Genomic DNA, 58,688 nt, shown 5'->3' with positions numbered 1-58,688 from the left:
GGTGTAAGCGCGGATGGTTGTTTGTCTCTGTGTGCCCTGCGATTGGCTGGCAACCGATTCAGGGTGTCCCCCGCCTACTGCCCGAAGACAGCTGGGATAGGTTCCAACACGCCCCACGACCCTTATGAGGATAAAGGGATCGGAAAATGAATGAATGGGGATTGGCAATAAAAGGATTGCTCAGGACTGTTGGAACAGCTGAAGCTGTACATCAAGCAAGAATGGGAAAGAATTCCACCGTGCAAACCCTCAACAATTCAAGTTCTCAGTTCCGAAATGTTTATCAAATGTTTGAAAAAAAGGTAAAGGTTCCGGTAAACATGACCCTGTCCCAGCTTTTTTTTTGGAATGTGTTGCAGCCATCAGTGAATGATTATTTGCAAAAAAAAAAAAAAATGTTGAGCAGTTTGCACAATAAATATCTTGTCTTTCTAGCGTATTCCCTTAAATATAGGTTGAACATGATTTGTCATCTCCCATCAATCATTGTATTGTTTTTCTTTGTTTAGCACAATGTCCCAACTTCATTTTAATTGGGTTTATATAATACCTGTGGATTCTAGTTCTGTTTAAAGGGGGAGGAAATCCAATTTGCTGCTCTGTTTGACACATCAGGGCAGCCTCAATGTCCACCTTGAGGCATGGCAGACATGAGCCAGATGCTCCCTGAGGTTAAGTCAAGATCAAGGCTAAACTTGGGAAAATCAAGTCTAATGCAAATTGAGACCTTCTTACCCGCCTTTTCCACTCCCAAAACAAGGACAGTTACAACCCCCCCCCGCCCAAAAAAAACCCCTTAAGCATAAAAACACCATAAACAAATACAAAACTATGCAGAGGGCTGCCCATGTGCTTTTCCTCCATAGCACATTGAGCGTCATCTCCTAACCAGCTATTTGGATTTATGTATTTTGTCAAAGGTACTGTACATTTAAGCTGTGCCAAAGTCAGAATGTATATGAGATTCATTCATTTAAAATACAAGGAATAGAGGAGCAGGGGCTCAAGCCTCCCTTTGATCCGTACGTGTGCACATGCTTGCTTGCAGACTATGCAAAAGAACATTTTTGATGTCCATTCAAAATGTAACAATAAACCTACTCATTTCTGACACTCAAAAAGGCCACTTAAGAATCCATTCATTTTGAATAGCACTTGTCTCATTAGGGTCAGAGTTGAGATGGAGCCTTTCTCAGCAGGACACATGCAGGGTACAACCTGGACTAGCTATTTAATATTACATTTCAATACATTTTCATTTTCTCTCTAGCAAGCCGCCAGCTTAGAAGATTTGCATATTATGCGCCCTCTTGTACTGACCCACATGCATACATAAAGTGCACACAAAGGTCAAAACGATACACAGTTCAGCTCCAGTCTCACTGCATCCTCTGGATACAACTGGCCAAAACAAACAAGACTAATGTCAACCCGGTGTTTTGGAACCTGAAGGCTACGCGCATGTTTAAAATGATAATACTGCCCACCTGTCGCTGTTCCACTGATTCATTTTAGATAAATGAGAAAAAGTTTCGAAATTCACTAAAACTGACTCACGTTCATGTTTTACTGTACAATAAAACATCCAGCCATCCATCCATGGATCATAATGAGAAGAGCAACTGACTAGTAATTTATGTACTATCAGCATTAAGTCGAACGATTGGATTTGACGACTACCCCAAAACCGACTGTCTAATTATTGAGGAATATTTGTTATGTATGATTGCATGTATGTATGTACACTCTTTTCTCTTGCACCTGCTATCTCAGCAACCGGATTCACATTGCCTGGACCAAAGTCAGGTGAGTGAATCGCTACACCAACGCACAATAAGACAGATCTCCAAAATAAAGCACTTCACGGTAAGATGGCCAAAGCTTACATAAGTTTGCAGATGAAGACATGATTTGTTTTTTTTAATGGTCATGGCCGCCCAACCCTGATAGGAAGTGCATTTCACTTTTTTAACGTACATATACACAATAGGAAGCAGCAAATTTCAGGGTTGAGGTTCCGTCTTCTTCACAAAACAAACAATAGAATGTCATGAAGAATGAATTCGAATGGTACAACAGCAAGTACCTTTGCTATTTTAATTAGTGAGAAACTCTGCAGAGTGCATGGCCAATATGAAAAATATCTGCCACCATATAGCTACATTGGGAGAGGAAATGATGAGTTACAAAAACAGTTCTATTCAGAATTAACAGTCGAACAAAAGACACTAAATTGGGATATTGTGACGAGTTCCATGACAGCTGGACGGATGCAAAGAGCAAATACTGTATTGCTAAAGGTTTCCAAAGGCTGCAGTGCTGCATGTTGAAGAGGACAGCACAAGCTCATTGGTGAATTTGTCTCATGACGTTAGTGACAGGTACCGACAGCGACAATGAGAGCGAGACTGTGAACGTACTGTATGTTTCAAAGTAAGTTCTGGGGCTTTACTCTTCTGAAACTGAAGAGGGCTTTGGTGGGTTAAGTGCGCAGGAGGACGAAGACGAAGATAGCAATGATTTTTCTGGGAGGCTAGTGTCTAATGAGCCGTGTTTGGCATTGTTTTGAGAAAAAAAAGGGATATACTGGTGTTCAAGCCATTAAGTTTTTTAAAAATACATCTGTGTGACAACATTTTCAGAATAAAAATGACATTTATTGGTCAAATATGTAAAAATACCAGGAATGTTTCTTCATAGTCACAACGCATCCAAGAAACATGAAAAATAATCATTAACAGGAGGGGGGGGACGACAACGGGAAGCCTGGCGGTTAATTTTAGCGCCCCAAGTTTCTTAGATGGGGGGGGGCAAGGAAAACATGAGGAAGAGGAAGGAGTAAATTTCTTTGCAAATGTCCCATGTTATTGGCCGCCGATATTTGTAGATTTTTTTTATATCTAAATTTTAGCTGTTGTGGCTTTATATCAGGTGCGCTTTGTCGTCTGGGATTTCCTGTCATATGCATTTGGAAATTCGCTGCCTGTGTTTCAGTAGTCAATATGCAATGCAATATCCGAGTTACTTTAATAGCTTTATGCGCCGGTCACAATAGGGAGTCCATAAAGAACACAGTTGAAGGCTGATGGTGTCAGTTCAGGTTTGCGCTGACGTTTTTCTTTTGAGTCAGAGACAGAATTGCGATCTGCAAAGGGGGAAAAAAAATCATGTCATAAAATGTCTGCTTTTGAGATGGCTAATTCTGCACCTCGTCCAGTTACATTTGTCTACTGGATGCTTTTCTCTTTCCAGGGAAATGAGAAGAGGTGTAAATGTTTCTCCAAGTGATTTTAGACAAACAACATTTGTATGGCTTCTTATGCAGGAATGCTCATTTGTTTGAAAACTTCGGTGGAATGCAGAATATACTCTACCATCTGATCCCGTGGCATCATTATCATCAGCATCCTCCTCATCATCATCATCATCTCGCCTGAGGGAACGGACAATCTGACCGGAGGTCTGTCTGCCGCTCAGAAAACCTACAAAACAGATTCTATCCTCAATTCCCAAAGCCAAAAAAGCAAATCATGTACTGTAAACAAAATAAGTAAATAAATAAAAAAATCAAATCATGCTTGAAAGAATTGACTGTTCAGAAGTGACATGTCCAAATACGGTCCTCAAGAGCGAAGCAGCATGTTTTCAACGCTTCCCTACTCCAACACAGCTGACTCAAATGATCAGGATCATCATCAGGCTTCAGAAAAGCTAGCTAATGAGTTGATCATTTGAATCAGGCGTGTTGCGGGAGGGAGACATCGAAAACATGCTGGATCCCTATGCAGTCCTCAAGGACTGGAGTGGGACACCCCTGGTTTAGAACATACTGTCCAAAAAGTTGGTCATGTATTCTGAGATCTGTTGAAGGCTGCTATGCCACTGGTTGAGGACAATGCAGTTGACGCCATTCAGGCTCAAAAGCAGAGCGACCTCCGAGGGCTTCTCGAGGGTGCGTTGTCCTGCCCTGGGGGAAACGAGTAGCAAGGTTAGGAATGCGAGGAAAATCTGATGCATGAGTCTATGTTGACAACATAAGGACAAATGTGATGTGAATGGAGTCACGTTGAAAGCGGAGAGAAAATATCAAAAGAGATAATGAATGGAAATGTTTTAATGAAGGGCTACATTTACCTTTTGTCCACGTCAAAGTTGGATGAGTGCACAGCATTGGTATTACTCTGGACCAGGTCAAACAGAAGAGCCATATGGCATTCTGAAAAGGACAGAAAATCATCAACAATGTCTGCTTTCATGCAAAGTAGCCTACTTTTGAAAAGCCCATTCATTGTGGGTTCATGTGTGAAAAACAGGATAAAAAGAGGGATTTTATCCAAACACATCGAGATGCAAATGGGAAGAGGAAGTTAAAAATAGGGCGGCACGGTGGTCGACTAGTTAGCACGTCGGTGTCACAGTGCAGAGGTGCAGGATTCGATTCCGGCTTTCCTGTGTGGAGTTTGCATGTTCTTCCCGCGCCTGCGTGGGTTTTCTCCGGGTACTCTGGTTTCCTCCCACATTCCCAAAACATGTGTGGCACGTTAATGGAACACTCTAAATCAGAGACGAATCCGGCCCGTTGGTCCTTTTTATCCGCCTCGCCGAAGGTCGGTCCACAATTAAGGTTCGATGTGAATGATTGCATTCATTTCAATTGGACTTGTAATGACAGGCATTTCACCGCCAGGTGGTGCATTGACTTGAAGTTGCAGAACACAGGGAGGGGGGGGGCGGGATCTTTTCGACCACCTAGGACCTCTGTATCGCTCTACTTCTACTGGTCTGATCACAACCCATCTGCAGAAATGCACAGGCTAAAATAGGTCATCAACAACACTGTCGTCATTTTAAAAAAGTATATTAATACAGTACTTCCATGCTTTTGTTCTGTTGATGTTTGATATGGACTGTCAACAAATGCAGTTTATTTTTTTTAATGTACCATAGTTCGTGCTGACCTGGCCCTTCTGTCAAATTTTAAAAGTCAATGCGGCCCCCGAGCCAAAAAGTTTGCCCACCCCTGCTCTAAATTGTCCCTAGCTGTGAGTGTGAGTGCGAATGGTTGTTTGTCTATGTGTGCCCAGCTTCATGCAATGAATCCCACACGAGTCACTCTGAACCAACCAGAGGACGGAAAAGTGCTGCCTCTACCCAGCTTGGCAGGCTCTCCGATACTGAATATGAAATCTGATTGGTCGTTCATCTTTCAAAAAAAAACAGACAAAAAAAAGTACAGATTCCATTCTGCTGGGTTTGCAATCCTGCATCTGAAGGCCTTGGGAAGTTTATATAGCAACAAATAGAAGCTGAAATCTCATTGGATGAAAGCGATAATAACGATAACCCACAAACGACTTTAAGACACTAAATTGAACAAAGACAAAAGATCGCTGGAAATGAATCTATGTAATATTTTCCAAATTTATACAACGTTTTGAAGGCAGGTCAGTGCTTTTGATTTTTCGGCCAGCAGGGAAGGCCGTGAAGGCCCTGACGACATGCCACTGATATGGCTAAAAATGTTTTGCTCAACTAGCTATTTGGGATTATGCTATTTTAAATTCCCTGTATCTTATTTACTCATTTTTGCAAAGGAAATTTTCTATGAAATGTTTTTTAAAACAAAAAAAGGAATTCAGAGGTTTTTAAAAGTAAATCATGCTTAAGCTCCTTTCCCATGTGACCCGACCCCCGATAAGTGGAAGAAAATTGATGAAGGAATGGGACATTTATTGCTTATAACGGTCAAGAAATACATTAATAATGAATGACTTTGGGAAAATATACTTTACCTGACAAATTGAGAGCTGCGAGTTTGGCAGGTGGGACTGGAGTCAAGAAGCGTTCCGCTCCCAGGTACATGAATCCACTGCAGTTGCACAGCACCTTTTCCAACTCACTCAAACTTTTTATTTATTTTTTTAAATAGGAGATGGCATTAGGAATATTACACTATGACCCATGCAATTCCTCTTTCTGTCAGTAGATAAATGTGAATTTAAAAAAAATGACAGAGCCCCACCTGGGAGTTTGTTTGATGCCCACAAAGCCAGCCAACAAACGGTTAAAGTGCTGACCGTATGCGCCCCAGTTCATCTTCATCCTCTCAACAAGAGTGGTCCCTTCTTGAAAACGTTTGGACAACAATGGATTTATAATTAAGTGCAGAGTTCATCACAGTACACACGATGTCTAGCTGATTGCGAAACATAGCTGTGAAGATGTGTTGAGGAAGAACAACGAAACTTGAGGAGGCTGAATGTAAGAGGATGTGTAAATGAAGCAGGAGGAGCAAGCACAATGGACGATTGTGACAGTCTATTTATATCATCTATTTATAATCTATAATACTTTTTATAAGTCATTTTGACAAAAAGTGCAAGAATGTTTTGTAATAATACACCAACTGGACAAAACATGAAAAGCACACTGGCAAATTGGGTCTTACAAGATGCAGTGCAAGAGTATTAGCAACGTTCATTTCAATAACGCCCAGTTTAAGATGAACTTCTTCCCTCATTTAGCAACAAGACTTGAATCGAACGGTATGATACAGCCTACTACAAACTACAACCCAAATAGTAAACATACAGTGATAGTGACATGAATACATTTCTGACCCTATCTATCAAAACCGAGCATAAAATATTCTTGGTCTCCGTTTCCCCGAAAAGTAATGACATGACTTGGGTTCAAGTTTTACTCACCAAAATTGTTGAAAGTGTTGACAATATCTTTGTCATTAAAGATGCATTTGAAGTTCTGTGAGTTCACTGGGACGGTGCGTTCAGGCAGAACGTGACTGGCGGGTATCTGCGGACATTTGAAAATATGATAGCTTGTTCACACAAAGAATGGCTTTGTTTATTTACTTAACTGTAAAAGGAAGGCAGCCATAGTTTATACAGACACATATAATGAATAATATTAAACACTGTAAGGGTTATGCCACATCTACAGAATCACAAATTAATTAATTAATTATTCACCATTTTATTTTAGGCAGTCAATATTTAGGGGTTAAATCCAGGAAGTGTTTATTTGTTTCTGTTGGATGGTCCACCTATTAGCGGATAAATTGATGACATCACTTTTAAAGTCCTTCTCTAAGGTTTGTAAATAAAAACACATTCACCGTGCATGTGGCACATTGGCAAAGAGCAGCCGAGAGACATTTGCAGCAGACAAATTGGCCAATGGAATCAAAGCTGAAGTTCAGAATGTGAGAAATAATAATAATAATAATAATAATAATAATAATAATAATACATTTTATTTGTGGGCGCCTTTCTAAGAACTCAAGGAATATGGTTAATTAAAAACCGCATTTGGCAACTGATGGATAAAGATTCTTAAAAGAGTCTGGAGCTTGGGGAAACACATATTACCATACCAACAGCAGGTAAATATGATATTGTCACGATCGAGCAGGCTCAAATCTATTTACTCACCGCTTTGATAGCTTGGCTTTGATCGGCTTTCCCCTTCATGCCTTTACCCGCTTTGGGGTCCTTTTCCACCGCTAGAAGCAGAAGGCAGAATGAACAAATACTTGTGTGTTTGTCAAGTCTTTTCCACCATTTAGAGCACTTAACCTACCAAACCCAAGCAGAGTTACCGAACCCAACCAGTTAAAATGCACATTCAGTGAACCCTTCATTAGTGAAAAATAAATAAATATATATATTTTTTTACAAATTCAATATATTTAAAAAATGCAATTTATTAAACAGAAAAAAGTAAAGAAAATTTCAAGAGATAAGTATACTTTTTTTTTAAATTTAAATTGTACAACGTACTATCATGACAGTCACACGTTGACTACTAAGCGACCTAAATTTCCCACAGCACCGATTGGACAAGCAATGTCATGTGATCATCTGCAGCCAGTGATGGCCAAGCGGGCGTGTCATAATTAATTGTCATGAGTCGGCTGTGTCTTGCCCTCCATGGCAGAAGCTCCGTCGAACCCCTGAGACCGATTCACCGAACCTCTTGGGTTCGATCGAACCCAGGTTAAGAACCACTGATCTAGAGGTTCAGAATATCTAAGAAGTCACTGGCATTTCTTTCGAACTGTATGCTGGGGCTGGAAAGGCTAGTCTTCTCAAAGTTCTTCATATGGCGCAGCATCAACGACCACTGGAATTGATTGCAAAATTAATAGGCTATTTAACCCTTACAGAGACAGCGGTTACTACAGTGGACAGCTTATCATGTTATCAGGTTACAGGGTGCATGAAAGGCTTAACTCAGATTTTGTCAATACCTACGGTAGTCACACTAGAGTACACGACACACATTATCGTTTATATATTTATTACATTCATTCATTGTTTTCCTAACCATTCATCCTCACGAGTGCGGGTGTGCAGGAGTCGATACGAGCTGTCTTTGAGTGGTAGGTGGGGTTCTCCCTTAACAAACTATAAAAAAAGACTGCTTCCTCTTGTCTTCACAACAACTCTTGTAAGCACACACCTTGCGCCATTAAAAGGACCACTGACTAACATCCAAGTAAAGTTCAGAAGTCCGAGCAGGTTTTTCTTTTTTTGTAGTTGTTCTTTTTTGTTGTTTAGCAGAAACCTGGAGGTTTTGCACGAACACTGATTGGTATTTGGGACTGTACATAATCTCCTCCACCTTGACTTGACCGATGCCCCATTTCCAGCTGAAGAAAAACAGCTCTAAAGCATGATGCTGCCACCAACATGCATCAATCATGGTATGGTGTTTTTTCTTGGGGGGTTGGGGGTTGATAGCAGTGTTGTGTGTGTAACAATGCAAATCAGGACTTGAATTTGTTTTTGTTTACAAAAATGGACAGAATGCTATTGTGTTATCAGAATACAAAACTTACTTTTGACTTTGATACAATACCTGACCGAGGGGACCTTGATACAGAATCTGAAATGATACTAGGGGAAAAACTTTAAAGTATATCACACATTATTATCATGATCATATTCGGGCTGTAGAACTTGAGTCTGGACTCTCAGACTTGACTTGAAATCCTAGGCATTTGACTTGGACTTGTTTTGTACTTGGCCATTCACAATTCACAGTCATCTATGTGGTTATTATTTGGTTGTTGAAGCCTTATTGTTGAAGGCTTTGAATTAAAATTAAAACATGACATATACAAATCTAAGATACTGTGGTGTACATTGGTTCAATAATAAAAAACAGACATCAAGTATTTGTCCATATTTTTTCAATACATCTTGTTGGATACATTTGGTTATATGTGGCCTGCACAGTCATGCTGATAAATAATTATGTCCCCCCCATCACTTAAGTTGCCCATCCCTGTCCTGGAGGATGGGGAAAAGATGCTTCAGGGGTGGATGGTGCTATTGATGCCAAGGTGACTCGTAATACAGAGCAGAAATAATTACTATCTGCATGCGAATTCTGATCCACAGGCAACATTTATATCATGTCTTTCTTTAATCACTTCCATGCAATGCAACTGCATAGCTGTGAGCGATACTTCACCATACATACAGTGTCTCGTTAAACGGAACCGATCATATACGGTATATTGAATGCTTTGGAAATTCTTTTGTACCCTTCAACTGTTTAATACCTTAGAACAAATGAGCTCTCTACAGATCATGGCTTGTGCATTGAGCTGCAAAAAGGTCCATAAAAGCCTACTAGAACATCTGAACTTTATTAGGGAATAATCAAAAGTAATTTAAACTGTGGAAGGTGTGTGCTTACTCTCATTTAATGAGTCTGAAGGTGATCTATTCTGAACGCAGCCACATTCCAGGTGAGAAATATGCACACGTGCAACCACATAATCTTATTATTTTTACTTCCCCTCTCCAAAAGATGACATTTTTTTTTCAATTTAGTTGTGCTGGTTATGATTCACAGTCATTGTGTATTTTTTCTTTATTTAGATTGATCAGATTTTTTTTTTTAATGAAATTTTTTTTCGACCATTGCATTTGACCATGGGTGTGTATCCACAATACAATTTAAAGAGGCATTCATAAGTGTGAGCAGACATTTACGTAATGAAGAGAAACACACACTGACTAAAAATCATGAAAGGTTTCCAATAAGACACTACACAATCTTTTTCTTGTCTTTGATTAAAACAACTGATTCCCTTGACTTTGATTTTGCTACATAGCTTTTCTTTTACATGCCTTGCAGGTGCCCTGGCAGATTTTGTGTGTAAGTCTTTAAATTTGTGTACATTTGGGTCTTGACTACCTTTCGTAGGCTCTTCTCTTGGGATACGACTGCAGAAAATCTGGAGGGAGAAATCTCGAGATATAGAGTTTAGAAGATCTCCCTCAAGGACAGACAGCGCCTCCAGCGGCAACTCCATCAACTTTGAATCTGCCAGCAACACCACAAATTCTCCTGCTGTTCCTTCTGATGTTGACAGACACACAAAAACACAACCAGGCACATGCACATGTACAAAAGCGCGCGCGCGCACACGCGCAGACACACACACACACACACACCATCGTGGTTACAATTACAAATCCGTACATCTTTCGATCAAATACTGTAAGTGATCATTATTATTAGTACTACTAATTGTATCACAATAAACTAAAGAATACCAAACAGTATGAGGACAAACATGTAGATGCTTATGGTCTTTGCCACTCTAGACTAAGCTTATACTGGGTGTATGAATCAACAAGCATTATGCATTTGGTCAAACACCAATGAAAATAATTTATATACGTTACAAATTGCTCAAAACAGCAAGAGTTGCTTTGGGTTGCCCATATCGAACAAAACAAGGCATGATAATTTGGCTTCATTAACGGTTAAATCTAGACTGAGCCATCTGGTAATCAATTTTTTTAGGAATGTTATCTTTTCAAAAATATCAGAAATGATTTATGGGAAAGTGTCATTTTTCTCAGATTATCATGGTTATGGTACATGCCAGGCTAATGATGTCAGGTGTGTGCTGTATTGCCTTCAAACAAACAGAACAAACCAAAGGCAGCAAACGGTATTTTATTGAGCTATGGTCACATGGAATTCATGACCTGGATTTTTGTTGTCAGAGACCAACAAGAGAAGTTTTTAAAAAAAAGTTACAAGTTTTTGTTGACACAATATTATTAAGTAGGTGAATATAAGCTTTGCCTGGACCCCCAGTGGATCTAATTGCAATGCCTCCGGATAAACCACTAACTGTACCTTCATGTGAGGCTACTTTCTTTTCTTCACCTTTGGTTTGGGCCTTTTCAGAAACTAGCTCAGTTGACTCTTGGGAACTTAAAAAAAAAATTAGAAACAGGATTAGCATAGCAACACAACCATTAGCACTAGGCACAAAAAAACCCCCAAAAAACAAACCACTCAATACGATCTTCAATCCAGTACAATCTTATTACAACCATCCAGGGCTTGACATCAACAACCGCCAAGCCCACCAAAATGTGGATTTCATCAGTGGTAGGTAAGAATGTCACTCTGTCTACCTTTTTTGGAGGGTTGAATTTTTCTCAAATGACATTACTAAATGTGATACTATTATACAACTCCCATGATGCACTGCCCGCTCCGTGTTTGCTCAATGGTCCATCCATGAACCCTTTTAGTGACAGGGTTCACAGGGAAGAGCGGTTATAAGTTGTAATTGCAAAAGATGCCAAGAGTGTCTTTTGGGGTCGGGATAAGCAACTTATAAACGACAGTGGCTGTTAAAGTAAAGTTTATTTCAAGCCCTGGAACCATCACAAGATTAATGAAGTATCAGAGATAAATTCATAATTAATTCAAGAATTATGTAGTACACCACAAGGAAAATGTATTCAACTGGTTAAATATGAAATATTGAGGCATGATGGGCAACTGGTTAGCATGTTCGCCACACAGCGCAGAGGTCAAAGATTCAATTCTGGGCCCCAGCCTTCCTGTGTGGGGTTTGCATTTCTCTCGGTGCCTGCGTGGGTTTTCTCCGGGTAGTCCGGTGTCCTCCCACATTCCAAAAACATGCATGGCAGGTGAATTAAACACTCGAAATTGTCCCGACATGTGATTGTGAACAACAGGGTGTGCCCTGCCTATTGCCCAAAAGACAGCTGGGATCGGCTCCAGCATGCCGCCCTTGTGAGGAGAAGCGATTGAGATAATGGATGGATGGATGACTACGACATATTTTGTCAAACTATTTCAAACAAAACAGAAAATAATTGTAATCTCTAAATATGGCTCTTCTAAAGTTGCGGGCATCCAGAAGCGGAAAGTTAAGGAACTATTGATAAAATACCTCAAGAAAGTGAAGTCCAACTGAGAAATGAGTGGATTCAAGTATTCTTCCATTTGTTGAACAATTTCTCTAAAGTGAAGTGTTAACGTATTTTCTTCATCAGATCTCTGCTCAAAAAGTAAATAGAAAGAACAAGTTTGGCGCTTTTACAATAACTGCAGATCATAGGATGGGGAAAATAACATTGCGGTGAAAGAGGAGGAAATACATACCGGATGAGCATCGTCAGAGGCTTCCACTTTTCCATCATGCAAAGAGGCCTCCTTGAGGAGTGCGTGTCTCATCTTTTGGTCAAAGGCCTGCGTCTGCTCTCGAAGAGCCAGCAGAGCCCTCGGGCAGACAGAAACCTTAGCCACCTGAGAGCATGTCAGTGAACCTACAACAAATACATTTACACTCAGTCAGACATGCATGCTCATAGACACATGCAGTACAGGACTTGTAATTGGTCCCAGTGAGCACCTTCAAAGCCTCTTGCCCATGTTTTCCTCCCATCCCTCACTTTTCTCCCCTCTCTCATTCTTTATTCCTCACTCTTCTGTTTCATGAACCATCGCTGATCTCAAGAAATGACACAACATTCAGACATTTGTAGATATTCTTTTCTTTTACTCCTGTTATCACTTTTGTCTCATGTAGATAGGTAAAACGGCCTTGAAGCAGTGGGGGTAAAAGCTTTTGCACCATACTTCTTATTCTGAACTTTTAATGGGTGTGTTTCAAATACAAAGTACCTGTCTATCAGAAACCAAACATTTTAAATGGAGACATTGTTTCACTTGCTGTGTACGTGTGATAACACATCCCTAAGAGTATTCACTGGGATACAAAAAGCAAGTGTGTTAGTGTAAATGTGAAACAACACCACAAGGAGACTTTTCTTCAATTCAATGACAATGACCTTGTGATGTCTTTAGTTTTAGATTTTCCACACATTCAGGGACCTTGTAGACAGCGCCGTAAAGTTCCGATCTAAAACACAACACACACAGTTCCACAAGCTCAGCTCAGAAGCATTTGGAAAGTGACAGTGAAAGTTTTTATGAAGGGTCTACACACCACCACATTTATCATAGAAACATTTCTACAAGGAATAGAATCTTATACATTAGGATCTTTAATTTAAATACAGCCACATTTTGTCATGATGAAAAAAAAACAATGTACATACAATTAATGTAATTCCTGAATGGTTAAAAATACATTTGTACGTGCCAGTCAACAACTTCCAACTATGCCTTAAGTCAGAGATGAGCGATTTACAAATTTACTGATCTGTCATTCGGCACCCGTCCCTTATTCTCAGTCCATCATTTTTTAAGACGACCCAAACTGTAATCATCAGCCCAACATATTATTTTATCGCACTTATGTCATCGCTTCCGTCAAGACTGTTATTATAATTATTATTAATGTTCTTCTTCTTCTTCTTATTTTTTAGTTGCGTTGTGATTCGCTAATGGAGAACCTGTTCCCAAATATCATCGGGATGGCATGTCTCTTTATTAGAATTTTTTTGCCCAAGAGGTTAATGGCGAGGTGAATGCAAATTTTGATAGTTCAGTTTTAAGAATATTCCATATTTGATATTGATATTAAGATAAAAGAAAAAGAAAGAAAAAACACACACACAAAACAAAGATAAAAAAATAAATAAAACTATTAGATATATAGATGCACTGCAAAATGGCTGATTACATGATATATGGATGCCTAGAGTAAATCACGGATATACCAGCCAATTCTAAGCCAAGTCTGAAAAGACATATAAAAACGTCTTTGGGAGTGAATGAGTTAAATGATATATGGATGCCTTGAGCAAATCACGGATACTTGGATAACTGGAGCAATTGGAAATGTAAGACGTCATTTATGGTAACTTCCTGTAATTCCAGCAGATTGTGAAGTGAGTATATTTTGAAGAACTTGGGGGTGTCATTGTGATCGCGAGCAATCGTCTGACGTTAGCATGTGACTGTATCCCAAGCACGAAAGTAGTGTGTGCATAGAGTCCTTCATAGCACTGTAAGAACGAGATATGCTCTGGCGGTCTAGTGGTACATTTTGTTGCCTTTTCGTCAAGACAGCGGGTTAATTAGTTCTTAGTCTAAAATAATTAACAGCTATAGAAATTACCCATCCTTAGAGTGCTGCAGTAAAATAATCTTCAGGTCCAATGAAAGCTCTGCAAGAAGGTTTAGGTGGTTGGGGTTGATGGTTAGTTGGGAAAAGGCCTGCAAAAAGAGATTCTGTTGTAACACCGGCTTCATACGCGACATCAAATGGTCTTCAATTTATTTCAAGTTGAGTCTCTAAAAATTGGTATGTATAACAGGAAAATAATAGTTCTCCATTTCATTTCAGAGAAGACACTTGGGAGACACTAACTTGGAAGAATAATAAAGTGGGTATAAAAAAATCGACACACCTCCTGTTCGGATGCCAGCTTTTTGTGGTGAAAAAAAAAATGAGACCAAGATAAATCATTTCAGAACGTTTTTCGCCGTTAATGTAACCTATAAAATGCACAGGTGAATTGAACCCCCCGTGCCCCGCATCTTTTCAAGAAGGCAACTCAAAAGAAACAACTGGGAAAATATGGCTGTAGAAACATCCGCACATGGCTGTTATCAGAATTATCAATCATACTTTAAATGGTGGTCATCACACACCAGCCAGCCACCATGTAATGAAAAGTCTGTTTTCCTTGACAGTTTTGTAGTCATACATGACAGCACAAGCCATCGTCCACAGAGAGATTCACCAGCATCAGAAGGATCTCATTGTTTAAAGGTAGAAACAAATTTACACATTTACACTTTAAATCTCCCAAACACATGTGGGGAAAATGTGTGCGGTCTCATGCAACCAAGGTTAAACTTCCCAAAAGTACATTCCAGACAAGCTACTTCTACAATTCCAAGCGGTATATTTTGTGCAAACAAAAAAATGCTTATTGGATTGGATTGGATTGGATAAACTTTATTGTCAAATGTACTGTATGTGTAACATACAGCACAGGAGCCGCTGCGGGTGTCCGCACCTTATCACCAAAATACCATAATTCCGACAGTAAAGAATGGTAGTGACAGCGTCATACATTGGAGCTGTTACTTCTGCTGGAACTGGGGTCTTGGTCAATGTGGAAGGAATTATGAAGAGTTACAAATACCAGTCAGCGTTTACACAAATCCCTTCCTTAGGCTTTTGTTAGAACGGGAAAAAAAAAGGTTTCATCAGGGGTACTTTAAATTGTGGCAGGTGTGAGCCCATATTATTTTGGGACCAAAACATTTGAGGTAATATATATGTGTTCTGCCTATCTAAGCAATTTTGGAGACCACGGTACATTTGGAGCAGAGGCCATAACATCCCTTCATATCAAGTCCGACCTCAAGGGATCTTTGCAACTTGCTATGACAGAATCCATTAATCATAAGTAGTGCGTGTTGGGTGGGGGGGGGGGGGGGGCTGGTACCTTGGAAATGCTGTTCAGGGAGTGTCTTACTCCTTCCAACACTTGAGTGGGCCTGCCCTCTTGAGAGACAAGGAGTTTCCTGTAGAGGCTGAGTAGAGCTGAGAGCTGGGACACGCTGGTGTCGTCACAGGCCACATTTAAAACATCGGCCATGACATCAACAGTACAAGCACTCTAGGGATAAAAACATACGTTTGACAAAGCGGCTTCTAGGTTACGTCAGAATCATAGTTGGTAATGGCGTTCTTCACGAACAAATTAGATAAATGAGAGACGTTGTTTGGTATATTTGCAAATGATATCTTGTATATAGACTGTATAGTCATGTCATGTTTTGATGCACAGAGCCTTACCTGAAACAAGGCAAGGTACTGACATGCCAAATCATGGTCTGTCTGGCCAAGACACTCCAGCATATTGAGAGAGGCATCACTCAAGATGGAGGCTGACAAATTGTGTTGAAGACAAAGACTAACAGTTTCAGACAGTACCTTCTTGGCTTGGGCCAAGAGCAGCTCAACTTTCCGCTTTTTTTGCTGCATGGTAAAGAGACACACCAGTTATACTTCAACAGCTAATGAAATGTAGGTATGATGCACTGAGGTTCTAATCAGCCTAAAAGTGTGAGAGATTCAGGTAATAATAACAGACCAATAGAACCCTCAAATTCTGTATAAAAAATACATTTTGCATTGCTGTGATGTATTGTATACAAATAGGTACATTAAACAGATATGAATAAAAACCTATTCCAAAGATTGTGAGCCTGCTTTGCAATCAAACTTTAAAAGCCCCCCCAAAAAACGTACGCAGCTTTTGGGTTCCAGTTAGAATTCGGGCCAGAACCCGTTCTGGTTTGAATGCTTTTCGAATTGAATACAACATATATTTTTGTCTTTCTGTTATCATGAAACAACATTAGATCCTATACAGTATTTCAACAAAATGAATGATCAGCTTTCCACTTGCAAAGATATTTTAAACTCAAATAAATGAAATTAGGTGACTTGGATGAATGAGAAAATGTACAGGGAATGTTATATGTATAAAAATATTATAGTCTACATTCTTTTCAACTGTGCCGCTCAGATTTTTACTATACTTAGAGGGGGATCCAGATAATGATGTATAGGAAATAGACAAATGAGGTGAACATCAGTAATTTCACAAATAAGATATGAGCCATAAGCAAAAGGATCACATCTTATGAGGTATATACAGTACCTGCAAATCGGTGCTTTTAGCAGAGGTCAACTTGGACTCTTTACTGCTTAAAGTACTTTCCTTCTCTTTCCCAAAGTTATCATCTTCTGTAAACGTGGTGGTGGGGCCACATGTACCTTCCTGTTGAGAAGAATGAGGTCAAAAAATATCAAGCATGTCGTCAGAAAGTATTCGGGGCCCTATTTTCGTGCCTAGCGGAAGTCGAGCAAAACGCAGACACGGGTTGTGAACAGAATTGGTGATAAAGGGCAGCCTTGGTGGAGTCCAACCCTCATTGGAAATGATTTCAACTTACTGCCGGCAATGTGAACAAAACTCTGACATCGGTGGTATCGAGACCAAACAGCCTGTATCAGGGGCTTCGGTATCCCATACTCCCAAAGCACCTCCCACAAAACTCACCAAGGGAGACGGTTGAACGGGTTCTCAAAGTCCACAATGCACATATAGACTGGTTGAGCGAATTCCCATGCACCCACAGACCAGGTCTTCACCCTGTCAAGGGTGAAGAGCTGGTCCACTGTTCTGCGACCGGGACGAAAACCACACTGCTGCTCCTGAACCTGAGACTCGACTTCCTGATGGACCCTCCTCTCCAGAACCCCTGAATAGACCTTGCCAGGGAGACTGAGGAGTGTGATACCTCTGAGGCCAAGCGGAACGCAGCTTCAGTGGTCGTCGAGGCAAAAACTCAGGCGTGGGAAGAGTTCGGTGAGGCCATTGACTTCCGTTCCACCATCCGACGTCTCAGGAGGGGAGCAGTGCACCATTAACACTGTCTATTGTGGGGATGGGGCGCTGCTGCCTGATTGTAGGGACTCTGAGGTGGGCTCTCCTATCTCTGTGGTTGAAGTTACCGAGGTGGTTAAAAAGCTCCTCGGTGACAAAACCCCAGGGGTGGATGAGATCCGCCCGGAGTTCCTCAAGGCTCTGGACGTTGTGGGGCTGTCCTGGTTGACAAGCCTCTTCCACATCGCATGGTCATCAGGGAGAGTACCTCCGGATTAGCAGACCGTGGTGGTGGTCCCTCTTTTTAAGAAGTGGGACCAGAGGGTGTGTTCCAAGTACAGAGGGCACCAAGGATGGGTAAAATACATCGCCCTTGGTCTGCTAGAATGTCCAGCATGGTTTGCCAAATTCCCAAACACACTAAAGGAGGCTTGCATTTGACGAAAATCAAGATCTGCACGTTTTTACGAGTGAGATTAGTTTGGTTTCTCTCTCTATTCCTCTTTCTTTCTCGCGCTTTCTCTCTCCCACTTTACGAATCACTGTCAATGAGCTTCTTGATGTTTTGATCGTTTATAAAAATAAACAAGTAACAGATTGTAAAGGGATTGCTTCTTTTTCTTCAAAGTTAAATTTCAGTGAGGTGTTTTGTACCTTCAGGTGTCTGTCCCATAGCGAAGACATATAGACAGGATCCTCCTGCACAGCCAGCAGTCTCAGGGTCTTCCCCAACAAACTCAGGCAACGTGCTCTCATCTCCATGTCGTCCAAAGGGCAAGAGTTCACTGCAGCCAGCTGGCCCAATGATGTCTGGCCTAACGTGCTGCCCACGTTCATCCACTCCTGTACAAGACGCAAGGATATGAAGTCGGCTGTACTTCTGGGTAGTATCCTGTGAAAAGCCTATCGGTTGTATTTACAGAAACTACTTGGGTTGGAAAGAATAAAATACTGGTTACAGGAAAGCAGTCAGGCAAAATGAAAAGAAAGAGGTGATTGTGCTGCTGTAAGATTCCACACCAACATTATTGTTGCTATTATCCGCAATGAAGATAGAGAGTGAGAAAGGTGGAGTGGGGGGGGGGAGGCAGCAAAACCTTAATTAGACAGAATGATTGCAGTACTTAACTGCAATGTGCTTGGACAAAAACTAAACTACCGGTATATCACCTCTCTGCAATTGTAGTGTTTATTAAGTTGCTTGAAGGAGTGCTTAAAGTCTTAACTTGTTTCCACTCACATCCTTAAATGCCTCTCTTCAGCTTTAACTTGTTCTTTTTCAAGCTATTAATATTGAATGACCAATTTGCCATTTAACGGGCTGGCCAATGCAGTTGCTTATTATTATTATTTTTTAATGTGCTGATTGGTCATGTGGCTTTTCAAAATGTATGATTATTGTCAGGAGGGTAGAAGCCAAGTCCGTTTAATGGCCAGCTCAAGTCAGTCCTGGGGGCTACGAACTTCTTCCGTCAACGGAAGACAGAGCCGTGCTCATTTCAACCTTCAAAGCAGCCAAAGCCTTTCTGTACCCTTCCCACTGATCTGTGCCTCAAGACAATCCTGTCGACTGAAGATTTTTTTAATTTTTTTTTTACTTCATGCTTGGTTGGTATGCCCTGCACTCTCAACTTTGGGACCTTATATTGGCAGGTGTGTGCCTTTCCAAAGATTTGCCAGATAGGCTCTAATAAATTAAATTGTAAAAACATAATGCACCTGAGCTCAATTTCAAACTTCATGGTAAAGGCTGTGAACACTTAGTTGTTTTTCATTTTTTGGTAATACATTTGTGAAAGTAGAAGAAAACAAAACAAAAAAAAAACACATTTTCATAATATAATCAGAATCTGATTTATTGGCCAAGTACATAAAAATATACAAGGAATTTGTCTTCACAGTCACAAGAAGCACGGCAAATAATAATGACTAACAAAGGGAGAAAGAACGGAAAGCCTAGTGGTTTGTTTTTGTGCCCCATTTTTTTTAGATGAAAAACAACAAAACGGGAATGAGGGAGGAAAAAAAACAAGGCCCAATCATCATATGGACCGGGGAAAAGACCTCTCCATACACAATGACCTGATGGAAGAGATTACAACAAAACTCGAAGACAGGGGTAGGGGTGCCCAACTCCTCTCTTCGAGGGCCCCATCCTGCATGTTTTAGATGTTTCCCTCCTCCAACAATCAATATCAGGCCTCTCAGAGCTTGCTGATTAGCTGACCAGTTGAATCAGGCGTGTAGGAAGAGGGAGATATCTAAACCAGGCTTGCTAGGGGCTCTTGAGGACCAAACTTGGGCATCCCTGTTTGAAGACATGCACATGGGAGGTGGGGGGACATAAAGGGTGGGGGCGCAACACCCAGGCACCCTGTCTACCAGCTCGGCCATTTAAAGCTAGTGCATCCGCATTGCACCTGGTCCATCACGGGGAGGAGCATGTGATAAAGTCAACGCAGGCAGTGGAGTGTCAGGGATGTGTAGGCATTGTGTTGAGTCGTGAATTGTTTAGAGTATGAAGACTGTGTCGATGTCCCAGCCAGCAAGCCAATATATATCTTCTCTTTGCCATGGAGACAGCCTTGGCAGCGTAAACAGAAACGTAGAGCTGAGGAGAATGAGGGAGGTGAAGGATAAGCGTCCTGCAGCAACACTTCCAGGAGACAGTCCAGATAACGGTTGTTTTGGGAACAACTCAACTAATCCCAGTCAACTTTGAATTCTTGCTGGTCCCCCTCAGAGGTCATCAATTAGCCGAATTGGCATTCACTTCTTCAAGATGATTCACCAACGTCTCTACGTTTTGGACCGATTTGTGCAGGGTCTCAAGATTGAATTCGCTCGTCGTCTGAGTCTGAGTGATGATCACTCGTGTCGCACCATCTAGAAAGACCGGCAGCTTGTTCACTTCCAACAGAGCTGCTTCCATCAACTGAGTTTTACAATAAATCAGGAAACCGCCGGCTCCAAAGAGCAGGATACTTAATATCAGAATTCCAATGACACAGAAGTCTTGCACGTCCATGGACAGAGTAGATGAGACACACAATCTTCCATTTGTTCCACGAATCCAAGGTGTATCCAGCTGCAACTGTCCATTTGGGGCAAACCGGCTCTCCTCCACCAACTTTTCACATCAAGAAAATCTTTTCAATTGTGTCGAGAGACCAGCAGACCAAACCCATGGTCAGATTTTCGGGAAGAAATGCCGCGGGGGGTTAGGGTATTGGTTAAGACACAAGACTACACGAGACAAAGACAGCAGAGAAGATAAGGGAGGAGTGCAGAAGAAGCAAAAGCGTCGGCCTCTGTCACAGACAAGCCAAATATAAATGAATAAATAAATAAATTGTGTTTTGTGTAGAATTTAGAGAAAATGTAATCAATTCAGGATTATAGCTATGATTTTTTTTTTTAATGGGGAAAATTTATGCAATGTGGAATACAAATTAGTCCCATTACATCACATGTGGTTGTACTTCGGTCCTTGTGCAGATTTAGATCTTATCTTCGAGTTTTTGCATTCTTTCTCTGAAATCTTTTTGTGTTGATTATACAGTATGTAAAGACCAAGTAACATGCATAGCCATAAATTATTGTTTTTTTCTATATACAGGTATATATATTTTTTCCAAGTGGGTTTATAGCGTTTATGCAAGAACTACCTGCTCAATGGAGTTGGTTTCGGGAATGCTGCGCATAAAATCTTCAATTGCTATCTCAGCAATAGTCTTGTCCTTGACCAAAGCTCGGTTTACTATTTCTTCACAATGTTCCTCCAGTATTGCCAAGCAAACATCTGCCAGGGTGAGACGGAGGCGTAGTAGTGTCCACTTGGGTGACAATATCACTCCACAACTCTGGCAAAAGAATCCATACACACGAGTGAGTTCATACTCGGTAATGAAATCATTAACTGAAGAAAGATGCACACTTGCAGTATTATATTGAACAAATATAGAGTAAAATGACATTTGTTATGCAAAGAAAAAAAAGTACCTATTTTTTTTAACCTTTTGTACATTGATGAAAGAATAGTTCCATAATTGAGCTGAGAAAAAAAACTGGAATCATTTGAATCAGGTGTGTTGGAGTGGGGAGGGATCTAAAACAGGCATGATGTGGTTATTGAGGAACCGGAGTTCCCTACCCCTGCACTAAACGAAGCATGCCAAAACTGACTAAGGCAGCAGCGCCATCTGCTGGGCATCTACTGTTATCACTGTTTCTCAGACAGCTGAGTCCACACTGACAGGACATCTGATCCAAAAAACCAATTAATGTATAGTTGATTCTCCAGCAGGTGTTTGTGTTTTTTTTTCCTGATTCCATCAGTCCAATAAATCAGCCAGCGTTTCACCTAAACCATCCTGGCTCGCAAGCCCTCAGACATCCACGTACATGTATAATTGTGTTGACAGGTTCCGGTGAGAAAACTTTATCTTGCATATCTGTAATATAATCTAATTTCCCTGACATAAAAACCAGGAGTTCATCATTTGATTGAGTGCTTCATGCATCTTAATATTGGTTGATTAAAGCCTCTCTCCATTCCATCCCCTCTCCAATTCAAACGTAAACTTCAATACAAAGTACTATCATAATATGCAGACATTTTCTTCCCAATATTCTCAAAATGAAAAAAGAAAAACAACAGACTGTTGACATTCTACTCAAGACAAAATTACATAGATTGCTTTTGTGTAAAATTTGGTACAGTTTACTTACTGCTTCTTGCAGGTGGAGCAGGTTTTCGGCATTCAAAACCACACGTTCTTGTTCTGAGATTGCTAACTGCATGTGAGAGAGTCCATCGAGCAGAAAACGCTGCTTCTCCTTTTTGTCTGTAGCCTTATTGGCCAGAAATCTTCAGAGGGTTGATTATGTTTTCAAAAGACAACATCATAGTGTGAGAGAAATGGTCGAGAGTCAGTTATCAGCAAAACAAACACAAAACGAATAAAATCATACGCTAAGCTATCCATTGATGTGACTTTTTATCCCACCCATAGACTCCTTCATCCCAAATGTGCACACAACTGCTTTTTGTCCATGATTACACAAATGTTTCTATAAAATGTATTTTCCGCACTAAAAGGCACACCTAAAAGGCTTTCATTTTCTTAAAAGCTCACAGCGTGCCTTAAAATCCGGTAATATGTCAACCCCAAAATGGCTCCTTGCTGGAGACATGCTTACAATGTTATAACTTGCTGTTGGTTCAGTGAACTGTGTCGCTGCTTTATGAAATAGGTTTTTGTTGCAGCTCCGAAAAAAGGAGAGCTGTAGTGTTGTTTTTTGAAAACACACACTTTATTAATGGTTTTCACAGTCTCAACAAATACAGGTATGTCTTTGTCCGTCTAGGTGCCTTCTCTTCTTCCGTTCGACTCGAACGGCGTTCATGACCACCTCCGAAAAACGTAAATTAACGATTACCTCAATGAAACTACGAAAATTGAAAATATTGCAGCAAAACCGGAAATCAAGCAAGGAAATCACAAAATTAATTCTATAACCCCCATACAGAATTTATTTTGTGATTGCCTCGTTTGTGAATACACAACAAAGGAATAAATAAACACTTGACTGACATCTGATCCTTCTGTTTGCATTTCCTTGAGCGTAGCTCTATCTAGTGGATGTATTGTAGATTGGGTTTTCTAATCCGGTGCGTCCAATATATGAAAAAATTTACAAAATAGGCCACTCATTGAAGGTGCGCCTCATAATCCAGTGCGCCTTTTAGTGTGGAAAATACGGTTGGCACTCCACTTCTGACTTGAAATATTGTTCGTTTCATTCCTAAATGATTAATACTGTACATCAGGCATGTCCAGCTCCGGGCCTGGAGGGCCAACCTCCTGCCTGTTTTCCAGCTTTCTCGGCTGCAACACACCTGATTCAGATGATCAGGTCATCAGCCAGCTGTGAAGCAGCATTAGAACGATCCTGATTATTTGAATCAGGTGTGTTGCTCCTGGGAGAGCTGGAAAACAGGCAGGACAGCGACCCTTGAGGACCGACTTTGGACACCCCCGCTGTACATAATAATTCATGAAAAATCCATCCATCATACATAATTCCACATCATGTTCTTGCCTTTTTATGCGTTTGTTCAAGTTAATATCTGTACACAGACAGAATTAGTACGCATAAAACAAAATTTTAAAAAAACTGAAGATGATACCAGTGGCACTTGTTCGGATGAACTCCTTGCCCAAAAGGGTTAACACAGTGTTTATGAGGACTGTATCCACACCTTTTCCTTTTAAAACATGAATATCTTACATTGCTGCATTTTCTTCCCAATGACACTCAAATCAAAATCTGGAGTAACTTTGCCCTTACTGACCTCAGACCATATGTGCACTCTTCATTGCTCTTTGCAGCATGGTCTCTGTAGTTGAGTTGAGTGAAAACCTTTGCACATTGCCCGAGTGTATCACACGCAGCTTTTAGCATCTGCAGTTCCTTAGTGGACAGTGCAACTCCAGGATCACTGTCAGACATGGCACTTAAACACTCAATGGCACCCCTGGGACACAGCACAAATGACATTATGAGATATAAGATAAGATAACCTTTATTTGTCTACAGCAGCAAAATTGGGGGGTAGAAAGAAGAAAAATAAAGTGTTTGCATGCATATATAGATATATATTTTTTCTTGAATCTGATCGAATATGTCACACACTCCAAACACAGCCAAAGTTTCCCTCAAAGGAATCATATTTTTAAACTATTAAATCATTTTGTTAGAATGTATATCTTAAATATTTTGCTGGATGAATAAGTCAATTTACCTCATTTCCAATGATGCAATTAAAAAGGTGATCTCTGAGACTCGATTAACCCTTTGCTTCAGAACCACTGTCAAAGCCTCACATCCTTGCTTGATGATCTGATCAATCTGTTAAAAATAAATGTCTGCTAATGTTAAAAACAATTTGGGGAAATTGCCTAATTAAAATGTCATCTTTACCTTGGCTTGTGCATCATGGAGTCTCTGGCCAACCACAGCAGCCACCTTTGTGAGTGTAAACTTGTACCAAAAGTGCTCGTCCCCACCTAGGGCTTGGGCCTTATCCAGAAGATAAAGGGCCTGCGGGTAGTTATGCTCATCACAAGCAAGAGTAGCCATACCAAGCAAGATTCTTGGCATGACAGTCTGGTCTTCAAATTCCTAATTTGAATAAACAAAGCAAATTAACATGACAAGATCTAAACTTTTTCTCACTTTCATGGCAATTCTCTGAACTCACTAATGCAACCAACTGAGCTTCTGCCAGCAGTTGCCGGGCTCCTTGGTACAGTCCCATCTCCAGGCAGACCTCTGCTTTGTCAACCCAAATATTCAACCGGAAAAAATTCTTCCTCTGTAAATGTGACTCCGTATCTGATTTCTGTAAGGGGCGAATTATTTGACATGATACAGTCATGGGAAAAGCGTTAGTCCACCCTGGTTTCTTCAGTTTCTTGGACAAAGATAATGATGACAACAAAAATAGCTCTTGATTTCAGAGCTGATATCCAGTCATTTCCGATAATAATCAAAATGACAAGTTCTTACATTAACAACTATGGCGTCTACTGCCAAAAGGGCGCTTTTAGGCATTATGTACATATAAAGTCAAAATACATTCATTCAAATGGCAAGTTTCTGTGAAGTAAAATAAACAAATAAATAAATAAGAATCACAAAAAGACCAGGATAAACAACTCAAAACCTTTTTCACAAAAACATGTGATCAATGTCCTATATATCTATATCAGTGGTTCTTAATCTATTTTTATGAATATTTTGGAACACACTGCATAAATAGACAAAGTGTTATCATTGTGTGTGAATATGCAGCAGTTGATGTATCAATAAAGCAGAAAAGCTTTTTTGGGCTGACCTGATTATGCGACGTGTAAAGGCGTCTTCTCTCCTGTAAAAGAGTGATTGCTCCGTGGCACCTAAGGTGGTGAATACAATTTACTGTTGGCAAATGATGCAACGTGTACAAAAAACAAAACAAAACATACACATATTAGTCCTTAACACACCTGATTTGTTCTTCTTCCTGTATTTTCATCAGATTCAACAGACTCTCGTGATATGAGCAATGAGACTCCATGCCAAGTTGACAGCAGGTCTTTACTATTCTGGTAAGGAGAGAAGGGCAAAAAGAAAAATATGTGATGTGCATCCAACATCATAATGCCTGATGGCCGATTGCATATTTCTAAAATGTGGCCATGAATGAAACCAATTAACCCATGTTTTTTTAAAATCCCATCCACAAATTAGTATTATTTTGGTGTAAGTTTCTGACCACTTTTGACATTTCACACATGACCTTCCCCATTTAGACCGATCCAACTGTCAGTGTGAGGATTAGTATGAAAAAGTAGGAACGTGTCAGTGCTTTTACCTGAGTCGATACAGATCAGATAGGCTCATCCTTTCCAAGAGGTCATGAGCAAATGTTTCAGCTAGGTGCATAACAGGTAGAGTCAGGTGGTTCAGTGAGAGCGAGTGGAGCTCCTTTTCCAGAAGATCAAGATAAAACAAACTCTGGGTCTAACGATAGGCACATAAAATGTCATCGTTTTAACAAAAGCAATTAAAAAAACGTTCTATTGTATAAATGAATCCTATCCTTTTGCAAGCGATAGAAACATTTGGTGAACAAGTATTTTTAGTCACCTTACCTGATTTGTAATGCTGTGAATGCTGATGCACTGTGGGTTACAATTAGTTTTGAACGTGTAACGGACCTGATCCGAGCAATTGTATTTAACCCAGTACTCCAGAGTAGAAGGATGAGTGGAATCCAAGACAGGCTTGGGAGTCACTTCTGGTGGGGTCGGCTGGTCCATGCAGATGATACACACAAAAAATAATGTATACCTCATCGAAAACACTTTTCAAAGTAAATCACTCATATGAAAAAAAGGAGGAGTAAAGTACATCTTTCACTTTTTTGCCTTTGCCCTTGTCTTTTTTGTTCCCAGCAGGAGTGGGACACAGGCCTTTTGGAAATTCACTCGGAGTCACAGAAACAACTGCTGTTGACACCTGCAAAGATAAACAATTCCCATATTTGCAATACTTCATTTAATGAAGAAAGAACTTCATGACTTGTGGGTGGCTACGTGGGATGCCTCAGGGCTCAATCGTTGGGCCAGTTCGGTTTTCTACATGTGGTGTACAATTAGCCCATTTTGTCACCATTTCCCCACCGTTATGTTGATAAATCAACATTTTTATCAATTGATAAACAACGGTAAATGTATAACCTGTAGAATGTACTTTTTGAAAATACATTAATTTTACTGATATGGCTATTTGAATTATTGGCAGTTGTGAGCAATCAAAAGGTAATACCTGTTTATCTGAAAAAAACATTTTAAAGCAATAATTTCAAACTCTTAATGAATATCTTGGGCATTAAATATATTCCACATTAAGATTCATGATTTGCCACGTTTCTGAAGGATTCTGGAGCATCTTTCTCCTATTGCTTAATGTCTTTTTGCTTCGCCGTTCTTCTACGCCACTCTTCTTTGTCACTGATTCGTTCATGACTGCCAATAGCATGGCTGTACATTCAGTAAGATCCCTAAGAGACCCCACACATGAAGGAAAGAAAATCATGGGTATAATAGTTTTGAGCATACAATGCGTTGTAGGGACATCATGTATGTTAATATCGCGATATCGTGAGATTAAAATTGATATACTGGTAGATGTCAACATGTCACGATTCAAAAAGCAGCACATGTACAAGTGCACACTTAAACTTGCTCTACAAATACCGCTACTGGTCACTTTAAAATGGTGCAATGATTATCTGCACAAACTGCACAACTGTTACAGTATAGCACTGTATTCTACCACTGAACACTTTAGCTCTGCTTGATACTTTGCACATTGCCACCGACGATAGACTGGGCTGGCCTGAATTATGATTGTCGGACTGACGTGCCCATCACTAGTTCTATCTGGATAGGTCAAGGTTAAATACATTTAAAAGCAAACTATTTTAAAAGCTTTCCATAAATAAACCCCGTCCCTACCCAACATACTCACCTGCCATATTTGGAGAACAAAGTCGTATGCTCTGAGCAGGTTGAACTGGTGCTCGGATGAATTTCTGTCTGCCATGACAGCAAGCAGAGTGTGTGCTTGTACCAAGCTGTCAAGGCGTTGCACCTCTCTCACACTGGACAGAGTCTGTGCGAATGACAGTCCTTGAACAACAGCTAGAGTTTCACATTTTACTGAGCCCGGATCCATCTCCTGTGAGTCTTCTTCTAGACAGAAAAATGAAGAAAAAATCCAAACAGATAAGGAGTTGTCTTATCTACAGAGCAAGGTTATGACAGAAAAATAAGAGGACGGGAGTGTAGGAAAAGCTGTGACTCCAATGGCATTCACCCTGGTACATATTTACAAAATACTTTGTAGGAATGAGTAGGCAAATGTGCACTCACAAGGTAGCCAACAAAAAAGTAAATGACACAATCCCTTTGGGTTGTGGACTGCAGAAAAACATGATGAACAAAACAGTGATCACGCAGAAATAGAAAAAGGAGCACGCCACATCACCTCACACATCACCCTATCAAACACCCAGAAAACTACATGTTGAGCATAACACAAACATGCTAAGTTTTGAAGTTTGATATTTATTGCCAGGATTTGCCTAATGCGGAAAAATGCCTTTAATTAAGAAATGACAGGACCTTCCTCCTGCTGCAGTGCAATGCCGTCTTCATGCAACCAAATGATGCTGTCTGTACCGAATTGTGACTGACTTTTCAATTTACCGGTTGAAATAAATAATAAATAAAATAAAAATACATTCAGCCATTCTCTTTATAAAGCTCAAGTTTAAAAAAAAATATTACCGTATTTTCCACACTGAAAGGCACACTGGGTTAGGAGGCGCACTTTCAATGAATGGCCTATTTTGTAATTTTTTTCATATATTGAACGCACTGCATTATAAGACGCAATCTACAATACATCCACTAGATGGAGCTATGCTCAAGGAAATGCCAACAGAACTCTACACTACACCACACCCTGATTTATATAGCGACGATCAGAGGTCAGTAAAACTTATTTAATAAAGCAGCGACACAGTTCACTTAACCATACCTGTCAACTCATACGGTTTAGCCATAGTTCATACGGAGTTTGTGGTGAACCTTACGTATATGGCCGTATCGCACAAATCATACGGATTCTGAAAATTTCCGCCCCCCCCCCCCCCCCCTAACAGGTAGTTCCGTTTGCTTTTGCCCAGAATGGTGCTAGTCTACTCGAATGCTTTCATTTCCAAAGTAAATATGAATGGATGCTGTAACTTCGAGCCGATGGGTCAGCATTTGGAGTTGGTGAGAAAAGTAACGCAGGAATACAACTCTGAACACAGTAATGCCACTCAGTAGAATGATGATTATACATTAACCAGACATTGTATTATGGAGATCTACAAAAAATATCATTGACAATTTCGTGGGTTTTTTTCTGCCGTTATTTTGACATATAAAATGCTTTGGTATCTTATAAGGATTGTTTGCTCTTTATAAGGATTTTTTTGGTAGTTTACACAGGTTGGTGCTCTGAAAAGTTGACAGGTATGCTTAACCAACAGCAAGTTGTAACATTGACTCGTTAACGTTGAACTCTCATGCCACTGCTCTTTTTCTGTGTTCAACTGCGAAACCGATCGTCTTAAGTTTGAACTCTGCGTTGTAAGCATGTCTCGAACAAGGAGACATTTTGGGGCTCGACATATTACCGTAATAACCATACACAAGGCGCGCTGTGAGCTTTTAAGAAAATGGAAGGCTTTTAGGTACGCCTTTTAGTGCGGAAAATACGGTAACTTAGTCCACAGCAGACAGAAATTATACTCACCTGACACAGGTCCACCTGTATAAATGAAAGCCAAAAGAAAAAGAGAATTCAACAAATGAACTAAATTAACAGTAATATGTCGAGCAACTTAAGTCACCGAGTGGTACCTGAATTTTCTGACTGATCTGTTTCCAAATGTAGAAGAATGTCAATGGCCCACTGAACTTGGTGCTGAGCCTCCTCTGTGGACAAGTTGTGACAGTACAGCCATGCTCCAAATGCCAGCAGGAAGCTGACCTTTTGCCATTGATTTTCCTCAGACTTGAATGCCATCATATATGCAGAATTTTAAATAAAGAAAACAGAAGAATCATGCAAATATAGCAGTTATTTGACCATACCTCCCTTCAACAGCTGTAATGATATCTTGATTCCACAAGATGGGGGTAAAAACTCATGTTTTTTATGGACCCCCAAAGGCTACCGGTATACTTAAAATTCAGAACGTAAGTGTCACTGTTGCAGCATTATCTTTACTTACCATGAGAGAGGTGACTGATTTCTGATAGCAGGTCAGCTGCTGTGTTACGTTGCAAGAACACAGTGCTGCTTTGTGCCACATTAATGAACAATTCTGCTCTTCTTTGCCTTGTAAGGTCTGCATGTCCATCAATACGCTTTCCCCCAGCCGCGCCTTGATCTGTATGCGATATTTCAGCAGAAGTCTGTGAAAAACAGAAAACAGTAATTTTGAACATTTCTTTCACCTTCTTCTGTTTTTTTAATCCATTTTATTAGTTTTACTTACAGTCGGTGTTTGGTGCCAGGCATGTCCCTAACTGCATTATCCAACAGCTGCAGAGCACCATTGCAATCTGTTCTATCAATATATATTTGAAGCAACAGACCGTACATCGATGATCTCAGGGTTAGGACTTCTTCATCTGCTCACAGAGGCACATACAAACATATACAGAGGAATATAGAATTAAGGCCGAAATGCAATGTTAGAAAGTGTGTCTGTTCAGCTCAGACAAGAATAACAGCTCTTTCATAACGACTGTTGAAAAAAAAAAACATCAACCATGCCAGGATCTATGTACATAGCTCTTACTTGGTGCTTCAGGTTTAGAACTACCAAGAGGGGCTCCTTTCTGCAAAGGTTTCACTTTGTCCTGTTTCTGAAACATTAAATGTGAAAAAAACGGAAGTGGATTGATTGTCTGGTACAAATATCACTATTTGACACTTCAGTACCATATACATGTACAGTATTCGGCTTTATTGTTCATGACCCTTTTTTGTATGTTCCACTGTTTTTTAGACACATGCTTCTTTATTTTAGGCCAAGTATAAACTAGTAGTGTGTGTGTGTGTGTGTGTGGATCATTGAGAAACTGTCCCACTTTGTGTTGACTTTTCACAAATATATTTATTATTCTAGTATATCTTTGTTTGAAGCCTCAAATGTGGCAAAGGGTTGAAAAGTTCAAGTCGGCGGAATACTTTCACAAGCCACTATATATATATCTATCTCTATATAAATATAGATCGATAGATAGATAGATAAAACGTAAAGGGAAGAGTGAGAGAAAATATGAAAATAAGAGTGTGATCAAGGAATGATTAAGCAAAATACTGGACAAAAAGGCAATTAAGAAGTGTCATCAGTGAATGATAGACAACGTGACAAGAGAGACAGAGACAGAGTGAGAGCAAGAGCAAGAGAGAGAGAGAGAGAGAGAGACAGCAAGAGACACATTTTGAGTCCTTAGATAATTAACATTTCGCTCGGCTTATTTTGCGTTTTGCAATGGAAAAGTTGCTTTCTAGAAGAGTTGCCATGGGGAGGCTTTCTTACTCCTCAGCTTCGCCACATGTCACCATTTCAAAAGAAATGAATTGGTCAGGATCCCTGCTGTCTGTGTACTCATACTGACAGAAAAGAAACCAATTTCACTCATCAAAAATGCTGTCTGCCAATATTGGCAAGAGGCCCTTGTCACGCATATTCCCACAGTGAAAAATAAATGTCTCAGTGCCGGTGTCAATACGGTGAAAGAAAGAGAGTCATCATACATTTGTATGTTTGGGATAAGTGTGAAGCAGGGCATTGAGAATTGCCTCCAACGGCTCTTTGAGCTGGTGTCTTTCCTCTGGTGAATGTGTTAGGGGTAGGCAATTGTTCCAGTAATGCCTGGCGGCTGTAAAACAAAGTTCTGAATGCCCAGCCTTTTGTGCATACCTGTGAAGAAAATATACATTATCGCATGTTTCATAAGTGTGAGGCTGAATGACTGAATTAGGATCCTTCAACAAATTGGGCGCGAGGTGTTAAATCAGTACACATACAAACACAGCACCTGACACTAGACAGAAGCATGTCCATGGCTGTCTTGTAAATATGTACATCTCCAATGGACTCATGGATTGAACTCAACCCCCTCAAACAGGCTGCTGTGCTCAGCATCTCATTCACTGCCGGTAAACCATACCTAGGAAAGTAAGAAGATTAACCAGGAAAAGATTACATATAAGTCTGGCGAACTCCAAAGCTTGCAACACAACCCCCCACCCCCTTCCCAATGATATGACCAAAGGTCTGAAAAACTCATCCGCAAATTATTTCAATAAAATGTGTTCACTGACATGAAGCGCTGCGTCCCATACACAAACGGTATTTATCAGTCTATCAACTACTTCAGGTAACATCTAAATCAAAAGGTAATTGTACTTACAAAAGACAAGGGGTGGTATTAAGACACTTGGATGCTGCATCCTCGAGCTGCATCGCTCTTTCAGTGCAGCTCAGGACCAAACTGTATTCCTTGGCATGGTGGCAGAAGGCAGCAAGCTGACACCACGTCTGTAACTCCACCACAGCATCAGTCCAGTTGCAATTCGACACCATGGTCACCAGCTTTTTGTGACAAGAGACAAAAAAGGAACAGTAAATGAAAGAAAATATGTAAGAGTATGGGAAAGGAGTGATTAAGTGATTATTGGACAACTAATGTCACATGTGAATGTTAGAAAAGAGAGCGAGAGCAAGCGACATATAGAGAGGGAGGGAGAGAGAGAGAGAGAGTCAAAATGATAAGGGAGTAAAAGAGCATCAAAAATAATGATGTTAATCATGGATACAGATGAGGCATAATAAGGAATGAAGAAATACTACGGTGAATAGAACATCTATAGAGTTATGAGAAGGCAGCGGGGGGGGGGGGATATAGAAACGCAAATTAACAGACAGAGCAAAGATTGAGTGGAGCTTATAAAGAAAAATGAAAAGAAAGATAACCAAGGGGAGAAAAAATTTTGGACAGGTGTTAAGTTCATTACGGTTAAGTCATTCTGAAGCCATCGGAAAGCCCAACGTAGTAAACTGGTGAAACAAGTTGAAACAGACCAAGATGCAGGTACATACTGTTGAGAGACTGGGATCATAACCCTCCGAAGGACTGGAATCTTTATAGGACTGAAGCATCTCTACTGCAATCAGCACACGAGTCATAGGTGACATTTCTTCATTCTGTCAAGTTGGAACAAGAACTATCTTTATACTTGAAGTTGGACACACTGATCTTCTGAGCACATATTCACTGAATACATCTTTAAGTAAACTTGTGCTGTAAGGGTTCAACAGAAGAGATCCATACAAACATTTTTGACTTACAAGTTTAGCTTATATCATATATTAAGGCAATCACTTAACAATACATGTTTATTTTTATAGTGGTCAATCCATTATTATTATTATAGGTATGGGCAAGTACAAACACTGGCCTAATTTCAAGGTATTGGGTAAGCGTGAAGGATGGCGATACCAGCCACTGATAATTAATAAAAAATCTGCCATTGAATAAATCTTCTTTGCCAGTAGTTTGTGTTACATTGTGGCCATTTGACACATTGGTGAATCATCATGTGTGTCAGAAAGACAGAAAGGTTCATTTAAATTCTATGTACTGAATCACACATACTAGTGGTATTGATATCAGTGAGTACTTAAGAGTGAATCCTGATATTGGTCTGAAAAAAAATGGCATTGACCATCCTTAATTATGATCTTTTTTTTTATGATTATTTGTATGACCGGATCTTATTATACCAGTGCTGGATTTCGCAGGTACTGTATGTGCCTGTGCCATGTAATTATTAAATACTGTATTTCCCAAATCTATGCATATTAAATCATAAAACAAACTCACTTATTTATAAAGCAAGACTAGTTAAAAGAACAGGAGTGGAGGAATGATGGATTGCAATTATAAATTCACACCATTTATTACACTGTAGCATTGCGGTACTCAGTATGCCTGGTAAGGAACAAATCTAATTAGTTTGGACAAAAAAAAACAGCTCAAGGATGTAGGAGTAAGGGAACCTATCAATCAGTTTTTGTGACAAACAAGTCATTTTTTGTGACACTATAAGCTGTGCATACTATGCTACCACTGTAGGTGGAAATAACAAAAGTAATGACAGACAGTGCATAATGTGGGTGGAGCAAAGTTCAGAATTCATAACGAATGGGAGATGCACTTTCATTTTCAAAGTCCATGAGTATGTCCTTTTTAACATCCTCACAAACCAATCGGTGTGCTGTTGAGCTTATTTACATTTAAAGCCATGTCGTCTTTTTTTTTCCAGAGCTCCCAAAATCCCCCACCCCCGTCCCAACAAAGTAAAGTTAGCAAGATGCAATAATGAATGACTGCTCTGTGAGAAAAAGTAGCTAATGAGGGAAACTATTAGAATAGATGCCGTTGGTGTCAAGACAAAGCCAAAGACAACACTTTCAAGTTTTGATGCACTGCCATGTAGCAACAGCAAAGTCTTTCTCAAGGCAAGTTTGTGACCTATCTTTCTGGGTATGGAGGCAATCCACCCCGTTACTGAAGGAAAAGGCAGATTTGTCGGTTCAAAACAAGTTTTTTTGTTTAGGAAAAATAGGAACTCAAACTGTGAATTCCAGTATACTATAGGTGACCTATGTACAGTATATCACAGTTAACATACTATACTATATATTGTAATCTATCATATTACAAGTCGGACAATATACAATTCCTACTATGGATCAGGTATCCATCCATCCATTTTCTTGTGTTTATCTGGGGTCAGGGCAAGGTGGCAGCAGTTTAACCAGGGTAACTTAGACTTCCCTCTCCCCACCAACTTCGTCCAGCCCCTCCAAATGAATTTGGAGGATTTTCCAGGAGATCTGGGAGGTAATAGGCTCTCCGGATTGTCCGGGGGTCATCTGGGGCCTCCTTCCTATGGGACGTGCCCAGAACACCTCACCTGGGAGGCGTCCAGGAGGCATCCGAACAACTGGCTCCTGTATGTGAAGGAACATCCGCTCTACTTTGAGCTCCTCCCACATAATCAAGCTTCTCACCCTATCGCTAAAGAGAGCCGGATCAATAAAACTAATTTCTCACATTTGTATCAATGAGCTTCTTGTTTCAGTCACCATTAAGAACCCGTGACCAGAGGTCAGGATAAGAATGTAGATTAAGATGTCTATCAAGCTGAGCTCTTCCTTCATACACACTGATGCAGAGGCCGCATTACTGCAGACACTGCATCATTCTGACAACCATTCTTCCCTGACTCATGAAAAACCCCACAAGATACTTGAACTTCTATCGAAGACCACTGCCTCATATTTGGCAATGTCAATTCTCATCCAAACCACATTAAACTGAGTTATGAAGGGAGAGAAGATTTAGGCTTGATGAAGCCAACAGAAGCACATCATCTGCATTGTCTCACATGTCGTTGATACCAGAAATATCGTGCAAAGACAGTGAAATGCTATATTTGATGAGGAATTGATTTTGACCCAAGAGATTACTATCGGGGGTTGACAGAGAGAATGGTACCTTTTCATCTGTATCCGTTTGGCAGCCAGTCTGCTGCTGCAAGAGGATTTTGATCTGAGCCCATGTAGCCACCAGTTGCTTCTGGACAGCAATGGGTACTGCCTCTCCTATGGTGTTGCCATTGGATATGGAAAGGGCGTAGTTACACAGCTAAGAGTGAAGACAAACCATTGTTTAAGGTTATTTAAAGTTATTTTTTACAAGATATATGGTACAATGTCGTGTTTTGTGAGAACAAAATTAAACTTTTCGAAGATCTAGAATTGCTCTTCCAAACTGAAACTAAAACACTGGAGCATCCCACTAACACATTACACACACTGACATACCTCAAAAGCTTTTTGGACCTTAAGGAGTGCATCAGGGTCAAGCACAGCAGCTTGACTAACGATGGCTTTCTCTGATTTTACTTTTCCCTTCTCTTGTGGATAGGCTTGTTCCATGTTATCTGGGACAGCTAGATGCTGGTACAAACCTCGAGCAACGGCATCACAAAGGAGGACCAACAGAGCATGATTTCTAGGGATGACAACATGAATGGTCTGTATTAACCATTTTGGGAATGTTAAGTCACTTAAACTTGGAGTACAATGTCGATGTGGGCAGTCGATGTCAATCAGGGCAGTTTCCCCTGGCCTTAAACTGCAGTAATGAAAGCAGTTCTGAAAAAACCTAACTTGGATGCGCCAACAAAAAGTAACTGCAGGCCCATATCAAATCTTTCATTTTTCTGGGAAAAAAATCATTGCAAGGGCTGTTTTTCAACATATTCTGTTATAAGATGCAAAACAATCTCTTGAATGCATTCCAGCCTGGATTTTTCTCCACATCACAGCACTGAGACTCGTGATGACATGTTCAAAAACAACATCTTGGTATTGCGAGATCTCAGTGCTCCATTTTGACACAGTTGATCATAATATACTGCTCGACAGACTAGAACAGTGGGTGGGACTAACTGGCACTGTGTTAAATTGGTTCAAATATTACTTGCAAGATAGGGACTACTACTTATTGGGTGGTCATGAGTATGATCACATGCAGGGTTCAACAAGGTTCCATTCTTGGACCAATTCTATTGAATATTTACAAGATGCCTCTTGCTCAGACTAAGGAGCAACACAACATCTTGACATTTCAGTGTCATCACCTGACTGTATTCCCTTATGTTCATTAAGTACATTTATTCATCAAATTAATGAGTGGATGAACCAGAATTTTCTCCAGCTCAACCCAGAAAAGATAGAAGTGATTGTTTTTGGCATCAGATGTCAAAGGTCAAAGGTCAGCGCTCACCTTAATTCTATGTCATTGAAAGCTGCAATAGAAATATAGGTGCAATTATCAACTCAGACCTGCATTTTAACAACTACTTAAAAGCCAATACTAAATCTGCTCATTACCACCTGAAAAGCAGATATCAAATTAAGGGCTTACTGTCTCAACAAGACACAGAAAAACTTGTTTGTGCTTTTATTTTCAGTAGACCAGGTTCTGGAATGGTGTCTTTACGGGTCTTAAAAAAAACAAACAAACACAAAAAAAAAAACAATCAGGCTTTTTAAATATTAAATGAAAAATGTGCAGCTTGCTAATTGAACAGACATGACAGAGGACCTTCTCTCAGTTGCGTCAAGTGCGTCAAACGCTAAGTGATGGATACCAATTTACAACGCATGACCCTACCCTGTGCACTCCGTCTTTTGGAACATCTCTACCAGGCTTTGGAAGGTGGGGATGAGACAGTTATAGTCTCCAGTCACCAGCAAGTGCCTGTTGTAGTTCCATAAATAAATGGCGGAATTTGCCACAACCCAGGGTTCCCTGATCTGTGTGCCAAGCTCCGCTGCTCGCAGGAAAGTGGATGTGGCGTAGGCAGACAGATCCTGGATCCAGTCTCTAATTGGAGTTGGATAAAGAATAACAATAGATCCATTTAATATCATGCTCTCCAGTTACAAATAAATATATTGTGTTCTATCATTACTTTTTAAGGGAATAGATATGGCGCTGTTACACAGTTAAATGTGGTAGATCATGCGTAGTGTGGTCAATATCTCACAGTTGCCCTTAATCGGGATAGACTTTGACGAATAACAAAACATCATGAATTCAAAACAAATGAACCCAAGAGGATGTAGTAAAGAGTACTAACACTACAAACTACACATTAAGTATTGCAAAATACAAGTGTGAAGCAAAGTTCTTTACAATAAACTGCACAATGAACAGTGTTAAATTGGAATACAAAGGAAGAAGATATATATTTTTTTCCACGGCTGTATATGCGTTTTCAGAGTGTTGGCCAAATCGTTGTTTACCTGTAAATAATCCAATGTGGATCATCTTCAGACACACCGACATCCTGTGGCAGGACGGCAGGGCTGTTGAGCTGCACACCTTGCATTTGTAGTTTTTGGGCAGTAGCCTGAATAAGAAAGATGATTTCACCTAAAAACAACATACAGTAGTTCCCTAATTAATCATGAGGGAACTCCCCCGTGATAGACACAAATCCGCAGACCATTTAGCAATCCAGCCGTTTATGCTCACAAGTGTTGCGGGGGTGCTGGAGCCCATCCCAGCTGTCTTCAGGCTGAAACCTTTATATAGCATAGAGTTTAAAGTGGCGTCATTGTGATCGACTCAGACATCCACTTCGCAGTACACAGATTGTGGATTCAAATACAGGTTTGGCCCTCTTGTGTGGAGATTGCATGTTCTCCTGGTGCCTGTGTGGGTTTTGTCCAGGTACTTCAGTTTACTCTCGCAGTCCGTTGGTATGAATATGAATGCTTGCTTGTCTATTTGTGCCCTGCAATTGGCTGGTGACCAGTTAAGGCTTTAGGCCGCCTCTCGCCCCCTGTTGCGTGTGACCCAGCACACCTGTGACCGGAGTGAGGATATGCGGTACAGAAATTGGATGTACAGTATATTTTTTAAATTTTTATGCATAAATCAAATGCAAAATATGGGAGATGTAGATTTTATTTCTGTTCATTTGGGGTTGCCATAATGCTGTTCTACACAGTAGCCTCTGTGAATTTGAATGTTTATGGGTTTAACAGGTGGGGTCTCTTGTGTGAAAGGGTCCCAAACTTCCGAATTCTTTCATCCGGCACACGCTTATTGCAATGCAAGACTGCAGTGACATCAGTCTGTGTTGAAAAATGATCACCCCAAAATCCTGCATTACACATACAGTAAGAAATTAGATGTGTACAATTTCAAAAGGTGCAGTGCAGTGAGACCGCAAAAAGTGAACTACAATATTAAAGTGAGAGATGACTCCACATCATGTAGAACACAATACAGTGAAACTGAATGACCAAATTCCCTGAATAGTTCCGTTTTTTCCTCCTCAATGCATCTGACCAAAATCCACTCACACACATTTTGAGAAAGATAAGCATGTGTGGTCTGTATGTTATCAGTTTCACACACCGATCAGTTAGGGCAGGGGTGCCCAACCAGTCAATCGCAATCAATCGGTAGCCCGTGGACTGATCCCAAGTCCATCACATGGGGTGGAGAGGAAAATGAAAAAATATTTTTGTGTTAGTATACACTGTACCCTATGGATCCTATCAGTTTCACTTCTACAAAAAAATAAAATAGAAAATCAGATCACCTTGAAACTTTTTTTTTTCTCATTCAAAGTTCGTTTTATCTGCAATTCACCGATGACACTGGCAAAGAATGGGAATCTGGAGCACCAGGACAAGCATTTTAACACGGTTCACCTGAACTACAATAGTGATGTTCATGCACTTAACACACTGCAAAGGTGCATCCCATGCCTCTGCGTCAGGCGTCTCTACAGGTAGCAAGTGATTTCCTTCTCACAAACAGTTGTATCTATGTTATTTTTCTGTTTGGTTCATGTTAGGGGCCGTTATGGCTGTTGCTCATCATGGCAAGCATGTGTGCGCACGCGCGTGTGCACGGGTTTGCGCATGTGCGTGTGTGTATGTGTGAATGTGCGGTAAGGGTTCGATCGTGGGAAGTTGGTTGCTTGAAAAAATAGATCTTCGGTCAAAGGTTGGGCACCCCTGACTATTGTTTTTAGGAAAGACAAAACATACCTCAGCGGTTATGAAGCATATTTCGGCTAAAAGGCGCAACTTCTTCGCACAGGGTTGATATTCTTCAAAGCTGTTAAAGTTTTCAAGAGGGCTTTCATCCTCTGAGCATTTTGATTCTGTACACAAATTGGGCAATAAACCGGTTAAGCACATCATATAACTTGTTTTCTATTTTTTAATCAAGGGATTAGTCTATAAACTTGTTGTCATCAAAATGTCATGGTCAATAGATAAATAAAAAACTGTCAACGTTTTGACACTCTGGAAGAGGTGGTCAACTGGAGGATGCTTGCTAAGCTAACAGCTATGATGGAAAGACCCTCCCACCCTCTCCAGGCCACCCTGACAGCACTGGGCAACTCCTTCAGCCAGAGACTGATACACCCGCGCTGCAAGAGGGAGAGGTACCGCCGCTCGCTCCTGCCAACTGCTGTCAGGCTATTGAATAGACGGTCCTGAAAACCTGGACTATCCCATTTTTAATATGCTTATATCTATATTTTATCATTTATATTTATTTATATACTTTTTGTCTTCGACTTTCTCCCTTTCATAATTTTGCTGCTGTAAATTGGGAATTTCTCCATTGTGAGACAAATAAAGGTTTTCTTAAGTTACAACCCAAGTGAGAGGAAAACAGTCGATAGGAAGTAACTCATAGAAGCAATAACTGAGTAGCTTAAGTGTGTACATCATATGGCTATGGCCATATATATCCTATATCCTATGGCTTTGAAGTCAAGATGGCGCCCGAGTAGGCAGCCGTCGGCAAGTGCTCTCATGAGCCTTGCTTTTTTTGTTGTTTTTTTGGTTTGTTGTTGTCACTTTGTGTTTGTTGTTACGTCGTGTGGACCTGATGTGGACTTTTTTCAGCATTTTTGGCCACGACATTCATCAAGGAGGAAACTCTGTGCTTGGTGGTTGCGCCTTCTCGGCAGCATGGGTATACCAGCACTGTTTTTGCCTGGGAGGAATGTCAGCGCCATTTGACTGTCGGTGCTGGACAGTCCCGGGGCGCTTGTGTCTTGCGCCTGTTACGGGCAGCATTTTTCACAGCCCCACGACGATGAGAAGAAAGGAGCGTTAGCGCGGAGCGCCGATGCGGATGTGGAACTGGGAATCGCGGCTTGGAATTGAAGTGGATTTACATGGGACAGGAGATGTGAGCCAATCTCTTTTTCGTCAATGGACGCTACAGCTTCGTGTTTGCTTTCAAAACTTAGCTTGTAGCAGACGTGTGCACATTTTCAGCATGACGTCTCTGATCCACTGGTGAAAGGACACTTTGATCCTCTCCTCTTTCATCTATAACTGCTTCAGACAACAAGGTGTATGCAGAAAAGTGGTGAAGATTGCACGACTGTCTGTGTCCTATGTGTTGTGTTGTGTTATTTTTGTTATTTTGACTTCAAAATGGCACCGCGTGAGTGGCTGCCTTTCCAGCAGCTCCTATATTTTGTTGTTCTACTTCTTCCTTTCATTACTTTGCTGCTGTGAATCGGGAATTTCTCCATTGCGAGACTAATAAAGGTTTTCTTATATTTAAAAGTAACACATAGCTTCAATTGTTTTGTTCCTCGGTTAACAAATATAATTAAATATATCTGTTCTGTCTTCTGCCCAATTAATATGCCTTTTTGATGATCCTTTAATTGAGCATCTTACTGTGACATCTGGACATCTTAGATCTCGCTTCATCATAGAGCAAACAGAATCGACCAGCCACTCTGCACACATCCCAGACTTCCTGTTTTCTTGCAGTCTTTGCAAGGGTAGCCCAAAGCCTCAATCTAGACACGAGAAGAGGTCATGTACACATTACATTGTAGATTGTAAACATTAGTTAATATGGCTATTTACAGTGCTAAATAAATCCGGTTTTCTCAAGTTACAATAGTATTCAGATGTGCAGCTTAACATGAAACATTGGCAGAACCACTTTGCGCACGCACGCACACTCACACACACACACACACACACACACACACACACACACACACACACACACAAACAAAACACCTCTCTGTGTTGTCAGTGTTTTCTCCTTGTCGATCCAGGTATCCATCCAACTTCTGCACAGCTGCATAGTAATTATGAGCCTCAGCAGAGAGCTGTGCTATCGGTCCACACCCAACATTGGCTTTGGTAACTAGTCAAACAAAAAACAAGGAATTATGTTGTAAAGTTGTATTTTCAGAAATGATTAAGAAAGTATTGTAGAGGTTAGGAATGCACAAAATATTCTATTGATTGTGTTGCTGTTACTTAAGTGACTGCCTATCATTTAGGTAAAATGAATTAAATATGCATGTTTATGCACAGCGGAAATCACACTGCAAGAGGAAGAAATGCGTGAAAATCAACGCTTGCTTCAGTCACATCAATGGCTACAAAGCAAGATGATAAGAATGCAACTTAAAAGAGAGCTGCTTGTTTCGATCTTATTTCGATATGCCGTGGTCTCAGCAGCACCGGGAGCGTTTAGTGTAGTAATTGGATTAAGAAGAGAGGTCGGGGACTGCAATGGTTCAAAATGGTACAGTGTGTACAGTATACAGTATGTGTGCGCTGTTGCTAATCCTTGACTCTATTTGTTATTGATGATTATTGCTGGTAACTAAACGACTTTTTCATGAAAATCTCCATCTTTTGAGTGCAGCGATACCACAGTAAATGTGAAACAATGTCATTGTATGATGACATTTATTTATTCTAGCCTGTAATGCTCAACGCACACCGAATTAACGTCCTCACATAAAGGAGAAATGTGATACTCCCATACCAGTGTGCCTAAGTGCATGCATAATACTGGACGCAAGTATGTTTGGGAAAAGGTCTTTTTTTTTCTTCTACTTTTTCAAAACAGATGAAGCATGAGGCGCGTTGAAAGAAAATCAATTCACATCGATGTGAAAACAATGTGAGGAAGAAATTGTACTTTTCGAGATGTTGTCTGCATTCAGCACCATCTGGAAATCAGCAGGTGCCAACAGTTGACCCACAGTTAGCAGTAAAGGACGGCAATCTGTATTCTGTTGGGGCTGCCTGTCTTTGACCTGAAAATACAAAAGGGCGCTTACTGCCAAGTACAGGAAACTTAACGCCTATATACACTCAAATATTTGGCCATGTGATTACTGAGTAATGTAAATTTAATGTCAAAATATTTTGGGCCCCGAAAAAATATATGATGAAATTTCATAGAATAAATTCTCCATCGCGGCACGGTGGACTACTGGTTATCACGTCCGCCTCATAGTTCAGAGGTGCAATGTTGGATTACGGCTCTGGCTTTCTTGTGCGGAGTTTGCGTGTTCCCTGTGTGTTTCGCGATATCGCAAAGCAAAAATGCTGTTGCATCATCATCATCAAGTAATGAACTATAGACACTATGATTGTGTAAATGATGAAAAATAAGTGCAATCATTTGAATTGTTTTTTTCAACTTTTGGCTGAAAGGTTGCCACAGTGGGTCACTGGCATGATTTGTTTGGCACAATTTTTACATCAAATATTTTTCCTTCCACAAACCAGCCTTTTTTTTTTTTTAATCCAGGGTTGGGGCCAACAATGGCTGGGTATTGGGGCACTGGCCTCCAATCAAACCCGTGTCGTCTGCACGAAAGGAAGTAGCAAGTACCACGACATACCAGTACTACTACTGCATTAGATTTCATGAAAGGGTCCAAATAATAGTGACCTCAGCTGCTGCTAAACGGCTTACATGCTTTAAAATGATTTGTCTTAAGCAACACCAGTTAAACTGTCTTATTAAAGTTGGAGATTTATCAAGCGATGTATCTATTTTATTGGATCCTCCTCTATCCCATCTTCATAAATGTGACGAGTACCCTTTCCTTCCAAAATTCTACTTTGTGCCGCTTCGAAAGCTGTTCAATGTGTGACACAAAGTGCTGTAAACCTGCTGCATAAGCATCGCGGCTTTATCCTCGCTCCGAGAGGGCGTTTGATAAAGGTTTCTTCTGAGCTGTAGGAGATGGAAAGCTGACGACAATCTTTCTTTCTGTGTGCCATTATCCAGCAACATGGCTTTCTGGAGGTGAGCCATTGAAGCCTCGAGGAGTCCGTCTTCCTCTTCAGTCACTGCAAGCTCGGCATGGACCTGACATCGAACTGGGAACAGCATGCTGGAAAAATGAAATTGTAAATCTTAGAATAGAAACTAATGTACGTGTTCTGGACTGACAAACAGGGTATAGTTTTATTAAATTATATTAGAATCACATTATCGTTAGCTGGTTGGTAGGTACAGTAGGTAGGTAGGGGGGTTGGTAGGCGGGCTGAGAGGCAGGCAGGTAACTTCATTCAGAAGTATGAAGCATACAACACTAGGCTCTTCCATTCTATAAGTCTGGTGCTGATAACCATCAGGACCTTTGCGTATAGCGCAATTGAATCTGATGTTATGAATCTTTATTTTCATCCCAACTGAAATTCACTTTATTTGAGCAAAGGCTGTCACAGCCACAGAAGAGAGCTCTGTTGCAAAGTGAAGACTGTGGGTTATCATAAAGCAGCATTCAGACCCGGAACGGACAGCAAATTTCTGTCCTGATGTGGGAACAAATAGGCCCGCAACACTGTCTACACGCTCATGCTGTCTATACTGTGAAAAATGGTTGGCAGAATATCGCAAACATCTTCCCTTGGTCTTGGTTGATAGTTGGGAATTGGGAAGAAGGAAAGGTGGTCGAGAGTGGTGCTCACTTCCGTTTTGCACAAAGTTTTCATGGAACAGATCAACACATAAAATGAGATTATAGTGTGGGGAACATACAGTAGGTAGCAACAAATCAGGTTATACCGCAACTAAAGGGTGAAGCCCTAAAATATGCGCACATTATAAGATAAAATCAATACAACTGTTTTACCATTGCATGTCTTCGAGTGCTTGGGCCACCCGCGACAGAGGTGTCTTGACGTGTCTGCGGAGATTATGCTGCAAAAGCGGAAGACAAAAGCTCCACTGGGTCGCACACACCGCTTGCACGGCTTGAGGGTCCCCTTCTCTGAGTGCAGCCTGCAGACAGTGATTCAGCTTTCCGATTGCTTTTAGACGGGCCTAGGGGGCGGAAAACAAAATCTGAATCAATTAGGAGAGACAACTCTTCCATCACCGAGTGCACTATTTTGAAAAAAATGGGTTTATGTTCTCAGCATTGTAGTGCGATCTGACCATCGCATATTACTATATGGAATCATGAAGACATTAACAACATACATAAAACTCAATTTCAACAGCAAGTACGGCCATCAATTTAACTAAGATTTAAGCACAAAAGCTGACTAAAAACAAAGTGATACTTTTTCAACTGCTTTTCAAACTAGTAAAATTGCTGCTTGATTAATATGTTCAGAGATGTGTCTGATGATGGAGCACCTCCACACTGGATTTGGAATAATCATTCGTCTTTGTCTCTTTCTTCCGGAGGTTTATTTCACAGTTGACACACTCCATTATTATTTGTTCACCGATACTCTAAAAGGAAATAGCAATTCAGGAGTTAGTGTTAGATGTACTAAGAAAAAGATTAGCTTCATTTGGAATCCAAGTGACTATTCATACATGAGATATGGGTATTATGGCATCATTTAACTTTTCTCGTCATCAATTTCCCTTCAAAAATGCACATAAGTGACATTTTGCTAAGAATATATATTTTTACTTGTATTTATTACAAAGTAATAAACTGTACATATGGATATGTGTCTTTTCAACACCGGGCTGTTATAATAATAATAATAATAACAATAATACATTTTATTTATAGTACGGAGCCTTCCTACTGCTTCAAGATTTTAGGACAAGATTGGACACTTACAATCTCCCCTGTTGACTTTAACCTTTTTAAACATTTGGAAGCCACTTTGTGATTCTTCCCTTGTAAGGACAGCAGAGCGAGCTCCAGGAGGAAGGACACTCTAAAATCCAAGACAAAATCTCATACGCAATATGCAATTCAAATAACAACAAAATCATTATTTACCTCTACCTTTTTACTGCTGCACTGCATGTGTGAACTACAAGCATTCATGCTGCCAATCGGCATAATAAACATCATTTTCTAGCATTGCAGCATAGTAATTTGTTGGAAATGTAGGGGTCACTGCCATGGGTACAAATAAACAAGTACAAAAGAGCATCGTTTGAATTCGAACGATTCCGGTTACGAGTCCGGTTCCTTGTTAAGTCAGAATAGGACCACCACTGCATCAATTTTTGCTCCAAAGTTCATCATGTTTATGATGGGATTTCATCCGGGCACTTAAGGTGATGTACCTATGAGCTGGCGGGACGGGTATCCGGAGAGAAGCTTTTGTGGAGTCCCCCAGGAGACTAAAAATCTCCTCAAGCTCATTGAAATCCTTTTTTGCAAGTTCATCTTCGTTTATTTCTGCCAACCCCCTAAAAACGAGGAGATTTCTTTGACTAAATAAATCCAGTGGATGTTCACTTCATTTGCGTGTGAAAGAAATAAACTGCCTATGGCGAAAGATGGCACAAATCTTAATACTGAAATACTGTACATCAGGATCAAAACCGGTTAATATTGTAAACTTAGATCGTATGTCATCAGTCGGAAAAAGCACAACTTTGATTGACAACACAATGTAAATTAAAATGTGAAGTCACCATTTTGAGTGCCACAATTCACTCTCAAAGACACATGCAGAGAGAAAGCAAGAAAGAAATGTATTCCAAATATTGTCACTTATTATTCTGTGTATTCCTGTAAGTTCCTTACCTTTTAAATTGCAGCATTTTGTAAATCACCGTTAAGGTAGTAGACTGACGGCTTTTTTTCAGGAGGATTTCCCTTTTTGACAGGTTATGCCACACCTATGGCGAGAAGGCTGCGTTACAATCGACATTGACTTCTGGGATTTGCTATGAATTAGATTGCAATGCAAGAAGTCGCTTCATTCATACCTGCTACTGCTTGAGTGTGTCTGAGTGGGTACGTGCGAGTGCGTGTGCATATCTGTGCGCATGTTTGTGAGTTCCCTCACAGAATCAGTATGATGTGGCTTACTATACTAAATACTTCCACGAAGGTGGATCATTGATTGCAAGTACCAATTTTACGTTTTTTTTCACGTTACAGTGTTGCAAAATTGAGCACTGTATACACCAATGGATGTCTAGCAGAGCTAAATATGAATTCAACCACATGTTAATATTGGCCAATATATTGCTATACAGACGTGAACTGAATTGTTGGTGCCCTTGTGTTAATGAATGAAAAATAATAATGAAAAAAAAGAAAATAGTAGTAGAAGTAGTAGTAGTAGTAGTAATAGTAATAATAATAACAATAGGGCAGCACGCAGGTCGACTGGTTAGCACGTCTGCAGTGCAGTGGTGGAGGGTTCGATTCAGGCCTATCACAGGGCACACAGAGACAAACAACCATTCGTACTCACAATTCACACCTTGGGACAATTTAGATCAGGTGTGTCAAAGACACGGCCCGCGGGCCGGGACCGGCCACCAATGAGGTTCAATCAGGCCCGCAGGATAATTTAAAAGTGAAAAAATGCATTAAAGACACGGAATGAATATTTTTAATAAGGTGCGATTCATGGAGTATCCGCTAGGGGACACACTGTTTTGATCAGAGTAGAAAACAACATTGTTTTGATAAGAGAAGAAGACAACAGCAGTCTCATTCTGTCACTGACAGAGACCCAACACAGCAGATGTTGTTATTGTTTACACATTGAATAGCAGTCTCCTTAGTTTGTAAGGTGTCGGCAGGGATTAAATTTAGATTTTATATGCACATGTGTAAATGGTTTAAAAATTCCTTTCTTTATAAATCTCGTTTAATCTTAAAGTGCATGACTATATTTTTCAATACCATTTACTTGTTAAAGTTGTGTGCCTTTGTACAATCATTGGGATCAGTTGCAATGCATATATGTGAATGATAAAAGTAAATTGCACATTTGTCTAAGGAAATCTAAGGTGCTTCATGAAATGTTATGTAAAAGATATGTTAATTAAATTTCAACATTTTCCGAATGTTCTTGTGCTTCTTTAGACCAAAACAAAGGAGAGACATATTATTTTGCTTATTTATAGCAGAGTATGGTATAATTTTAATGGTCCGGCCCACTTGACATCTACCGAGGCCGTATGTGGCCCACAAAGTGAAATTAGTTTGACACCCCTGATTTAGAGTGTTCCATTAACCTGCCATGTATGTCTTTGGAATGTGGGAGGAAACCGGAGTACCCGGAGAAAAAAACCCCCCCACATAGGCACAAGGTGAACATGCAAACTTCACACAGGAAGGGCTTGGACTCGAACCCTGCACCTCTGTCTGCACTGTGAGACAGACGCGCTAACCAGTCGATCACTGATCGTGCCACCCAAACTTCCATCCTGTTAAGATTTTTTTGACATTTTCTTTGTGAAGACATTGTATCTCATACCTGTAAACGAAAGACGTTTGAATAAAGATGTGGGCAGTGTTTTCTGATGAATTCCTCTGTAACTCTGGCATAACTTGCAGCGTCATCAGTTTTCCCAGCATCCAAAAGAGAGTCAATTAAGTGCCTGTACCGAAGCAGACAGTGGTGGACATTCTTTAAAAAAGTGTTTGCACATTGTTTTGAAGTCCAAAGCACAGTGTATCAATATGTGATTACCAAATTACATAACGTATTGCTCATCTTTCGTCAGATTTCTCTTCACGCTGCAGTTGGATTGTTTTGCATCATAATTTAAGATGAATATGAAATTCAATCATATTATATAACTGATTATGGACTGAGATACAAATAGGTCATCTACACTATCTATCCTGTCATGAACTGTGAATCCAATTAAAACTCACTCACATCCCACCGCACTATATACACACATTGCACATTGTGTCTGGTGACCAAAAAACTAAATTAGCATTTGAACCTGAGGTGTTTTCATGAACATGAGACAGCTTACATCAGCGCACTTCCTCTATTAGATGAGAAGCAAGCCAATTAATTGGGGAGCAACAAAGCTGTTGCGGCACGTGAAATGCTGCTTAATTGGCTCTGTATACAATCCCCGTGAATCCAGAATGAGCAAAAGAAAACAACAGGGTACCACTTGCATCATGAGTTCAGCCCTCCAGCTGTGGTCCTTGTCTGCCACCAATTCCAGACTTTTGACCACCTGCCTGAGGGAGGATATGAGTTGGCAACACCGCCCTGGCTGCAGGAGAGGACGCACCATCTGAAGATACAGTACTGAGGCATTGAACACAATGTAGTGCGATCTGCCAGAAACAAACCACAAGCACAACAAAGAAAAACAACCTTTATTTAAATAGTGCCTAAAAATATATAAATATATTCACAAGTAAGGAATGTCTTGTCTCAACTCCAGAATTGGAATCTGACAACCCAAGTAATGCGAAATGCAAAACAGTGGAATTTTGAACTATTTGTTTAATGAGCCACAGTAGAGAAGTAATGTGCTGCGTAAAAAGTAAATGTATATTAATTATAAATAAACTACTTTAGCGGGACTAATTTATCCACCGGAGAGCATGTTGTGTACTTATCTGGGCAAGATTTAACATACATATTCCCTTAGGTGCTAATTGGGGTTTGCTCATTTGACCCTTTTCTTGACACATTCTGCATTTCTTAGCCAAGAAGCACGTACAAACATCTTTTACAGAAAAATACTAGGGGATTTATACACTTATATATCAATGACTGCCACAAAGGTGTTTGAATTAAACCAACACAGTACAGATGAGCCAAGCGTGAATAAGAGGTCATGGTAAGTAAGTAGATATCATTTAATTATTCATTGTTTGTCATTCAAACATTAATGTAATGGAAAATCAGACTAACTACACACAGTCTGTTGTACACGTTCTGCAGAAGGTATATTTTATTGTGTATGCATATTATGTCTTACTGTTTATGTATATGGGTTCAACAGTGTATGGCAACAATTAGGGGATGGAAGGATTACTTACCTTTTCTCTCGCTTTGAAATGTCAATTGCTTTCAGAAAATACTGCACATTTTCTTTAAAGTCTCCCTAAAATAAAACAAAAAAAACCCACAATGCCATTGAGAAGTCATCACCTCAAACATACTGTACAATGATTCAAAAGTAATTTCCTTAATTGCCATTCTTTGATTGCATAGACAGCTGCATAACCACTTACATTGTACCATAAAAACTGCATAACATAATGAGTGCATACCTAGTGTAAGTAAGTTCACCAAGAAGCTGTGCCTTTCCTGTACTCACCATGCTCCCTGTGGGTGGGGGAACCTTCAGTTGGCTCTGACAGAGGAAGGCTCGACACAGATATTGATCAGCTGGTGGATTGCCATCAAAGAACCTCTTCAGACAGGCTGCAGTTATCTCTAAACAACCCAGCTAAAACACAATCCAAAGAGAAGGATCGTTTCTACATGTGTATCATTTTGTTATTTGAATTGCACATAGAACTGTCATATAGATGTTTAGGTTAAACTCCTGTGTTGCTGGTCGATGTTATTATATCAATTGTTGAAGTGTCAAATTCAGGTCCAGGAAGTAAAAGCTCCTCAGATGCTAGTTTACCTGCCGGGTGAGTAGATGGCACCTATGGCTAAAACCAAACTTTGGCAGTGTTTTCACTTTCTGGACCTGGATTTGACACCTCTGTTCATTGACACAAAGATTGTCCCCTACCGCCAGAGCTACTTCTGCGCAGGAGATGTACATATGTTGGTCAAAGCTGAGTGGTCCTCCTGAGTCAGCTTCTGTCATCTCTTCCAATTCATTGAAGGCTGATTGCAAAGCTGCGGGGTCTGTATACAAAGCAAATCTGTGCAATACAACTTCCATAATGTATTTTAACAGTACCTGAGCATGCAGGAACACAAACCTTGTTTTTTCCTGGCCTTGGCCAAATACTGAAGGACATCCAGATCCATTTTTGCGTCTATTTGCAGAGCATGCAGTGTAACAACAGAAATAAATGGATTCACATTTATTTTCTCTGTTCTCGCAAAAAACTATTGGTGACTTTTTTTTTCTTTCCAAAAACCAAGTAAAATATATGACGCTTTTGAAACTGAAACGACTTTTCATGGCTCATTTCCGGACTTGAAAGACGCCAGCACGCGTCACTTCTTTCATTTTTTACGATAGATCAGCTCTTTATTCTTTCGTTCATTAATCAACATTTCAAAAATGGCACATTTTTATTTTATTGAATGTTATTGTCAAAAGACCTGGCGCCGCTAGCAAATTAGAACGTAAATGTTACGTCTGACTAGTAAGTTAAACAAACTTTAAATATTTCAAATACCTGTGTGGTAGAGTGTAGCAGGAAAATGTATTTTCTTAAATTTTTTTTGCGAGGAGTTTTTACCAATAAGGCGTTCCTGGTACTGTATTAGTTTTCGTGGGTTGCTTAGCAACAGAGCTGTCTGCCCTACGGCAAGCAAAGAAAGACATAAATAGGGAACATTTCTCATGGCTCGAGGCAAGAATTTTTTTTTTTTTAATCTTTAGGAGCACTACTGACCCTAACGCAGAATATTAGCAATACAAGTCGGAAATTTAGGGGCACAGTGTGGTGGCCAGGTTGACACAACACCTCACTGAGGAATGGGCTGGGGTGGCCGTGCATGTGTACCTGCATGCAGCGTGTCCATATCATTTGCATTGTTGTATCCCCCTCTGTAACAGAGAAGTCATTATTTGCTGGAGCGTATCCCAGCCGACTTAGGGCGAAAAATGGACAACACCCCGAATTGATCACCAGCTAGTCGCAGGGCACACAGAGATGAACAACCATTCGCACCCACATCCACACTGTCATTGAGCGGGAACCAATCCCACGCTGCCTGCACACAAGTCAGGCGAGTGTACCACTACACCATCAGCGTCACCATTACCCAGATTTACTTTGCAATTCCAGCTCAATGAGTTGTTACGAACGTGTATGATATCGGCCAGTGTTTTTTCCAACCAGGGGTTTGCATATCCCAATGGGTACATTAGCACCTAGCAGGGGGTATGTGGAAATATTTAATTATTTATTTGTAATATAAATAACCTGAGGCACAGCCGAGCCCCAATAACAACAGCCATGTGTCAGATCAAGTGTTTTAATTAAGCTCAAATGATTGATGAAAATAAAGTAAACCGCATCCAGTGTGTCTGAATATTTGCTGTAGTGCTTTGTTCCTGACATTAAAAGTTTAAATTCCTGTTTGAAGGGACATATTCAAAGAACCTTGATTATTTTATTTATTTTTGTCTTTTGGGGTGGTGGGGGGGGGGCGATAAATGTTATGTTCTATAGTGGCACGGCGTTGACTGATTAGCACATCCGCCTCACAGTGCAGAGATCATGGGTTCAATTTCGGCCCCTCGCCTTCCTGTGTGGAGTTTGCATGTTCTCCCCGTACCTGGGTGGGTTTTCTCCAGATACTGCGGTTTCCTCCTACATTCCAAAAACATGCATGATCTTTCTTAATTGTCCAACGGTGTGCCTGTGATTGTGAATGGTTGTTTGTCGATGTGTGCCCTGCGATTGTCTTGCAACCAGTTCAGAGTAACCTGCCTACCCAGCATGGTGTACCCAGACAGCCGGGATCCGTTCCAACAAGCCCGTGACCCTCGTGCAGATCGAACGGTTAAGATAGTGGATGGATGGAGGTTATGTTTTCCATAAAACAAAAAGGTTTTTTTTCTTTAATTCTTATTTACTTATTTATTTTTAAGGCATGGAGAAGTTGAGGAAATCAGTCACAGAGGAGCTTATTGTTTAACATATCAATATTCATTTCATCAATATTCAGTTCATTATTAGTTTCATTTGGGTTAGAAAAAGACAATGCCTTATTATTAAATATTCAAACTAAATAACAAAATTTAAGGATGAAAAGTTATTGTCAACTTTTGGAGAATCATCAACCTGTAAGAGTGAGGGTGTTCTCATAGAATGGCAAAATGTTTCTGGGGTGTTTACGGGGTTACGGGCAGTGAAATACACCTAACATAGGAGCTCATCCGTCACAAAGTTGTATATAGAAAAATGTCCACCTGAGTGTATTTTAATTGACAATAAATATGTAGTGAATGCTCCTGAGTCTGAAATTAGTCCATACTGTCAATATTGGTGGATTTTAATGGACTCAGGAATATCAATTACGGGCGGGGATGTTTCTGGCTTGGAAAAACAATAATCAGCTCAGTCCGCCCCACACAAATGGTGCTAAATCATGATGATTAGGTTTTTACAATGATAAATGTTTGTTCCCATCACTCATTATTTATACTTTTCTTTTCTGATTGATATAAAAATTATTTATTAGATATAAACACATAACGGGGTAGGACTAAATAAGTTTTTTACTTCTTCCTACTCCCTTGAACATAATAACTGTGTTGAATGAAGACTGATTTCTTTCTTTTTACTATTTTATCTACCTTATTTTCTGTCAAATTATTACTGTATATGTTTTATGTTCAATAAACAAACAAACCAAACCAAAAAAATTATGCCAGAGGCAAACACCTGTTCTGCAGTATAATTGAAGTAAATCTACAAGCTAAAAGTGCTTCAGTGAAGCGACACAGCGGAACCTCACTGACAAGTGAGAGATGTTTTCCAAATCCAAAATGGTTCACTGAAAGGGATCAAGCACCTGCAGAACGCAACATTTGTTCAACATTCAATGCTTAAAATAACAGCAAAATGTTATGCTATTCACAACCACGAGTCTATCGTACCTATAGTCTACGTGACCTGTGCTGATGAAGACCAGGGAACACATGTACTGCCACCTGTGGCAGTAGTGTGCAAAGCATCAAAAGCAACAATATGGCAAAACAAACACAAGAACACCAAGATAGAAAACAAATACAAATAATTTCACCATTTTGCTGGTTACTAATTGTCATTAATAATTGCTTCCCGGATATCAACTGAAGCAAACCTCAGGGAAGCTGTTGCTACCGTGTTTCACGACAGGGGTTCTCCTTGTTATTATGCATTTAAATTAGCTGAACAAAACTGGAATTTATCCCACTCTGAAGCAATTATAGTACCAAATTAGGCTGAAATGTAGCGATGTATCCTTCATCTACAAAGCAGAAAAAAACAAATTACAAGGAATATGCTTTTATGATATAAGATTTGCTAACAGGATGACCTTGTAAAGGATGGAATTCTATTGTTTTTCTACAGTGTGTCCACATGGAACTCATTGGACCGTGTTTCTAAAAGAAACAAACATATTTATTTTATAAGCATTGTCGGAAATTAATTACAAATGTACAATTTGCAGAACTCATCCAGAATGTTGCAATATCAAGTGAAAAGTGAGTAAAAAAAAAAACACTTCCATTTTCTGACCTCGATGGTTTGTTCACTTTCACCGTCAGTTAAATGTCTAACTGTATTAAATTCCATATTCCTAAGATGGTGAATCAGCAGGATGACTTAAATCATTGATAACCTGCCAAGCCTTCATTAATAATTGAATGGTTTGTACACATGCAAGAATGATATCAGTCAAACAGTAATTACATTGTAGCTTCTTCTTCTATCTTATATAGAAGACAAATATTGTGCTTGTCTTCATACATGCTAGACATATTACGAATCTGTAGTTCATGGGTCACCGACTATTTTGAAAGTGAGAGCTACTCCTTGGGCACTGATTACTGCAAAGGGCTCCCAATTTGATACATGCCTGAAAAAACACATTTGTTTAAATTACCTTATATAATGTTCCTATGTGTTATATTTTCAGACAGTGATCATGTCATTAATGTCTCAAATTAATTAAGAAACTGATATATATGTGACAATTTTCCCGTCCTTACTCTCGACCAGTTTTTGCACTTTTGAATTACAATTTCTTCCAACATTCTTTAAAAAGTGGGTTTTCGCCAGGTACTCTAGTTTCCTCCTTTGGTGTTACTGTGAGTGTGAATGGTTGTTTTTTGTGACCTGCAATTGGCTGGCAACCAATTTAGGGTGTACCCCGCTTCCTATTTGATGACAACTGAGATAGGCTCCAGCACGCCCGTGACCCTCGTGAGAATAAGCGGTTTGGCTAATAGACGGGTAAGGCAGATCCTGCATTGTCAGCTAAACGTCAAGATGAAGAACCAGGCCATTAACACCTACGCCCTGCCAGTAATCAAATGCCCCGCTGGCATAATAGCCTGTCCACTGGAAGAGATACAAGCCACTGATACCAAGACAAGAAAGCTCCTTACAATGCTGGACTAGTGAGTATGAGCACTGTTCAGGAGGTACTACAGGTCTCCAAGAATGCATGATGGACTCCAGCGATGACATGCTTAGTGAATGCTTCAGGCAACAAAAGCCCAGGTAGGAGAAGGAGCCAGATGGACTGTCATGGAAAGAAAACCTCCTGCATTGCATTTACCACGGACAAATTGAAGAAGCGGCTGACATCGAGAAAACATACCAGAACACCTTTCACTTTGTATCAGTCAATCTTAGATGAGCTGGGACCAAGAGAAGCTAGTGGTGGTGTTGTTGTGAAATGACTTGCTTTGCATCATAGAGTTTTAAGTTCCACTTAAGGATGTAGCGCCCAACTTTATTTCCTGACGTTGGTGTTCTAAAATATTCCTGAGCCCATGTGGTGATATCTTGTACACATTGATGTCGGTTTTTGATACATTGGCACCTGATGGATCGAAGATCATGGTTTTTCAATGTTGGTTTTCGGCCTAGCCGCTGATATGCAGTGATTCCTCCAGATTCTCTGAACCTTTTGATCATATTAAGGACCGTTGATAAAATCGAAAATTCCTTGCAATTTTATGTTCAGAAACATTGTCGTTAAACTGTTTGGCTATTTTCTTATGCAGTGGTTCACAAGGAGTTCAACTTCGCCCCATCTTTGCTTGTGCATGACTGAGCAATTCAGGGAAGCTCATTTTATAACCCATCATGGCCCCCACTTGTTCCCAGTTCGCCTGTTCACCTGTGGGATATTCCAAACAGATGTTTGATGAGCATTCCTCAACTTTCTCAGTCCTTCTTGCCACTTGTGCTGTCTTTTTTGGAACGTGTTCCTTCCATAAAATTCAAAGTTATGGATTATTAGCCCAAAACAAAGTTTATCAGTTTGAACATGATCGATGTGCACAAATACACTGTCAGGCAGCAGAAGATGGAAGGCAAGGATTCAACCAGCAGGTGTCTGTTAAGTGGCTTATTGATAGCTGCCTGCCGGGAAACCATAGTGTGGCTAATCATAACTGATTTGTGGCCCTTCTGTTGGTGAGAGAATGATTTTGGCATGGTGGTATTGGAATCTCTCAACACTGTCAATCTATACAAATGACAGTCCAAGCAATCTTAATGGCAAGTTGAAAATTGGCATGCAGGAGCCTTCTGTCTCTCGAAAACAGACCACACAGTAATGCTGTTTTGCTGTGCAATTTACCATCTTCATTATGTTTTCTCGATACAAGTATTTGATCATGGTAACTGATTTCCAGTAAGTAATGTGATTAAATACAAATTACTTACCATGGCAACAACAAATGGTCAACACAGTAAGACGCTTCTTCTTTTAGATTAAACTGGACCTAATGCACGTTATCTTCGTGAAAGTTACCTTCGTTGCATTTTTTTAAAAACTGGATGTGAGAAGACTGTTCGCCACAGACACCATGTGTGGTATTGCACCTCAAGATACTACTGTCATGTTGCGTGGTGGTGGAGGACTACAAAAAGCAGGCAGGAGGGAGGAGCAGGGTGAACTTGATGAGTTGTATTGATAAAAACACAGAAAACTAAATCCTAAACACAAAGTCCTAAGAACAAAAAGAATCCAAATTATCAAACAAAAACCATGGCTGAAGCTAAAAAACTAACAGTGACTAAAACATGACTGAAAAATGGCAGACAAACATGACAGTAGCAAACAAACAATGACCCGACAATGAGTGGTCGGGCGAGAGTTTTTTTATACAACTAATGACGTAATGACCAACAGGTGTGCCGCTGCAGGTGGAGCCCTACAGTGCCACCTGTTGGTCACAAACAGAACCGTGACAACTACAGCACTTCTATTTGTGTGGTGATTATAGACATTCTGATAGCCTTATGGTTTTCAGATATTCAGATATAAATTCACCCATCCATTTTCTCCATGGCCTGTCTTCATTAAAATCACAGAATCATAACATCTATCCCAGCTGATTTTCGGGGAGAGGCATGGTATACACTTGACTGGTCAATTGTATACCCTGACTATTTAATTTCCCTTTCAGACAATTTATGGACAATTTAGACTCAGTATTCAATTAGCCGAACAAGCATTTTTGTGGAATGTGGTAGTGCAGCAAGAAGACCCAAACAAATCCTTTCAAGAATATTCAAACTCTGCGCAAGAGTTGCTTGGACAGAGACTCCAAGTCTCCTGTGAGGATAACGTACGTGCTAACTAACCACTGTGCTGCCCCTTTGAAAACTATAATTCTAATTTTGATCATTTCCATCTGTGACATCATGAGAGGTTATTTTAGGGCAAGAATGATTTCAAAAGAGGTTGGAAAAAAAATTATCATTCGAAGTAAAGTCTGTTCTCAAAATCCAAAAACAAATTTGCTCCCTGTTGCGTGAGCTTCTCCTCCTGGCTCTTTGCAGTCTTTTTCCTTCCTCTTCTCACTCTCTCTCTGCTCCTTTATTTCCAATCTTTTAGATGCAGTCTTTCCTGCTTTAATCAAGTGGCTCAAGTAGCCACACTTTTGGAATTGAGACATGTTGGGAAATGTAGTGGCTGGATTGTCAGCCATTTTGGTGTGTGGCACAGGCTTCTGAAAGTGGAGGTAACGTCCTTCCACTGCACGTCCCAGTGTGATGCCACACATGATTTGAGTCCAATTTCTGCATTAAATTGAATATATCATTCTGTTTCAAGGGTTAATCTAAAGGGATTTGGAATCCTGTCACTTAGTGCTAAATCGGCTTGCAGGGAGCCAACAAATCCAATATCCATGCCCATTGGCAAACAAACCAGGGGCATCCATCAGCTCCAATGACAGCATCACCAAAGCTCAATAGACATTTTCCACATATATGCTGCCTTTTTTTAAAATGTTTAATCGTTATCTGTTGTTGCTGATGCTTAACCACATACTGTTGTAACACATGAATTTACCCTCTGGGGATCAACTAAGGAGGATATTAAACTGTCCATATAGGAGTGATGTGTTGGTTGCGAACGACCTGATTCTTAGAATCAGTGAACGACGGGAGCCTTGTTGGTTTTTCTCATCTTTTTTTCCTGTCAGAGGTCAAGTTGTGTTCCGGAATCTGTGTGTGCACACGAAGCAGAAGGGAGGGGAGGGGAGTTACAGACACTGGCGTGCGGATGGAATTTTTCCCATCTCAATGCCCCTCTATCACAGATGGATGCCCATTAATTCACTATTGGCGACAGCCATGCCTCGATAATTTTTGTTTTGCAATGGAGTGAGCTATGCACTATAAATAATGTGTGCAAATATTTTACCACTAATTACAAGCATCGAACAGAAAACATCATTCTGCAGGAGGAACTGAACACACATATCTACAAACTATACAGCGCCGTGAAAAAGCATTTGCTTCCTTCCTGATTTCGGTGTTCTTTGCATATATATCACACGCAAAGATTTCAGCTCATCAAAGCAATTTTAATATCACACAGAGACAACCCAATGAAAGTTTCAAAATGCAGTTTCAAAATGCAGATTTAATTTATTTAGACACACACAAACAAAAAAATCCCAACCACACCTGTCCCTATGTGAAAAAGTAATTGCCCCCTGAACCTAAAAATAGGTTGTGCCATCAACAATTGAAATCAAGCCTTTGCGATAATCTGTAATGAAATTTTCACATCGCCGTGGAAGAATTTTGGCCCACTCTTCTTCTTCGCAGAATTGCTTCAATTCCGCCGTATTGGAGGGTTTTCTAGGATGATCACACCACAGTATCTCAATTGGATTCAAATCCAGACATTGACTTGCCCACTCCAAAACCTTAACTTAGTTTTTTGTTAGCCATTCAGAGATGGACTTGCTGGTGTGCTTCAGATCGTTGTCCTCCTGCATGATCCAAGAACGCTTGACTTTGAGGACG

General features: G+C 40.2%; 1 protein-coding gene across 1 annotated transcript; it reads right to left on the bottom strand.

Moving 5' to 3' along the window:
* Positions 1-2,735: 2,735 nt before the first annotated feature.
* On the bottom strand, positions 2,736-50,487 carry cfap46 (cilia and flagella associated protein 46). Its single transcript, XM_086122866.1, has 59 exons — positions 50,439-50,487; positions 50,243-50,361; positions 49,814-49,945; positions 49,533-49,597; positions 48,654-48,818; positions 47,992-48,115; positions 46,299-46,393; positions 45,833-45,958; positions 45,375-45,474; positions 44,933-45,031; positions 44,424-44,614; positions 43,454-43,679; positions 42,470-42,587; positions 41,551-41,680; positions 41,197-41,321; positions 39,532-39,647; positions 37,768-37,874; positions 37,133-37,345; positions 35,776-35,965; positions 35,447-35,596; positions 32,983-33,087; positions 32,294-32,475; positions 31,919-32,050; positions 31,635-31,800; positions 30,670-30,730; positions 30,364-30,499; positions 30,097-30,280; positions 29,723-29,876; positions 27,764-28,000; positions 27,482-27,514; positions 26,664-26,716; positions 26,396-26,554; positions 26,116-26,264; positions 25,748-25,846; positions 25,597-25,657; positions 24,961-25,101; positions 24,681-24,881; positions 24,502-24,608; positions 24,052-24,234; positions 22,425-22,563; positions 21,362-21,556; positions 18,348-18,536; positions 16,965-17,084; positions 16,094-16,276; positions 15,741-15,914; positions 14,399-14,496; positions 13,164-13,234; positions 12,475-12,638; positions 12,263-12,372; positions 11,176-11,264; positions 10,231-10,386; positions 7,452-7,522; positions 6,708-6,813; positions 6,023-6,125; positions 5,793-5,905; positions 4,135-4,216; positions 3,831-3,967; positions 3,375-3,482; positions 2,736-3,145 (listed from the first exon to the last, which is right to left on the bottom strand). Exons 1-59 carry the CDS (start codon positions 50,485-50,487, stop codon positions 3,036-3,038), a joined length of 7,701 nt encoding a protein of 2,566 aa, XP_085978992.1. The 3' UTR covers positions 2,736-3,035.
* Between the last annotated feature and the right edge of the window lie 8,201 nt (positions 50,488-58,688).

Source organism: Hippocampus guttulatus, chromosome 10 (genome assembly GCF_054856545.1).
Source record: "Hippocampus guttulatus isolate MCC_2025c chromosome 10, RoL_Hgut_1.0, whole genome shotgun sequence".
Lineage (NCBI taxonomy): Eukaryota > Metazoa > Chordata > Actinopteri > Syngnathiformes > Syngnathidae > Hippocampus > Hippocampus guttulatus.
Note: the sequence above shows the minus strand (reverse complement) of the source record. Positions and strands in the feature narration are given on the sequence as shown.

Excerpts from the sequence above, each read along its gene's own strand:
- cfap46 (XM_086122866.1), bottom strand. The coding sequence starts at position 50,487 with ATGGATCTGGATGTCCTTCAGTATTTGGCCAAGGCCAGGAAAAAACAA. Across the intron at positions 45,959-46,298 it reads AAAATGCTGCAATTTAAAAG|GGGGTTGGCAGAAATAAACG; the intron begins GTAAGGAACTTA and ends CCTCGTTTTTAG. Across the intron at positions 30,731-31,634 it reads CTTATCCCAAACATACAAAT|GACAAAGTGAAACCTTTGCA; the intron begins GTATGATGACTC and ends TTTCAGAAACAG.